Source organism: Mandrillus leucophaeus, unplaced genomic scaffold (genome assembly GCF_000951045.1).
Source record: "Mandrillus leucophaeus isolate KB7577 unplaced genomic scaffold, Mleu.le_1.0 Scaffold298, whole genome shotgun sequence".
Lineage (NCBI taxonomy): Eukaryota > Metazoa > Chordata > Mammalia > Primates > Cercopithecidae > Mandrillus > Mandrillus leucophaeus.
In genome coordinates, this window is record NW_012103120.1 from 1,848,132 (window position 1) to 1,909,365 (window position 61,234).

Genomic DNA, 61,234 nt, shown 5'->3' on the forward strand with positions numbered 1-61,234 from the left:
GTTACCTGCTAATGATCTTACTTCTTTTCACGAAGAACCGGTACTTGAAGCTGCCGTGGCCACAACTCACACAGCCCGGGACCATATATATGCTAATTCTTCCCTTTCAAACCTTTGCAGCATTTGCCTCTGGGCATCACCTAATGGCTCCGGTACCAAACTACAATTTACCTGTAATTCTACAGTCCCTCCCTGTCCACTTCAGCCCCTCACCCTTCTGTCATTTCAGTTCCTAAACTGGTCACTTTGCTATCCACTCAGCCTGCTTCTCTGTACCCTTCTTCACACATGGACGCCCGTAATCACCAGTATACTTCTGCTTCTTGTACTCCTTCAATTCCCCTTTCTCACACTCTCAACCAGTCTGTGTCGATATGCGCCACTTTTTTAAAAAAAATTTAAGGATGCTTGTACTCAATATGGTCCTACTTCTCCTTATGTTAAAATGGTATTACAAACTGTTCGTACAGAGGTCACTTTACTTCCTTAGGACTGGGACCTTTTGGCAAAAGCTGTTCTGACCCCATCTCAGCATTTACAATTTTGTACTTGGTGGTCAGAAGAGGCTCATTTGCAGGCTCAACTAAATCGGACTAATGGCATTCTGATTACTCAGGCTCAGATCACAGGTTCTGATAGTTTCTCTGAAACTTATGCCCAATTAGGCTTTGATACTCTTACCATAAAACAAGTAACAAACGTGTGTATGAGACTTTGGGATAAATTACATGCCCCAGGCCAAGCTCCTGTTTCTTTTACTACTGTTAAACAAGCTCAATTGCTTTTACTACCTAATATCATTTTAAACAAAGGAGACAAGACACGTGGCCCTGGGATAGGCTCCAGCAGTGAAAAGGCCGCTTATTGGATTAATGTAATTTCTAAACAACAGCCCACCTACACCATACACATTCAAGGAAGAAAGTTTGAAGGCCTAGTATACACTGATGGTAACGTTTCTGTTATTTCCCCTAGTTCATGGCCTTCCTCCTGGCTTAAACATCCCACTAACATGGGACTAGTACGTGTTGGAAAAGCCAAGGAAGTTTATGAGAGCACATTTATCTTGCCTTGCACTGGCCCTGATGGTCAAAAGGGTACAATTCAGCCCTATATCATGCCAATTTCCATTCATCTTTGGGGTGGCGATTTACTGGCACAATGGGGGGCTGAAATTAATATTCCACATAACTCTGATAGTGCTCCCAGTCAGCATATGATGGAAAACATGGGGTTTGATCCTAGGCTCGGTCTTGGTCCAAAGCATGAAGGGATTACTAAACCCCTCCCAGTTACTGTAAAAACAGGGATGTTTTAGTGGCGGCCACTGCCATGCCTCCTGATCCTATCCCTTTACAATGAAAATCTGACACACCCGTTTGGATTCAACAATGGCCACTTTCTAAAAAAAAAAAAAAAACAACTGGAGGCTTTAACTCAATTGGTTTCTGAACAGTTACAACTTGGAAATGTGGAACCTTCTCTTTCCCCTGGAATTCTCCTGTGTTTCTAGTAAAAAAGAAATCAGGCAAGTGGTGGATGGTAACCGATTTAAGGGCCATTAACGCTATAATTAAACCTATGGGAACCATCCAACCCCGCATGCCTGCCCCTGTTTTAATACCTAAAAATTGGCCTCTCATAGTTATTGATCTTAAAGATTGTTTTTTTCATATTGCTTTACATAAATCAGATTGTGAAAAATTTACTTTTACTGTACCGTCTATCAATAATCAGGAGCCTGCAGCTTGTTATCAATGGAAAGTACTTCCTCAGGGAATGCTGAATAGCCCTACAATCTGCCAGCTTTATGTTGGACAAGTGCTTTCACCAGTTTGAGCCCGATTTCCCCAGGCCTATATTGTTCATTATATTGATGATATTTTGATTGCTGCCCCCACTGATAAAGAATTAATTGACCATTATCAAATTTTGAGCTGCCATGTTACAGAGGCTGGATTACACATCGCTTACGATAAAATTCAACAGACCACTCTTGTTCAATATTTAGGAATGGTGAATGATAAACAATGCATTCACCCTCAAAAAGTTCAAATTAGTAGAGATTCTTTAAAAACTTTAAATTGGACAGGCTCAGTGTAGAATACTTCAAATTTCTGGATTTTATCCAAATTTAATTGTAGTTCCTTTAAATCGGCTTGAAGTTCAAGCTGCCTTTCAATATTCCGTACTGTGGCAAATTCACTTGGCTGATTTTATTGGCATTATCAACAATCATTATCCAAAGAACAAATCGTTTAATTTTATAAAAATAAAGAGCTTGGGTGGTCCCTCGATTAACCAAAGATCAGTCCATTCTTGAGGCCATTACAGTGTTCACTGATGACATCAGTAATGGTAATGCTGTCTATGCAGGTCCTACAAACAAGCTTATTTCTCTTCCCTGTTTTAACAGGTCTACATCTAAGGTTCCTTTTTCAGGAAACCAAGGACAGAATTTTACCACTGCCCTGAATAGAGTGACCATATTTTCCATGGGCACTTGAACCATTTCCTGTTTTAACCGGAGTTTAATATAGAAGAGATAGGTATAATTTTTATACTCCACGTGACCCATGGTTAACCCGGACCATACACAGACTACTCACCAATTGTCAGGGAGTCGAACACGTGTATCTGTGGACCATACCGATGTCATTTCTCCACACCTACCAAAGGGATTCAGGTTCCCACATGCACTTAGGAAAAAAGAAAGATGATGTGGGCACCAGATATCATGGAAAACCCCACCCCCGATATTTAACGTGGGTTCTTTTTGTCTCGGCTGGTCTCAGAAATAAAGGGAAAGAGTACAAGAGAGATAAATTTTAAAGCTGGGTGTGCAGGACAGACATCACATGTCGGCAGGTTCCATGATGCCCCCTGAGCTGTAAAACCAGCAAGTTTTTATTAGCGATTTTCAAAAGGGGAGGGAGTGTACGAACAGGGTGTGGGTCACAGAGATCACATGCTTCACAAGGTAATAAAATATCACAAAGTAAATGGAGGCAGGGCGAGATCACAGGGCCACAGGATGGGGTGAAATTAAAATTGCTAATGAAGTTTCAGGCACGCATTGTCATTGATAACATCTTATCAGGAGACAGGGTTTGAGAGCAGACAACCTGTCTGACCAAAATTTATTAGGTGGGAATTTCCTCGTCCTTAAGCCTGGCAGCACTACAGGAGAACGGAGTTTATTTCATCCCTTCAGCTTCAACCGTAAAAGACGGCCGCCCCCACGGGGGTCGTTCATAGGCCTACCCTCAGGGGCACATTCTCTTTCTCAGGGATGTTCCTTGCTGAGAAAAAGAATTCAGCGATATTTCTCCTTTTTGCTTTTGAAAGAAGAGAAATATGGCTCTGTTCCACCCAGCTCACCAGCAGTCAGAGTTTAAAGTTATCTCCCTTGTTCCCTGAACACTGCTGTTATCCTGTTCTTTTTTTCAAGGTGCCCAGATTTCATATTGTTCAAACACACATGCTCTACAAACAATTTGTGCAGTTAACACAATCATCACAGGGTCCTGAGGTGACATACATCTTCCTCAGTTTACAAAGATGATGGGATTAAGAGATTAAAGTAAAGACAGGCATAGGAAATCACAAGGGTATTGATTGGGGAAGTGATAAATGTCCATGAAATCTTCACAATTTATGTTCAAAGACTGCAGTAAGACAGATGTAAAAAAATTATAGAAGTATTAGTTTGGGGACCTAATAAATGTCCATGAAATCTTCACAATTTATGTTCTTCTGCCGTGGCTTCAGCTGGTCCCTCTGTTCGGGGTCCCTGACTTCCCACAACAATTGATGACTACCTTCTTCTACCACCATTCTGTATTCCCTTTGCTTTCAGCAAGCACCTCAGCAGGTCATGGTTTTTTTCCTGGTGGAGTGACCCAAACCTTCATTCCTGAAAGGTCTGGGCCATTTGTAGTCCTGCCTGGATTAGACTGTTGTAGTTTCCCATTAACCTTAATCACAGGACATGGTAATACTAAGAGATGCCCTAATGGATCTCCTGTATTCTATGTGTACTCTTCCTTACCTCCATTGGGGAGTAGTAGACAGATTTCATCTTGATAGTCCAGGTCAATCATCCCAACCAACACTGTAACTCCCTTCTTAGCCTGTTGACTAAAAGGTAGGAGGAGCCCAGGCCGGGCATGGTGGCTCACGCCTATAATCCCAGCACTTTGGGAGGCCGAGGCGGGTGGATCACAAGGTGACGGGATCGAGACCATCCTGGCTAACATGGTGAAACCCCACCTCTACTAAAAATACAAAAAATCAATATTCACTCACCAAATAGTTACTGAACACTTAACTTTTTAAAAAACAAAACAAAACAACAGAGAAAAATGGAGCCTTACCCTGTCACCCAGGCTGGAGTGCAATGGCCAGATCTCGGCTCACTGCAACCTCCTCCTCCCGGGTTCAAACCATTCTCCTGCCTCAGCTGCCTGAGTAGCTGGGATTACAGAAGCCTGCCACCACGCCCTGCTAATTTTTGTATTTTTAGCAGAGAAGGGATTTCACCCTGTTGGCCAGACTGGTCTCAAACTCCTGACCTCAGGTGGTTCACCCGCCTCTGCCTCCCAAAGTGCTGGGATTACAGGCATGAACCATTGCACCAGGCCACACTTTGTTAATAATTGCTGTGCCTTGGTGCTAAGGATCAAAACAGAAAATCCTTGCTTTCATGTTTTCAAACTATATAAAGGTAATTATGTTAATTTCCTATTGCTGCTGAAACAAAACACTTTAAATTTAGTGGCTTAAAACAACTCAAGTTTATTATGTCACAGTTCTGTAGGTCAGAAGTTCAGCAAGAGTTGGCTGGTTCCTCTGTTCCTGGTCTCTTAAGGGTGAAATCAAGGTGTCAGCTGACCTGAGCTTTTGTCTGGTACCTCTGGGGAAGAGTGTGCTTTCTGTTTTATTTAGGTTGTTGACAGAATTCAATTCCTTGTGGCTCTGTGGCTGAGGTCTCCATTTCCTTACTGGCTGTCAGCCAGGAGAAGCCTCTCTTGGTTCCCTATGGCCACCTGCATTCCTTGTCAAATTGTTCCTCTCATTATCTTGAATCTCTCTGACTTTTGCTTTGCCACATCTGTACTGCTTTTAAGGATTTATGTGATTAGATTGGGCCCACAGAGATAATCCAGGATTATTTTCCTTTCTTAAAATCTGTAACCTTAATTACATCTGCAAAAGGTCCCTTTTGCCATGTAATGTAGCATATTCACAGGTTCTATGATTTGGGCGTGGGCATTTTGTAGAAGGCCATTCTTCAGCCTACCATGGAGATTATTCTTCCAGAATTATTTTCTGGCATGTCCCTCCCTTAGGTGATCTGGAGAAATATCTTGCACCAATATTGCTTAATTTATTTTGGTTATAACATTAGGTTTTATTTGAACAATAAAGATATTGGCAGTTCTTTTAAAAAGCTATGAACCAGACCAGAAAGGAGTCACTATGGATGTAGAAGAGCTAAAATAAAGAAATCAATAATAAACCTTATAAATAGAATGAGCATAGCAAGTAACTGATACAGGGGCAATGTGATGTCTCTTTTACCCAGCTTCCAAAGAATACAGGGTTGAACAATTACTGTATTTAGCATTATTTCAAGTATAGATTATTTCCTGAATGCATTAGTCTGCTATTATATACAAGATAATCTCCAATTTTGCATACTACTGAGTTTGTTTGAAATTAAATATAATTCTATTTTCTCTCAAAACTGCCCAACATCAAAATAATCATAAATGGGTTTTATTTTCCATTTTTAACTTATCAAACTAGTAACCTAAATGAAACTAAAAATCAATTCAATAACACAGAATTTATAGAAAGTCTACTATTTGTTGGATGTTATGCTAGATCCAGACACTACAGTTTACCTTACACTCCTTGACTGTAGGAAACTGGTAGGCATATAAACAAATAAATCATAATACTGTGCAGCAAGGGCAATAAGAGAAGTGAGCACAGGTGGAAGGAATGCTTTATTCTATGAGTAGTGAGGTAAGATTTTCCTGGCTGAAGGACAAAAAAATCTTTAGGAGGTCAAGGTGGAAGGGGAGCTAAGCCAACAGCATGACAAAGGCACTAAGTATGAAAAGAAACAGAGTATGTGGGGAAGTACAGGTGTGGCTGGAGGACAGAGAGTGAGAGGCAAGTGGTGAAAGTAAAGGCTGGAAGGTCAGCAGGGTCAGAACCTATCATTCCATTCGGTTTATTCTGTGAAAATGTAGTGCCAGCAAAAGCTTTTTAATTTGGGAAAACACGATAGGACTTGCACTTTCGAAAGATTACCGTGGTTGCACAGAAGAGACTGACTGGGTCAGAGGTTAGTTACAGGCTGGAAAACCAGTTTAGATGATACTGAAGAGCAAGGATGAAAGCCTAAACTAAAGCAGTGGAAATGCGAATGTGGAGCAGAGGAATGATTCAAGAAATTCTGCGGTAAAACTCATCAGACTTCATGACTGATTAAAGGTATGGTGGTAGACAAGGGAGGGAGAGGTAGGGTAAGAATGGAGAAACAGGAATTGGGAGTTATTTGGAAATTTCTGACATGGGAGGAAAATCTGGCTATTTCATAACACCTGACTAAATTAGGAGATGGAAGAGCATAAGCGGAGAGGGAATGGCGATGCTCTCTCCTTGACCATACCTTAGTTACGCTCCTCTGAGCCCTCTTCCCAACTAGGCCTCATCCTTGGACCACTATTTTAGGCCTGCTGAGTCCAGTTTTAGCAAGAATCTTGCTAAGTCAGTTTAGAGAGTATCCCCTAGCCTTGATAATTGATCATCCCCACCTGCCTTCAGCAAGAATCTTGAAAGTCAGTTTAGCAAGAATATCCCCTACCCCTGATGTCACCTCTTAGTAATTTTCCATGCACTGACCCCTCAGTCTGCTTGCTGGCTATAATTCCTAGCTGTTTTTGTTGTGTTAAAACTTGAGGCTGATCTCTCTCCCCGACGGTGATAGTCATGGCACCTATTGCAATAGTTCTAAATGTCTTCCTTGCCATTTTAACAAGTGTCAGAATAATTTTTCTTTAGCATCAAGGAGGAATCTCTTTCAAACACTAAAGCTCCTTACACACACCTGTAAGGCTTAATTGGTGCATACATCTTTTAACTCTCCTGTAGCTAAATAACATGTCTGGCTTATCCACCGCTATGGTTTACCAGGCATTATGATGTACATAATCCAGACACTGTGTCCCAAGAACATAGCAAGCTGGCTTTCCCTCCTTGATTTAAAAAAATAACAACAAAACTATCAGTGTAACGTCCACTACATTTGACAGGTCAAAGAACTCCCTTCCTTAAGGACTTTACAATAACCTTACAGGAGGCTAAAGCATACATATCCGTGGGTAGTGGGTAAGCCTTGAGAGCACAGTGTAAGTCTTGATAACATTTTGAGGTAGAGAACTAGTAGACACTGATCTGTTTTCCGGACCTCAATGTAATTGCAAGGGCACTTCAAGAGGGTAAGGGGCTATTGCAACTACCCAAATTCGCTATTGTAGCATAAAAGCTTTAATTGACAGCACGTATAGGAATGAAAGACTGTGTTCGAATGAAACTGTAAAAAGCAGACACAAATATGAATGTCATATAATTGTCATGTGTCGCAAAACATTTTTTTTTTTAACCTTTGAAAAATGTGAAACCCATTTTTAGCTCCCAGCTATATACAGCAGAACCTGCGATGGGCCGGATTTGCCTTGAGGGTTGTAGTTTGCCCCTGTGGTACGCATGAAATGCCAGAATTTTAAAAAGATGTGTTAAGTGTGGGACCATTTGTGGGGCGGTTTATGCTAACTTCCAATACTGTAATATATGTCAAATCGCTTTTGAGTGCCATTTAGTCTGGGTGGCCATGCCCAGGAATGGATACAGAGAAAGGGGCGCGGCGGTGCCGCGCACCACCCTCTAGGAAACTGGTATCGCAGCCCGCAGCTCCTAGGAACTGAGACAGCTTGGGCAGGGGCTTCAGGGACGCGGAGAGGGAGGCTTATCTCTGCCTAAAGAGGATAGCGGCCCCCAAACAAGCAAGCCAGGATACTGCTCCGAGGTCCAGCCCACGAAGGCAAAACGAACTCCCACCGCTCACACACCCGGGAAACACAATAGGAGCACAGCACGCCCCACCGGCAAGCCACGCCTCGCGCAGCACGCACGCACGCACGCATACACGTCTGTCGCTGCTTCCCGCCTTGCGCTCCGTCATGCTCTATTGCGCATACCTCGGGGAGGGGGAAGAACGGAGATTGACAGGGACGCAGAGGCCTGAGCGAGGCGGAAAAACCTCACCCGGGCTAGCGGGTAGACCCAAACGGCTAGTGCGTCACTTCCGCTGGGGGCGGGGCGGGGCTGAGTAGGTGGTGACCCAGCTGCTGCGCCAGTGTTTGTGTTGGAAGCTCAGCTGATGCAGGCCGGTAGGAGTGGACGTCAATGCCGGGAACGAGCGAGTCGCCGCTGCAGCCCTTGTGACTGCGGCCTGCATCCCGGTAAGTGGCCGCGAGGGGACAAGGGGCGGGACGATAGGAGGCTGGGTGATCGTTCTGGACCCTTGTCCGTTTCTCCGGGTCTTCCTTTCTCTTTCTTTGAAGGGCACTTCCCTAGCGAGTGGGTGCGGAGACGCCAGGCTTTGGGGAGGACCTGGCGCTGGAAGGAGCCCGCGGCTCCTGGAGCTTATTGGTGCTCGGCGCCCTCCGCCCCCGTGGACTTTGCTGCCCCAGAAGCGCAAACTGTTTTTGGTTTCGCCGGTCCCGCCCTGCTCCTCCTGTCCCATCCCCAGGACTCCCTCCCCAATTTCCCAGTCTGTCTGCCTTCCCCTGGACTTTAGTGTTCTCCAGTAGTTAGCTGGTCACTCTCGGGAGGGTTTCCCTACTCTACATCATTCTCGACTGTCATTGTGCACCTGGTGATTCTACTGCCTGATATTTTTTGTCAGCGATTTCTTTCTAACCCCATCCGCATTTGATTCCATCCCTGACCACTGCTGCTTAAGTAGATTGAGGTGTGTACTTTTTAAAAGGTGAAAGTGTATGAATCACTGTTGCAGTGCTTCCTATCCCTGTGCCATTTCTATCATTATGCTGGAAGGAACCTGCTTTCCACGCCTAATACGATGATAACTTTAAAATGGTGATTCATAGGAAAAACTTCAGATAGTTGTGACATAAGGGACTGTCATATAATCCTGTTTAAAATACTGTTTGCATTTCCAGTAACAGTTGTATCCTGGTTCTGCAGTCCTAATTGCCGAGAGTTCAAAAATGACAAATGTTTCAGTGTATTAAGAAAATGCTGTTAAACAGTGAAACATTAAGAACTGAGAGCTTAAGGCTTGTGAGGCAGTTGTATCAAGCCCATTGTAGCTATTTTGTTAAATTGCTTATGCAAATTAGTTGTACTTTCAGTATAAGAACATATTTTTATTTCGTAATTATAATCAACTTTTTCTTAATGTTAATCTCGTTTTTTATTTCTGTATCAGGCCTAAATTAAAATCTTGTAAACGCCCTTTCAATGAGTGATGTTGAAGGAAAGGGTCAGTTTCACTAGTTTAGATATTCACTTGTTTCACATGCAAAGTTGTTACAAGAACAACCTGTACTTTGAGTTGTTTTTTTACCCCAGTTAGAGGGGTTGTGCTGAAGCTGCATATTGCTTCAGTCGTGGAATATATATTTGTAAAAAGGTCAGAGTTAGAACGCTTAGCCATAGACACCTTCCTGTCCTGCCATTTTTTGTTGTTGTTGTTGGGAGTCTCTCTCTGTCACCCAGGCTGGAGTGTCCTGGCGCGATCTCGACTCACTGCAAGGTTCAAAGGATTCTCTTGCTTCAGCCTCCCGAGTAGCTGGGATTTACAGGCGTGCGCAACCACACCCGGCTAATTTTTTTAAGTAGAGATGGGTTTCGCCATGTTGACCAGGCTGGTCTCAAACTCCTGGCCTCAAGTGATCACCCGCCTCGGCCTCCCAAAGTACTGGGATTACAGGTGTGAGCCACCACGCCTGGCCGATCATTTCTTAGTTCTTATTTTTTTCTGCAGTACTCGCATATTTTATTCTGTTCCTTATCCGTTACTTGAAAAAAATTGGTCCTGTCTTGGTTTCCAGTGTCCTGATTTTTTCAGGGTGGCTTTTCTCCTGTTTTGTTTCCTTTAGAGTCTTTCTTCCTCTTCTTAGCTCTGGGTGGCACTCAAGCCTCTACCCCTGTCGCTCTCTCTAAACTAGAGTTTCATATTTGAAACCCAGGTATACTTAAATAGGCATGTGAATATATTGAAATGTTATGGAAAATATAGTTTGTGTTGCAAATACATATTTTTCAAGGAAAAAGAGCTTTTCTCAGGTTCTCTAATCCCAAAATAGTCATGTATTATTACTGTAAACTATCATGTGATAAATCCATTTAATGTTGTGGTTTCTGCTGCCACTGTGCTGGTAATTCCACACGTAAATCCACAGTCTGTGTACATTTCCATTTGAATGTCCCACTGTTACTTCATCCTGTGAATCCAAAAGAAAATGTGTTTTTCTCTCGTATTAAATTAGCCCCTTCACAGTTTTCACATATTCGCAAATGGCACTCTTCGTATTTTTCAGATTTGAAACCTTAGAGCTCTCTTAACACTTCCCTCTCTTTACCCCATTCTTGGCTGTCAAGTCCTGTGTTTTGTTGTTTTCTCTTTTTTCCCCTGCTTTCAAAGTGTTCAGAGTGGCTCTCTTCCCCACACTAGTACTTGCTGGGTGAGGTGTCAGAGCCCCAGCATTAGAAAGTGGTCAGCTTGGGATAGTAGGGTAGTAAGAAAAATTTACCAACAACAGTATAGGGTTGAAAAGGAAAGTGTTATTAGATAGAAAGAGTGCTGCAGAAGAGTGCAGTAAGGCGCCTCAGCAAGAGAGGACAGCTCACTGCAGTGGATTTTCTTCTTAGGGGTATTTATGGACCTTACAGCAGAAGCTGAAGGGTAACTTGGACCATATTAGCCACGTAGGTCATGATGAGTGATTACATTTGTAGACATTTTGGTGCTTTGATATCAGCAAAGGTTGCACAATGAGTTTTGACAAGCATACATTCTGGACATGTATAGAAATTCTAGTTACTTATACATTTCTGGGAAAGAATCCTGGTACCAGATGCTGGCTTTAGCCAACAGAGAAGTCTAATTATTTCTAAATTCCTCAGATAAGGAGTTGTCCCTCTGGATGGTCTGCTCAATGGCCACCAGGGCATCTTTGCTCTCCTCAGTACTGTTACCTTCAGACTGTTGTCACCCTTTTGCGTGTGTTATGTTAATAATTAAGTGATATCCTCTGTAAATTCATTCTTTCCATCCTTAGCTGGGCCTCCACCTAATAATTCCCTTAATTCCTCTAGTTAAAACTCCATTCCCTTCTCTAGTGGTTGGTCCAAGCCTCTCCGTTTTATTCGTACCTCCCTTGTATTTATACTACGTCTATTCTTCCTTGCTCTTTTTTCAGTTGTTGGTAGCGTCTCACTTTACATTCTTCTTCCTATGTTTTTGCGATCTAACTTCTGGCTGAATGTACTCTCAAAACACTTATCTTGCATTTACTAATGTTGTGATTTGGGGGCAATTCAATTAAACTTACTGATTTTGTTGGTCATCTTTGTTTTGTAATTTTTGCTTGGTAGTTGTCGTTTCTGAGAAAGGTGTATTAAATCTCTCATTATGATTATGAAGTTGTCTAATCTTGTAATAGTTCCCATATTTTGGCCTTTTGTACTATATTTTAATGCCAAGTTGATAGGTGGTTTCATAAATTCATCATATTGGAAAGAAACAATGCAAAATTCTGCCATAGTCTAGTCTCCATTTCCTGCCTGAATTTTGGGGTCTGTGACCCCAAAATATCTGAGACAGGTCTCAATCAATCTAGAAAATTTTGTCGAATTTAAGGACGCACCCGTGACACAGCCTCAGGAGGTCCCACTGACATGTGCCCAAGGTGGTCAAATGCCACTTGCCTCTGTACATTTTAGTGAGACATAATGCATCAATCAGTCACATTGGTTTGATTTGGAAGGGGACGGGGCTTCCAGGTCATATAAAAATTTTCTGTTTGGCAGTTGGTTGAATGAGTTGCTATCAGTGGAAAGTAATGTCTGGGTTACCATAAGGAGGTGTGGAGACCAAGGTTTTATGATGTGGATGAAGCCTCCAGGTAGCAGGCTTCAGAGAGAATAGATTGTGAATGTTTTTTCTTTTTTCTTTTTTTTTTTTTTTTTTTGAGAGGGAGTCTCGCTGTGTCGCCCAGGCTGGAGTGCAGTGGCACTATCTCAGCTCACTGCAATCTTCGTCTCCCGGGTTCAAGTGATTCTTCTGCCTCAGCCTCCCTAGTAGCTGGGACTACAGGCATGTGCCACTACACCTGGTTAATTTTTGTATTATTAGTAGAGACGGGGTTTCACCATATTGGCCAGGCTGGTCTTGAACTCCTGACCTCGTTATCCACCCACCTCAGCCTCCCAAAGTGCTGAGACTACAGGCGTGAGCCACCGCACCTGGCCTGTAAATATTTCTTGCCAGACTTAAGATCTGTGTTGATGTGAATGCTGGAGGGGTATAATGAGGCACATCCAACCCCCTTTCCATCATGGCTGAACTAGATTTTCAGGTTAACTCTGGAATGCCCTTGGCCAAGAGGAGGGGTCCATTCAGATGTTGAGGAGAGCCGTAGAATTTTATTTTTGGTTTGGTTCATCTTTATCCTTCTTTTTTTCCTCTTACTTGCCTTTAATCATCTTGTAGTTCTTGCTGTTCCAAGGCTCATATTTGTCTCCAAATTGTTGGTGGTTTTTTCTCTCTGACTAGAATGCTGTTTTCCCAGATTTTCTTAATAATTTTCTTTCTTGCTTCTTTCAGGTTTCCACTAAAATGTCAACTCAGTTCTGATCACACCATAAAATAGCGCTCTGTGCCCTTCTTCCCCTCCCCCCTGCTTTATTTTAATTCATGGCACTTCTCAGCCTGACTTTATCCATTCCATTCCTTATTTGTTTTATTTCTCAGTAGATTGTCTTCTCCTCCAAGGTCTACATGATTACCTGAGGTTTAATAAGTAAATGGATCATTCCTTTATTGTTATGCAGTGTCTCCTTTTTATCCATAATTAATGCCTTTCCTTTATGTTTACCTTCAAAGGCTTTTCATTTTCTGATGGGTAGTTTCGGTCTGGTATAACATTTTTCCCAGTCCTGTATTTTCAGCCTTCTGTTACAGGTGTGTTTGTAGCTAGCACATAGCTGGAGTTTTCATTTCTGAGATTTTGCTCTCCTTGTTTATTCTGGGTACAGTTCTCTTTTTGACTCTTTATTTTTGTTCTTTCTGTTTCGCCTTTGAACATTTTAGACCTTAATTGTTTTATATTTCTGAATCTCAGTTACACATTTGTTTTCTGGCTATATTTGCTGATCCTCTCTGCAGGCGATGGTACATTTCTTTGCATGTTTTGTAAGTTCAGTGAGTTCATTTTCTGTGGTGGTTGCTTGGAGTGGGATCCCATTGCCCATAGGGTATCTGCACCTTGAGGATAGTATGACTGCAGTTCCAGACCCCGTGGGTCCTCTTAAACCTGGAGATTTTTTACTATTGACTTTGAGCATGGCTTTATTATTTTATAAAATTATTTTTTATTTTTTAAATTGCCAGATAAAGGTGTATGTATTTACGGTGTGCAACATGATTTTTTAAGTATTATTTTCATTGTGGACTAACTAAATCTAACATATGCATTACCTCACACAGTTATTTTTCTGGTTTAATTTTATATTTTCTTGGTATTCTTCAAGTTGAGCATGGATTTTTTTTTAAAAATGATGTATAATATTTGTATATATTTATAGGGTAGATGTGATATTTTGATACATGCGTACAATGTGAAATGATCAAATCAGGGTATTTAGGATATGCATCACCTTGAACATTTATTTTTTCTTGGGAATATTTCAAATCTTGTAGCTATTTTGAAATAACACAATATGTTATTGTTAACTATAGTCCCCCTACTTTACTATTCAAATAGTACAACTCATTACTTCTTTTTTTTGTTTTGGTTTTTTGAGGTGGAGTCTCGCTCTGTCGCCCAAGCTGGAGTGCAGTGACTGTGATCTCGGCTCACTGCAAGCTCCACCTCCCAGGTTGACGCCATTCTCCTGCCTCAGTCTCCCAAGTAGCTGGGACTACGAGCGTCCGCCACCTCGCCGGGCTAATTTTTTGTATATTTAGTAGAGACGGGGTATGACCATGTTAGCCCAGATGGTCTCGATCTCCTGACGTCATGATCTGCCCGCCTCGGCCTCCCAAAGTACTGGGATTACAGGCGTGAGCCACCGTGCACGGCCTATAATTCATTACTTCTAAGTGTATGTTTGTACCTATTAACCATCCTCTCTTATCCCCTCCTTTCCAGCCCCCAACTCTCCCTCACACACACTGTTCCTAGCCTCTGGTAACTATCATTCTACTCTCTGTCTCCATGAGATCCAGTTTTTTTGGCTCCTACATATAAGTGAAAACAGAGCATGGCTTTTTATCCGCAAGTATTTTACCTTAAGTGTTTTTGTGTCATTGGGGCTGCAGAGCTTTTATGTTAACTTGATTTATCTTATTGTTGCAAGTCCCAAGGAGTTTGGAAGAGCCTTGTGGGAATCAAGGGAAAATGTCCCCTTCCACCTCTGCCAGTTTGCTGAAAATCAGCTGACAGAAACAGATTACTAAGAGAAATGGCATACAAATTTATTAATGTGCACAGCTGAGAGTCGCAATGATTACTTAAATATCCCAGTGGGGCCCACATACTTACATAGCTGTTTTCAGAGGGGAAGGAAAGATGGGGAATAGAGGTAATTCTGTTGAGCGGCAATAACTGATCACTAGGGCGAAGGAATGAACGGGGGGTTGGAGGGACAGAGATGAACTTGTATTCTCTTTGAAAACTGAATGAGCCTAAGAGACAGACTTTATCTTGTTAAAGTGTCATTTGGGTGTGGTTATATTCTTCAGTCTTCCAGTCTTCTTTTCTGCAGCAGATAATAAAATTGTTTTCCCGTCTCCCTGAGGAGGAGACGGGAAAACAATTATTCTCCTTGGGGAATCTGTCTGGTCTTTTTGTAGATAGGGGAAAAGTCTCTTCTAGCATCTGTTGATCTCTGATGGGGCTTTAATTCAAAATACTTATACCAGGCAGCCATATTTTGTGGTAGAATTCCCTGGGCTCCTTCAGCCTGGAAGACAAGATAGGCTTTGCTTTTTTTTCTCTCTCTTCCATATAAAATTCTAAATGGCACATGCAATTTAGAAGGAAGAATTTTACTTCAGGCTGTTATCTTCTGGACAATTGGAATAGGTTCTCAGTTCCATCTTTCTCAGCATCATCTACCTCTCTCTCAATCTCTCTAGGTCCTGCAGTAAAACTGGACTATATGCAATCTCTGCACATACTATATGTGCTTTCTTCCATGCTTTCTTCTGTTTGCTTCTGTGTGTAGTTTTGTTTGTTTTAGAGGTGGGGACTCTGTGGCTCAGACTCCTGGGCTCAAGTAATCCTCCCACCTCAGCCTCCTGAGTAGCTAGGACTACAGGCGTGTGCTACCATGCCCAGCTAATTTGTTTTATTATTATTATTTTTTTGAGACAAGGTTTCACCATTTACCTGGGCTGGTCTCAAACTCCTGGCTGTGTTTGTTTTGTTTACGGTTATTTAGAATTCTCTCCTTTCCTTCTCATCTTTACACATGATGAATTCCTTTTTAACTTTGGCCAGTTTTTAACCTCTTTTTTTCTTAAACTTCCCTCGATTTTATCTCAATTTGTCTTTCATTCACATGGTACCTTCTGTTACAGTGCTTTAAATATTTTACTTTTTCTAATTACAAAATAAAACCTCATTATAAATAATTCAGACAGTAGAAAAGTAAGAAGTAAAAACCGTTCTCATTCCCTTTTGGCCCCATGCCTTAGGTCATAAGAATAAAGAGATGCTTATCCTTTCAGAATCCATTTGTGTATGTATATGTGTGCTCATAAGATTTCAACTACATATGTAGATTTTCATTTTTTAATATGTGTGTGTGTGTATATATATATTCATGTGTGTATAGCATATATAGAACTGCAGATTGCTTTTTTAAAAAAAGACTTTTTTTAGAACAGTTTTTAGGTTCACAGGAAAATTGAGAGGAAGGTACAGACATTTCCATAAACCCCCTACCCCAGTACACGCATAGCCACCTCCATTATTGGCATCACTCACCAGAGTGGTACAGGTATTATAATTGATGAGCCTGCATTCACACACAGTCCCCCAAGTTCATAGGGTACATTTGGGTTCATTCCTGGTGGTGTACATTCTGTGGGTTTAAACAAATGTTTAATTATATTTATCCATTATTATGATACTATACAGAGGATTTTTAGGGCAGTAAAAATACTATCCTCTGTCCCCTACCTATTTATTCCTTCTATACTCTGCTTTTGGCAACCACTGATCTTTTTACTGTCTTCATAGTTTTGCCTTTCTAGAGTGTTATATAGCTGGAATCATACTATGGTCTGAATGTTTGTGCCTCTCAAAATTCATGTGGAAATCATAACCGCTAAGGTGATGGTATTAAGAGGTAGGCCTTTGGGAGGTGATTAGGTCAGGAGAGTGTAGTCCTTAGGAATGGGATTAGTGCCCTTCTAAAAGACAACCCATAGAGCTAGTTAGTACTTTCTACCATGTGAGGACACAGTAAGAAGACAGCCATCTGTGAACCAGTAAGTGGGCCTTCAGCAGATACCAAATCTGCTAATACTGATCTTGGACTTCCCAGTCTCCAGAACTGTGGAAAATTTTGTGAGAAATAAATTTCTATTGTTTATAAGCTACCTAAGCCAGGCATGTGTACCTATAGTCCCTGCTACTTGGGAGGCTAAGGCAGGTGGATTGCATGAGTCCAGGAGTTCAAGGAGGTAGTGAGCTATGATCATGCATGCCACTGCACTGCAGCGTGGGTGACAGAGTGAGACCCTGTCTCTATAAAACACGCACAGATACCCCATTTTATATATGGGGTATCTCCCATATGTAAGCTCCCCAGTTTATGGGATTTCGTTGCAGGAGCCTGAACAGACTAAGACACAGTATGTAGCCTTTTTCAGATTGGCAGTTTTCACTTAGTAATATGCATTTCAGGTTTCTCGCAGTCTTTTTATGGCTTGATAGCTCATGTCTTTGTAGCACTGAACAATTTTCCATTGTCTACACATACCATATATTGACATGCCACAGGTTATCCATTCACTTACTAAAATACATCTTGTTGTTTTGAAATTTTGGCAATTATGAATAAGGCTTCTATAAACATCCATGTGCAGATTTTATTATGGACATAGTCTCAGCTCCTTTGGGTAAATATCAAGGAGTACCATTGCTGGGTCATATGTTAAGAGTATGTTTAATTTTGCAAGAAACTACCAAACTATCTTTCAGAGTGACTGTACCATTTTGTGTTTCTTCAGCAATGAGTAAGAGTTCCTTTTGCTTTACATCCTCACCGGCATTTAGTGTTCTCAGTGTTCTGTATTCTGGCCAGTCTAATAGGTATGTTGTAGTATCATGGTTATTTTAGTTTGCATTTTCCTGATGACATATGATGTGGTACAACTTCTCATATGTTTATTTGTTTCTATATATCTCCTTTGATGAGGTGTCTGTTACAGCCTTTGGCACATTTGTAATTGAGTTTGTTTTCTTATTGTTGAGCTTTAAGAGTTCTTTAAATATTATGGATGACAGGTCTTTATCAGATATGTCTGTTGAAAATATTTTTTCCCAGTCTCTGCCTCGTTGTCTTATTCTCTTGACATTGACCTTCACAGAGCAGAAGGTTTTTTTTTTTTTGTTTTTTTTTGAGACAAAGCCTGGCTCTTATTGCCCAGGCTGGAGTGCAAGTGGCACGATCTTGGCTTGCTGCAACCTCTGCCTCCTGAATTCACGTGATTCTCCTGCCTCAGCCTCCCGAGTAGCTGAGATTACAGACGTACACCAGCATGCACAGCTTATTTTTTGTATTTTTAGTAGAGACGGGGTTTCACCATGCTGACCAGGCTGGTCTTGAACTCCTGACCTCGTGATCTGCCTGCCTCAGCCTCCCAAAGTGCTGGGATTACAGGTGTGAGCCACCACGCCTGGCCAGAAGTTTTTAATATTAATGAAGTCTACCTTATCAATTTTTTCTTTCATGAATCATGCATTTGATATTATCTCAAAGTCATTGCCATTCCTAAGATCATCTAAGTTTTCTCCTACGTTACATTCTAGTTTTATACATTTGCATTTTACATTTAGATCTGTGATCTGTTTTGAGTTAATTTTTTTGATAGGTATAAAGTCTGTGTCTAGATTAATTTGCATGCGGATGTCCAGTTGTCTTTTGTTAAGAAGACTATTTTTGCTCCATTCTATTACCTTTGCTTTTTTGTGAAAGATCAATCAACTGTATTTAATTGGGTCTGTTTCTGGATTCTTTATTCTGTTCCATTGATCTGTTTGTCTTTTCTTTTACCAATACCACATTTTTAAATTGGATTATTCTTTTCTTATTTGTATGTATTCTTTTTATATAGTGGTTAAGAACCCCTTCTATGTTAGATGCTATAGTTTCTTCTAGCCTGACTTACTTGATTTAATGAGCACTTATTACTTAGGTAGTGAAATCTTTTTCACATATCTGTTAGCAGCTCTAGACTGGAAGTTTTGTTTCATATCCTGTAACTGTGTGACTTCAGCATCTAGCACCATGTCTGTTATAGATTAAGTATTCTATAAATCGTTTGCAATGAATGATGTATAAGACCTGACCTTTTTCTTCAAGGAATAGTGTCTTCAAGTCTAGTGTCACATAAAGTAGTCCAGAATTTAACAGTGAGGAAGGGGGAAAAAAAAGCGGAGTATCTGAATTGCATATTAAATTATGTGTTGTAGGAAAACTTACCTATTGGGAAACTTCTCTAAATTAGTTCTTTTCCCTAAACATTCTATTCCTCATTTTCTTTTTTTATTTACCTCTATACTGAAAGTGAATTATTTTATATTAGCTTAAAAATGAATTTTCTATCAGCTATAATGGCAATATTTTATCTGCTTTTTTTGATATAGCTTGCTGAATTTAGTCCAAATAGTCTTGTATTTTCTATTATACCCAATTTCAATTTTTAACATGAATTCTAATTTTTTTTTCTTGCCATTTCAGGTAAGACCATGAATTATGGCATTTCTTAAATGAAGCACTCAAGAAGTGAGAGAATGTCATAGAAAATAAATGATTTTTAAGTTATGTCTATTAATCTGACTGTAGATATATATATTTACCTCCTTAGTAATGCAAGAAGTGTTTGTGGGAAGCCGAGAAGCAAGCAACTGCATTTCTTGTTCTCACCTAAGCATTGCTGGAGGATAAGCCACATCAGTCTACAAAGAGGTTTTCATACAAACATAATAAGATGTAAATGGACCAAAAGCGAAGCACATTCTTGCAGTAAGCACTGTTACTCTCCAAGCAACCATGGTTTACATATTGGAATTTTGAAACTTAGCACTTCTGCTCCCAAGGGACTTACAAAAGTGAACATTTGTGTGTCCCGTATTAAAAGTACTTTGAACTCTGTTTCAAAGGCTATTTTTGGCAATCGAAATGAAATGATTTCACGTTTAGCTCAATTTAAGCCAAGTTCCCAAATATTAAGAAAAGTATCAGATAGTGGCTGGTTAAAACAGAAAAACATTAAACAAGCCATCAAATCTCTGAAAAAATATAGTGACAAATCAGCAGAAAAGAGTCCTTTTCCAGAAGAGAAAAGTCACATTATAGACAAAGAAGAAAATAGAGGTAAACGCAGTCTTTTTCATTACACAAATATTATAACCACAAAATTTGGAGAGTCATTCTACTTTTTATCAAATCATATTAATTCATACTTCAAACGTAAGGAAAAAATGTCTCAAGAAAAGGAAAATGAACATTTCCAGGACAAATCAAAACTTGAAGATAAAGAGGTGGAAGAGGGGAAATTAAGTTCTCCAGATCCTGGCATCCTGGCTTACAAGCCAGGCTCAGAATCTTTAGATACTGTGGACAAGCCTACAAGTCCTTCTGCAATACCTGATGTTCTTCCAATTTCAACTAAACAAAGTATTGCTAACTTACTTTCTCGTCCCACTGAAGGTGTACAAGCTTTAGTAGGTGGTTATATTGGCGGACTTGTCCCCAAATTAAAGTATGATTCTAAGAGTCAGTCAGAAGAACAGGAAGAGCCTGCTAAAACTGATCAGGCTGTGAGCAGAGACAGAAATGCAGAGGAGAAAAAGCGTTTATCTCTTCAGCGAGAAAAGGCAAGTTGTTCAGTGTGCTTTTTGGTTCTATTACTTTTTGTCAAATTTATAAGTTTTATTTCCTAGTGAGAGCTAAGAAACTTGAATTGTTCTTTAGAGCAGTTTTGTATTCTAATCATATATATTTAATATGTCTTTGTAGATTATCGCAAGGGTGAGTATTGATAACAGGACCCGGGCATTAGTTCAGGCATTAAGAAGAACAACTGACCCAAAACTCTGCATTACTAGGGTTGAAGAACTGACTTTTCATCTTCTAGAATTTCCTGAAGGAAAAGGAGTGGCTGTCAAGGTAATTTCTAATTTATTTAATCTGGTTTTGTCTTGGAATAAAAATACTAAAAAATCTTCTAAAATGGAGAAGGCAATGCCGTTCATTTTTCTATTTGAATTTTGTGGTTTTTATTATACATGTGATGTATATTCAGTAATTACCCTATTTATTTTGTGACATACATTATGCTAATCATTTTATTTTGTTAGCACCAATATGTATACATGAAATTAAACATTTATAAAATAGAAAATAATCAGTGTATTAGTTGAATTGCCTAACAGCTGCCAGAGTTTTCTTCAGAGCAATGTAAATATTTATACTATGTAACTATTCTTTTAAGCTAGGAGACATAATTCATATGTAAGGCTGTTTTTATTTCATGGTCCTTTCATATTTGAAAGTCTAAAAATTTTAATGACCTTACTCATAATTGAATTAGTAATTATATTAAGTAAAACAATGAGCTTTTCTTTGCCTCAGTTTTTCAATTATAAAATAATGAGGATAATTTAGACCCATTTATATGGACTGTTTTCAAAGCAGTACTATAAAATATGACCAATGTGATTGAGTCTCTTTACATCTATATTATTGAGATTATTTGTAATATTTCATGAAAAATTTGAAAATGTAATGATAGATATTGCTTAAATTTCATTAGAAATCTCTTAGTGCTTATTTTTAGCTTGCCATTCAGAAAATTGTTTTAATTTAGATCATATTTATTTGACTTTTTAACAATTATCTTGCTGAAGAATTGTCTTTGAATAATGTACCCATCCTTAATTGTGTATTGTATAACACATACATTATTATAGTTAGCTTCAGTATTTTATGGTCCTACAATTTAGGATTATATTTTATATTTATATAATCTCTTGCATAAAAGATAAGATTCTCAAATATACATATGCTTTTAAGTATATTTCACATTTCAGTGATATACTGAAAGCAAAGGTTTTTAAATAGAATTACATACTGGCTTAGTCCATTTGGGCTGTCATAATAAAATACCTTAGCCTGGCTAATTTATAAAAAACAGAAATTTATTTCTCATAGTTCAAAATGAGAACTGGGCAGTCCAAAATCAAGGCACCAACAATTTGATGAGAGTCCCGTTCCTCCTAGACAGCAGCTTCTCATGGCCTACTTACATGGCAGAAGGGCAAGGGGGCTCACTTCAACCTCTTTTACAAGGCCAGTTGTACTACTGATGGATTTCTGAGTAGTTTTCAGTTGTAGTTTATTATTAAATAGTCTTGCTAATTGAACCTCTGAGCACTCTTTTATCTTGCATAACATCCCAAATCTAAGGACCTTTCAATACTATGAACAAATGTGATGGGAATGTATATCCAGATCAGTTATGAATAAAAGTCTAGATAGTCTGAAAAAACTCGTCACCCTTCCCTTAAATAATCATCTGAAAAACAGGGAACTGGACAAGTTGCGTAAAACATGTCAGCATGTACGCTCTAGTGTGAACTTTTCCAGCTAAACTTTTTGTTATTATCAAGAGTTGAGCTTTTTAAAAATGATAGAATTTTTATAAAACATCTGTATGAATTTTACTTTTTTATGTGTCTGCCATACTTATGGTGGCTAAATACAGTGAATTATGTCTGGTATGTAATGCCCTAAAAAAAAATGAGTTACTTATTTTGTATGCTACATTTATGGCAGTCACATTTAGGGAATTGTCTGTAATAATTTTTTGCACTGTTTGTGATGAAGGTGGTCTCCTTTCATTATGTTTTTTAATTAAAAAGAAGAACTTTGACCATTTAGAAAGAAGGCAGCACAAAGCATCGTAGGGAATTAGAAGAAAGAAAAGATAAGAAAATAAAAATAATATATTTTTACTACCCTCAGATTGCCACTGTAATGTATTAGAGTTTATTTGTGTTCATTGGATTAAGCTGCCTTAAGCTCTAATAGCAAACATCACCAAAATCTCAGTGACTTAACAAAACAGTTTTATTTCTGGCTCATGCAAAGTCAACTGTGAATTTGGGTGACTCTTTGGCACAGTGAACCTCAGTATGGTGGTTACTAAGATCCTGTCCTGTTGTCTGTATTTTAATTAAGTCTTCCTCTATGATTTCTATGGCAAGGAAAGAATATTTCAGCAGAAGTTGCCACAGGTTTCTTCTACTCGCAGTCTGTTTATCCTTTCTGATTGCATGGGCCTGAAAAGTACAACCTTCTGTATGCTTGGAAGGGGAAGCAAACTGGGTGTTGGTGAACATTAGTAATGTCTGCCACAGTATTCCTTCAGAAATTATTCTATGCACATATATACCAAAATAAACTCATTCTGTATATGTTGTTTATGATCTGGTTTTTTAGCATATAATGTATACCTTTCTATATCAGTAAATGTTCCTTTATCCTGTACCCAGTTTGAAAATGTTCTTTACGTAACTGATTAGATCCAAATAAGGGCCCAGTCTAGATCACACATTGCATCTGACTATTTCTCCAAGTCACTTAAAATATAATGCAGTCCTTCAGCCACACCTTCTTCACCTGCACCTTTAAAACTGACTTAATTGAAGACATCAGGCTGGTTAACAGGCAGAATGACTCACTTTCTGGATATACTTGCCTTCTTTCTCAATGTTACTTGAAGTGTTCCTCTTTCCTTTTCATTTCCTGAACATTGGAATTTAAATATAATGGCTTGATTGAGTTAAACATTTTGTTGTTAGAGCACATTGTAGGTAATGTCATGTGCCTCATAATGCATCACATCAAGACACACATGACAATTAGTTGAACAACCATTAGTAATGCTAAGGATGACCACCGGGTTAAGGTGATGACAATCTGCTTCTCATTGGACAGTTGTGCTAGTAGTAGTATCTCATCAACCATTAACCTAATCATTTCCAGAACTAATAATTTCATTAGAGTTGCAGAATGACCAATGTCTAATTCTGTTACTCCTACATTATAATTGACATTCTTCTGTAAAGTACAGCCTTCCTTCATCAACTGAAGCTATTTGGGTATTCTCAAAGGCAAATTTTACAGGAAAGGAAAGAGAAATGCTTAATTTCCTTGTATTTAGTTACCAGTTTTCAAAATAAGGTGTTGCTTTAATAGCTGCCTCAGTGATTAAATGAATTTTTTTACACCTTTAAAATAATATTATGGACTCCTTGTTTTTCTAAGTTAAATGTGTTTCTTTTTCTTTTTTTGGGAGACAGAGTCTCTGTCACCCAGGCTGGAATGCAGTGCCACAGTCTTCACTCACTGCAACTTCTGTCTCCCAGGTTCAGCCCAGCTCAGCCTCCTGAGTAGCTGGGACCACAGGCATGTGCCACCACACCCAACTAATTTTTGTATTTTTTGTAGACAGAGGGTCTCACCATGTTGCCCAGGTTGGCCTCGAATTCTTGGGCTCAGGCAATCTGCCTGCTTTGCCCGCAGTACTGAGATTATAGGTGTAAGCCAGCTTCTTTCTTTCTTTCTTTCTTTTTTTTTTTTTTTTTTGAGATGGAGTCTCGCTCTGTCGCCAGGCTGGAGTGCAGCGGTGTGATCTCGGCTCACTGCAACCTCCGCCTGCTGGGTTCAAGGGATTCTTCTGCCTCAACATCCCAAGTAGCTGGGACTACAAGTGCCCGCCACCATGCTCAGCTAATTTTTGTATTTTTAGTAGAGATGGGATTTCACCATGTTGGCCAGGCTGGTCTCAATCTCCTGACCTCAGATGATCCACCTGCCTCGGTGTCCCAAAGTGCTGGGTTTACAGGTGTGAGCCACCGCTCCCGGCCTCGCCCACCCTGTTTCTATGTTCTATTTTCTCCCCCTCTCGGTTTTAAAATGCTGAATTTGTCACAAGGATTAATACATCCTTTGGGTTTATTAAAAAGCTTTTTATAAAAATTTTATATATAGAAAACAACACAAATCATAAGTTTACAGCTCCATGATTTTTCACACATGAAATACATCTATATAACCACTACCCTGAATGAGAAACAATCTTATGAACACTCCAAACACTGTCCCCAAAAAGGTTGATCAGTTTTTCAGAATTCTAGCAGCATAATTTAGTTGTGCCTCTTTTTGCATGTTATATGAATGATAAGCATGTGTTCTTACATGTCTGGTTTTTTTTTCACTCCATATTATGTTTGTGAGAACCTTCTATATTGTTGGGTATACTTTTCATTTTTCCCTCTACTGCTAGACATTTGGATGGTTTGCAGTTTGGGAATATTTAGGAGTAGTACCTCTGGGTTATATGTTTTGGAAAACACAGGTCTTCGTTTCTTTGGGGTATATACCTAAGAGTACTATTGCTGCTCACAGAGTGAGCATATTTGTATCATTAGTAGATACTGCCAAATGGTTTTGCATAGTGCTGGTGCCAATTTATTCTTTCACCAGAATTATATGAGGCCTCTGTGTTCTACTTTCTCTCCAACACTTTATTTTGTAATCTTTTTTCGAGACTGAGTGTTGCTCTGTCGTCCAGGCTGGAGTGCAGTGGTGCGTTCTCGGCTTGCTGCAACCTCCACCTCCTGGGTTCAAGCAATTCTCCTGCCTCAGCCTCCCTAGTAGCTGGGATTACAGGCACCCACCAGCACACCCGGCTAATTTTTGGTTTTTTAGTAGAGACGGGGTTTCACATGTTGGTCAGGCAGGTCTTGAACACCTGACGTCAAGTAATCTGCCCGCTTTGGCCTCCCAAAGTGTTGGGATTATAGCCGTGAGCCACCGCACCCAACCTTTTTAAATCTTTTCAATTTGAGCAGGTTTTTTGGGTGTTAAGTGATATTAAATTGTGGTTTTAATTTTTTATTTCATTGATAGCTATGACATTCAACATCTTTTCCATGGTTTATTGGCCGTGTTTATACTTCCTTGTGAAGTACCTATTCCAGATCTTGCCTGTTCTTCCGTTGGGTTGACCAACTTTTTTTTCATTATTTGTAGAATTTAAAAAGTATATTATGGTTGTAACTCACTTGTCATGTGTGGTGTGTATATGTATGTCTTACAAATACGTTCTCCTATTCTGTGGCTGACCTTTTCACTCTTGTGTTTTTTGATAAACAGATATTCTTTATTTTTTCATATATATATATATATAGAGAGAGAGAGAGAGAGAGACGGAATCTCGCCCTGTCGCCCAAGCTAGAGTGCAATGGCGCAATCTGGGCTCACTGCAAGCTCCGCCTCCCAGGTTCACGCCATTCTCTTGCCTCAGCCTCCCAAGTAGCTGGGACTACAGGCGCCCACCACCAAGCCCGGCTAATTTTTTTGCATATTTTTAGTAGCGACAGGTTTCACCAGGTTAGCCAGGATGGTCTTGATCTCCTGGCCTCGTGATCCGCCTGTCTCCGCCTCCCAAAGTGCTGGGTTTAGAGGCGAGAGCCACCGTGCCCAGTCAATACTTTTCTTTATGGTTAGTATTTTGTGTCCTGTTTAAGAAATCTTTGCCTATCCTAAAGTCATAAAAGTATTTTTGGCCAGGCGCCGTGGCTCAGACCTGTAATCCCAGCACTGTGGGAGGCTGAGGTAGGCGTCTGAGGTGGGTGGATCATGAGGTCAAGAGATCAAGACCATCCTGGCCAACATGGTGAAACCTCATCTCTACTAAAAATACAAAAATTAGCTGGGCTTGCTGGTGTGCACCTGTAGTCCCAGCTGCTTGGGAGACTGAGGCAGGAGAATGGCTTGAACCTGGGAGGCGAAGGTTGCAGTGAGCCGAGATTGCGCCACTGCACTCCAGCCAGGGCGACAGAGCAAGATTCTGTCTCAAAAAAAATATATATATATACACACACACACATAAATTTTCTTGTGTTTTCTTCTGAAACCTTGTTTTGCCTTTTACTCTTATATCTGCTATTCATCTAGAATAGATTTGGTTGTGTGGTGTGTGGCAGAAGTCCTGACTTTTAAAAAATACACTTATCCAGTTGACTCAGCACCATTTATTGAAAAGATCTTTATCATAAGTGAGATGTATATATGGATCTGTTTCTAGACACAGTATTTTTTATTTATTTATTTTTTGAAATGGAGTTTCGCTCTTGTTGCCCAGGCTGGAGTGCAGTGGCGCGATCTTGGCTCACCACAACCTCTGCCTCCCAGGTTCAAACGATTCTGTTGCCTCAGCCTCCCTAGTACCTGGGATTACAGGCATGTGCCACCATGCCCAGTTAATTTTGTATTTTTAGTAGAGATGGTTTTCTCCATGTTGGTCAGGCTGGTCTTGAACTCCCGACCTCAGGTGATGCACCCACCTCGGCTTCCTAAAGTGCTGGGATTACAGGTGTGAGTCACCATGCCCGACCAGATACAGTATTTTGTTCCACTGGTATATTTGTCTATCGTTGCTCTAATAGTACACTGGCTAAATTTTTGCAGCTTTATAAACTTAATATTAGGTAGTATAAATCCTCCAACCTTGTTCTTCTTAATATTGTTGGCTTGGCTATTCTTGACATGTTATATTTCTATATGAATTTTAGGATCAGCTTATCTACAAAAAAAATTTTAAAAGAGAAAAACATGGTGGGATTGCAGTGAATATATGGAACAATTTAGGGTGAATTGGGTCTTTGTTGAGTTTCCAAGCCATGACATCTTTTTGTGGTTATTCTAATATGAACATCAATTCTTGGTTTTTGTCATTCGGTACTGGATTCACATGCTTTATAGTTTTTCTGGACGCTGGAGATTGTAAATTTGAAAAATTGCATAGGCTGTAGATTATATCAAATTATATATTTTTCCAGGGTTTATTTGTTCTTCTGTTTAGCATTTGAGTGGAGCACAGATAGCCTTAATTGAGTTAAGGTCAAATCTGGATCAAGGCTGTATTACAGTTTGGGTAAGACCTCTCTTTTGCCCTGATTTTAGGGCATATTCTTCCGGGGCTTTCAGTTGAGAGCCTGGTGTGTTCACTTAACCACCACCTCATCGGGTCCTAAAATCTCAAGAATACAAAGCCTTCCACTCTGATTTTCAGAGGTCTTCAGCTTACCTTTCACCTTTCACACCTCCTGATTTTAGAATTCAGCAGATGTCGTGAGGTAAAGCTAGCCATGTGTTTGAAGCCCTTCAGGTCTTCTATTTTTTTTTCACTCCAAACCCCTTAGATGCTAAGTGATCAGCTGGTTTCTCTGTCGTTTATTTGGGGCCCTCTGTCTGATTCAGACTCAATTTTTTCATCCTTTACTTTTTCCTGGAATCAGCAAATGCCTCCAGGGAAGAAAAGCTATAGTTTACCAGCTCACTTCCTAGCAATTACTCCTTCTCCAGATTCTTGGCTCCATCTGTTCTTGTTGCTTCAGCAGCTCTCTGTCTGATGCCTTTAAACAGATGGTGCTTTTCTTGTATTTCATCAAGATTTTCTTGTTCTTAATGTGAGCATTGATCTCTAACACAGTGTTTCATCTTAACCGGAACTGGAAATTTGCATTATTCTCCACCATTGCTCAAGTTCCTCTAGTGGGGCCTCACAGCTCAACATTAGGGGAAAAAATATTGAGAAAGAATTTAGAGTATTTCAGATTGATTGATCATAAAAAGGAAACAAAATGAGTGATACCTAGGAAAGTTATATGATTTACAGAAGGTTACACAGCAGAATTATAGCTGCCACTCAGCCATTCCATTAAACCTGGGGTACTGACTATATAAGATGCTTCTGTGTACAGAAGCTAGAGAATCTTTGGTAAGCAACATAGAACTCTAGGATTTAAGCTCTTATCTGTGATCAACAATATGATGTTGAGTGCTTAGAATCTTGAAGTCTCAGGTTTATTTAAACTGATTATTTAATTGTAGTAGCCTGTTTTTACCTTCTTACCTCCATTTTATTTGTTAACATTTGTTCCTATTCCTTTATGAGGCACCCTTGAATCCCCTATGCAATGTATATAAGATGGTTCATTTTTTCTTTTTAATAACAGTTTAACTTCTAGTAGTTACTATGAATCAGTTTTAGACTCCTAATCTCAGGATTTGTACAAAGTATTATACAAAATTTATAATGTTAACCTTTTGTTGTAATACTTTGTGAATTTCTATAATTAAATTATATTTTCTTTAGTTAAGTATTACACCTTTTAATGAAAATATTTGAATAGAGGTTAATTTTTGTCCCAATATTAAAACAAATATAATCTAGATAATTGACATTAATATATCAAAAACTAATCTGTCTTATAAGATTACTGAGAAAGTAATGAACACTGTCACCTTGATTGTCATGTGATGAACTGCAGGTATTGGTTAATAATAATCATACATTTTCAGTCTTGATTTGACAAAAGCAATAAAGTATATTTTCTCTCAATATAGGAAAGAATTATTCCATATTTATTACGACTGAGACAAACTAAGGATGAAACTCTTCAGGCTGCAGTTAGAGAAATTTTGGCCCTAATTGGCTACGTGGATCCAGTGAAAGGGAGAGGAATCCGAATTCTCTCAATTGATGGTGGAGGAACAAGGTAAGGCTAGGAACATGATTCTTTTTTCTTTTTTTTTTGAGATGGAGTTTCCCTCTGTTGACCAGGCTGGAGTGCAGTGGCACAATCTCAGCTCATTGCAACCTCCGCCTCCCAGGTTCAAGTGATTCTCCTGCCTCACCCTCTCAATTAGCTGTGATTACAGGCTCCCGCCACCACACCCAGCTAATTTTTGTAGTTTTAGTAGAGATGGGGTTTCCCCATTTTGGCCAGGCTGGTCTCAAACTCCTGACGTCAGGTGATCTGCCTGCCTTGGCCTCCCAAAAGTGCTAGGATTATAGGCACGAGCCACCACACACAGCTGGAACATGGTTCTTAAAAACTACAGATTCAATTCAGCTTTAGAAATTAAAAAAAATGATTTGATATATCATTATAAAATCAAATTTTTTAAATAAAACATGAAATTGTTTTAATTAATCTAAGTGCTACTCTGACATATACTTCAATTCTTACTTTGCTTTGATTTAGTATTTATATTTTCGTATTTTATTTTATTTTATTTTAGTATTTCTATTTTTATATTTGGCCTTTTTAGACCTTTTTGGTAGTGCAGAAGCTTATCAACCATTATTCTCATAAAATCTTGACAGTGTTTTATAATTTTAGCTTTCTTTTATTATTTTATTTTATTTTTTTGGAGATAGAGTCTTGCTCTGTTGCCCAGGCTGGAGTGCAGTGGCGCAATCTCATATCACTGCCACCTCTGCCTCCCAAGTTCAAGCAGTTCTCCTGTCTCAGCCTCCCAAGTAGCTGGGATTATAGGTGTCTGCCACCATGCCTGGCTAATTTTTTGTATTGTTAGTAGAGACGTGGTTTCACCATGTTGTCTAGGCTGGTCTTGAACTCCTAACCTCAGATAAACCACCTGCCTCAGCCCCCCAAAGTGCTGGGATTACAGGCGTGAGCCACCGCGCCCAGCCAGCTTTCTTTGATTACACTTATCTTACCCATATATATCCACTAGTCACTTGATAAAGTGATGGTTGCAAAATGAGGCTATATTAACTTCCTGACTTCTGATGTCTTCACTTGGAGATGCCAGTTCTGGTGCTATATAAGAAATAAATTCATTCTTTGTTCAGAAGGAGATAATTTCACTATTAAGCTCTATTTTTACTACTGGCAATCCATCCATGCTTCCTACTCAAGTCTTTGTTTATCTAGTTCCTTCCAACTTATTGATTAGATTTTTTGGCTTGGTTTTTCAAACCTTTTCCCCAAAATCTTCTAGCTCATTCTCTAGTTCCCTGCCATCCCTACTGCTACCTCATAATTCATAGTACATGCCCTGCCTATTGTTCTTAGCTTTAACTTACCTCCCTGATTTTGCTTTTTGGTATACCCAACTTGCCAACCACTCTTCTGTATGTTCAAGTACTACCCTGTATCTTTTTGTTAAATTCCTTGGTTCTCTATTCACCCGAGTCCTTTATACTTTAACATCAATATGAAGGAAGGAGTAAATAATGAGAGAAGGAAGCTAACCTCAGATGGTGGCAGTGGAAGGCAGGAGGAAGGAAAAACATACCAGTAACTTTTTTTGAGGTGGAGTTTTGCTCTTGTTGCCCAGGCTGGAGTGCAGTGACATGATCTCGGCTCACTGCAACCTCCACCTCCCAGGTTCAAGTGATCAGTTCCCCCGCTGCAGCCTCCCAAGTAGCTGGGATTATAGGCATGCACTACCACACCCGGCTACTTTTGTATTTTTAGTAGAGACGGGGTTTCACCATGTTGGCAATTCTGGTCTCAAGCTCCTGACCTCAGGTAATCCACCCACCTCAGCCTCACAAAGTGGTGGGATTACAGGTATGAGCTACCACGCCCAGCCAGTACCAGTAACTTTTAAGAAACATGGAGACAGGATATGGTAGACATAGGTCAAGATCACTCTAAGTGTAAACCTGTGTGTGACTGGGACAGAATTGCAGGGAATCTCAACAGATTGGTGTTGAGGAAAGACACTTTTTTCTTGAACATATTTAATGTAAGATTATATCCATACAGAAGTGCTCAGTTGTCAAAAGCCCACTGAAGAGAGAACAATCTTAAAAGATCTTAGAGGATGTTTCTTAAGAAAGTGAATAATGTTAAGAAGGTGTATGTCATTCATGTGATATAGATACAGTGATAACTGGAGAGATTATTCTAGTTCATATAATTGGTTCCAAATGGTGAGAAATAAGGAAAATGGCAGTTAAATGAGTAGAAGCATTTCACTAAGGAGCAGAAGGAATCCTCTCTGCCATTAAGTTGAGGGGAATTGCGACAGGTAGTGTCATTCATTGAGTCAGCTAACAGACATTGGGTGCCTACTATGTTGTAAGCCCTGATTTAGATCCTGGGGACGGTGAGCAAACAAAACAATACAGTGTTTGCATTGTAGAGGAGGAAAAAGACAACAAATAGAAAAACAAAAATATGTTATTCTGGGTGCTATGGAGAAAAATAAAGCAAAGTAAAGGGATAGAGAGGAAGAGTACTATTTTAAAGAATGCTCAGGACCAAGACTTCTTTTTAAAGAAGTTATATTTATGTAGAGATAGGAAGGAAGAAAATTAAAGAACATTCAGATGTCTGTTTAAGGTCAGACAAGCATGATGAAAAAGAAGTTTGTATAATAAATAGTTTATCTTGTAGAATAAGAGTTGTATTAGTCATATAAGGAGGAAATCAGTGTGAGGTAATTTGGGAAAATCTAGGGGTGGGTTAGGATGAAGTTAGGTTTAGATTTGTAATTCTCCACTGGAGGTGATTTTGCCCCCTAAAGGACATTTGGCAGTATCTGGAGACATTTTTGGTTGTCATAACTAGGGCACTGCCACTTTCATCTAGTTTGAAGAGGACAGTTGTGACTAAACATGATACAGTGCACAGGACAGCCCCGCAAAACAAAGGTTATCCAACCCAGAATGTCAGCAGTGCTGCTGTTGAGAAAACTTGGTTTAGGGGAATATGGGAAAGCAGCCTGAATGGGAGGTTTGTGTGAAAAGCAGTAATGTATGAGGGCTTGAGAGAAAAAATAAAAAACCCTATCTTTTACTTCTTTGGTATAAGAGAACCTACAGTGGTAGGCATAGACAGCTGTGGCAACTTGGCAAATACATATGTATTTACATTCATTCAGAATTTATGAACACAACATTTTAAATAGTTAATTTTCCCAATTATACGAGTAGTTAGAAAAACCTGAGAGAGAAAAAAATCCCTAAAACCATAGCTCACAACTCTTAAGATTATTTTAGTATTTTGATTAATTTTCTTCTAATATTTTTCTTTGTGAACATATATGTGCCTATTTTATTTCCTTTTTGTGATAATAGAGGTCATTGTTAAATATATTGTATCCATTACATTTAATTCATCATCTTGCCTTGAATTAATAATGTATCTCTTTCATAAGACATCTTCTTAACTCTCCTCAAATCCACATAATTTATTGTATTTAAAAGATCAGCATCTTTGGTTTTCTACTTTAATCTTACAGAATTTTCTAGTTACTTCCTGTTAACATTATCAAGACACAATTTGACACTCTAAATTTTTTGGTGCCTAACTACCTTTGTGTTCCAGGACTTACCTACCCCCTACCTTGTGTTGGCAATAGAGCTTTTCATCATTTTTTTGTATTCTCCCACTGTTAAAAATTGTCATGATACACACATGACAGTTTGCATGGTACGTACACCCTCAATTGGTCTATATCTCCTAAGCTTTTTCATCGTTTCGCGTTCCTTCGTGAAGCTATTAACTGCTGTTGGCAAGGATTCAGAAATGAGCAAAGTCAGCAATATTAATTAATATACCATTAATGTAGAGGATTATCCTAAAGTTATTGAAAGTTTTTAAAAATGAATAAAGAAAAGGGAGCTTAAAAATCTGACTGGTGGCCAGGCACGGTGGCTCGCGCCTGTAATCCTAGCACTTTGGGAGGCCGAGGTGGGCGGATCATGAGGTCAGGAGATCGAGACCATCCTGGCTAACACGGTGAAACCCTGTCTCTACTAAAAATAAAAAAAATTTTTAAAAAATTAGCCAGGCGTGGTGGCGGGCGCCTGTAGTCCCAGCTACTCGGGAGGCTGAGGCAGGAGAATGGTGTGAACCCAGGAGGTGGCACTTGCAGGGAGTCCAGTGAGCCACTGCACTCCAGCCTGGGCAGGCTCAAAAAAAAAAAAAAAAAATCTGACTGGTGAAATATGTAAGTTAAAAATGTATAGAGTCATAGGTGACCAACTATATTAGTAAGAGAATAAACCAAGGTATGGCATTCCAAAACCAGTGAGTGAGTTTTTAAGTGTTCTCCAGAGTTGTTTGGCTTTTTTCAATTTTATATTGGCATATCTTTGTATTCTTCTTTAGTTGTTTGTTGGTTTTTGGCATTCTTAAGAAGCGTATTTGGGCAGATTTCTTCTTCTTTTTACTTTTTTTTTCTGTAGAAATGGGGTCTCGCTCTATTGTTCAGCTGGTCTTGAACTCCTGGCCTCAAGTGATCCTCTTACCTCAGCCTCCCAAAGCTCTGGGATTACAGGAAAGAGCCACTGCCTGACGAGATTTATTCTTATCTAAAGAGATACTGTTTTGCAGAAGGATGGGTTCAGTGAAAAAACAAGAGAGAGACACTTGTATAAATTTTAAAATGTGCTGCCATAGTGTAGGTTTTGTATCATTTAGATACTAGATTTTCAAAAGTAATCCTAAAAATTTGGACAGGCAATTTTTACTGATTCTGATTTATATTTTTAATTTTCATGTTAGCATATGAACTACAAAAGCAATTCTTAGATTGTTTTATTCAACGACTTAAATTATTTTTTCTTTAAACAAGAATTGTCATTTTGCCTTTAATCTTTTCTATAGGGGCGTGGTTGCTCTCCAGACCCTACGAAAATTAGTTGAACTTACTCAGAAGCCAGTTCATCAGCTCTTTGATTACATTTGTGGTGTAAGCACAGGTAATTATTATATGGAAGTGGTGCATTCTGGCAGTACATTAAGGAAGAGAACATTAAGTACTTATGTTTAAGATCATAGTCCTTTGCCTCCTCTAGCCCTCTCTCCATACCCCAAAATTTTCTCCTCCCGTTTCTCTTTTGTTCATGGTTATGCCATTTAGGCACACTAGGTGGCAGTGTGTCCTACCAATTATAGCTAGATATGGAATCAGCTGTTTAAAAGGACGTCCAAGAGTACCTAATATCTTTAATTACATTGGTTCCTAGGACTAACTTGAAGGAGAATCGCTTAGTGACTTGGTGAGTTGTCAAATATACCATATTTTAAGACTAAAACTAAGTAATTTATTGATGTTAGAAAGAACGTGAGTTATCTACCATATCTTATATATAATTTAATGTAAAACACATTTGTAAATATTTTTAAATTACTATTTTCATTATTTAATCCTTTTTGAGCATTCATTTAATCCTTTTTGAGACCTAGTAAATTCCTTTACATTTGTTAACCCAGTACAAGAGACATGAATTTTAGTTTTTCTTATTACTCCCATTTTACACGTGAAAAAAATGGGGCTCTGAGAAGGAAAGTCATTTGTCCCAGGTGACATAGCTAGAAAGTATCAACTCTAAATTTAAGCCAAAACTATGATTCAGGAGATCTTATCAGCATAAGGGCTATAACTTAACACTGATAAAAACTAAGAATTCTTTTTTCCAGGTGCCATATTAGCTTTCATGTTGGGGTTGTTTCATATGCCCTTGGATGAATGTGAGGAACTTTATCGAAAATTAGGATCAGATGTATTTTCACAAAATGTCATTGTTGGAACAGTCAAAATGAGTTGGAGCCATGCATTTTATGACAGTCAAGCATGGGAAAACATTCTTAGGTAAGTTACAATTACTCTTTTTAAATGTTCTAATTATATAGGTAGTGTGTGCATATTATAATTTCAAAAATAAGAATATTAAGTTATATTCTTGCATAATTTGAAAAACATCAAGAATATTAAATTATTCTACTAATTACAGATAACCACTGTTAGTATTTTGGTGAATCATAGTTTAATAATTGTTTTGGGGGGTTCATGTGTGTGAGATTTGCATGTAAAAGTTACAATTGCCTTTTTTTAAAAATATGAGATATTTTCATCCTGTTGTTTTTACTTAACATATTAAATGTGTCTCAAGTCATTCTAAAATATTCAGTTATTTTTATTTTTATTTATTTTTTGACACACGCTGTCACTCCCGTTGCCCAGGGTAGAGTACAGTGGTACTGTCTTGGCTCACTGCAGCCTCAACTTCCCAGGCTCAAGTGATCCTCCCACCTCAGCCTCCCAAGTAGCTGGGACCACATGTGTGCACCACCATGCCCAGCTAATTTTTTCTATTTTTAGTAGAAACAGGATTTCACCGTGTTGCTCAGGCTCCTAACCTCAAGTGATCCGCCTGCCTCCCAAAGTGTATATAAGCATACAATATAAGCATAAAATCATCCACAATCCTATTATTCAGAGCTGTAGACTTTAATATATTTCCTTCTAGTTTTTTATTAGACCATAAACATTTTGTATAGCTGAGATTAGATTGTAGTTGTAAATTTGTATCCTTTTCCTTTTTCCAAACATTCTTAAAATCTCCTGACTTATTTTTAAAGACTACACTATACTCCAGAGTGGGATGTTACATTTTCTTAATCATTTCCATTTAGGATTTTTATGGACATTTAGGACATTTATGTTCCTAATTTTTTGGGATTATGAATGATGCTGTCATAGAAAACTTTAAATTTCTTCTCACATTTCAGAATATATCAGTAGGTCACTATATAAGAAGCATATTTATTGGGTCTAATGTTGATGTCTTCTTAAAATAATTATTACATAGGAAATAGAAAATATATCAAGAAAACAATAAAAATAATTTATAATCCCACTAAGAACAAAAGCACTATTAACATGGTGATGTATTTTTTCCTGTAATTTCTTACAGATAGACAAGTGTATATGTGTGTAGTTGTGAGTGTAGGTGTATCCATCCTCTTTACAAAATTCAGATAATGCACATGTAGTCTTGAGTCCTGCATTTTCACTTAGCATTTTATCACAGATGATTTCCTATGTCAGTTAATATGTTTTGAAACATATATTAATGGTTCTTCACCATTTTATGGATGTACTATTTTTTATTTAACAAATCCTCTTTTAGAAAAAGATAAGGTAATTTTCTAGAAGTAAAATTTTGGGTCAGAGGATATGCGTGTTTTAACAATCTTGATACATACATAGCTGAATTTGTTCTTCAATACAGTGGTTTTAGGTTACTCATCCAGCAACATCAACATGTATTTCTGTTTCATGAAATACTCGTGAACACCAGACACTTAATGTTTAAAATGACATTAGTTTGAGAGATTTTGAAACTCATGTTTCAATTTGTATCACTTTCATTATTGATGAGTTTGAACTTAGTTTTGGTTTTTGATGGCTTTTTATTATTTTTTTTGTGAATTTTGAGGGCATAATTTTTGCCTATTTTCTCATGGGATATTCCTCAATGTGTTGTAAATATATTAACCATATATTGAAAAAGTGCTTTCTAAGTAATAATTTTTTAATGTAGAGCATTGAAACATCTTCATTTAGCCAAATCTTTTCCTTTAAAGATTTTTAACTTTTATGTTTGTAAGTCTTTCCTACAATCCTACTACTGGGTATATACCCAAAGGAAAATAATTCATTCCGTCAAAAAGACACATGCACTCATGTGTTCATCATAGCACTGTTCACAATGGCAGATACAAGGAATAAACCCAGGTGCCCATCAACAGTGGATTGGATAAAGAAAATGTGGTACATATACATTGTGGAATACTATGCAGCTATAAAAAAAATGAAATCATGTCCTTTGCAGCAACATGGTTGGCACCGAAGGCCATTATAATAAGCAACCTAACACGGAAAGATAAAGCCAAATACCACATGTTCTTTCTTACAAGTGAGAGCTAAACGTTGAATGTACATGAACATAAAGATGGGAACAGTTGACGCTGGAAACCATTAGACGGGAGGGAGAGTGGGGATGTGAGCTGAAGAACCACTTGTTGGGTATCATGCTTACTGCCTAGGTGATAGGATTGTTGGGACCCCAAGCCTCAGTGACACACAGTTTACCCATTAACAAACCTGCATACATACTCTTTATACTAAAAGTTTAAATTAAAAAAAAGATAAGTCTTTTCTACCTTGAAGGTAGGTAAATATTTGTATTATTTCCTAGTTCTAAAGTTTTCAGTTTATATGTAATTCTGAAGTTACCTAAAACTTATTGTGATATATGTTGTAAGGTAATCAAGCTTTATTTTTTTAATCAAATGTTAATCCTAATGTCCCAGCTCCCTTTACCAAGTTTTTTTTTTTTTTAACTGATTCGAAACATCATCTTTATCATATTTGAAATTCTTATCTATATTAGAATCTATGTTCAAGTTTTTGGTTTCTCTATGGATTTATTTTTGTACAAATTCTGCAAATTTAGTTGTTGAACCTTTGCATAATATTTTTATAATGATATAGCATAGCAAATCTTTTCTCCTTATTCTTCTTTTACACAATTTTCATTTAATATTCAAAGTTAATCTTAGGCTACTTTTATCACATAAAAAAATATTCCACTGATATTTGGATGGAAATTACATGGAACGTATCACTTATTTTGTGGAACATTGACATCTTTCCAATCGTGGAATCTTCCCATCCATTATCATTGTATGTTACTTATTTTCACATCTTTTGTGTCTATTAGAAAATATAGTTCACCATCCTGGCTAACAGGGTGAAACCCCATCTCTACTAAAAATACAAAAAAAAAAATTAGCCGGGCATGGGGGCAGGCATCTGTAGTCCCAGCTACTCGGGAGGCTGAGGCAGGAGAATGGCATGAACCCAGGAGGTGGAGCTTGCAGTGAGCCGAGATCACAGCAATGCACTCCAGCCTGGGCAACAGAGTGAGACTCCGTCTCAAAAAAAAAAAAAAAAGAAAAAAAAATATATATATAAAAAATTAATATCTATTCCCAGATTCATTTGATCAATACTTTTTATTAAGATTATTTAATGAAAATTTAAAAATTTATTCTAAAACCAGTTTCTCTACTATGAAATTTTTTTCCTTTTGTTACTTATGAGAGTATCTTTGCATATTTGTGTATTGCTGTCTCATTTTTACTCTTCTAGAAACTTCTTTATTTTTAATCCTAACACTGATAAATTTTATCAGTGTGGTTAGTTGTTTTTCTTTCTCTGCTTTTTCAAATTCAGCCTTTGCTGCAGAATAAGCCACTCCAAAACTTAGTGGCTTAAAGCAATGATTATTTAGTCTCATGACTTTGTGGTTTGACTGGGTGTTTCTTCTGTTCTTGACTGAGCTCACTTGGTGACTCAGCTAATGGGCCTGGGAAGTCTCTCTCTCCACCTGGTCATTCTTACCCAAGCTTTGTCTCATCATTGTGGTTTCAGAGTTCCCAGAGGGCAAGCCCCAGTGGATAAGCACTTATCAAGCCTCAGTTTAATGGCATGTTTGCTGAGGTCACATGGACTGAAAGCCACGCCAACCGAGAGTCTGTAGGAAGAGACTATATACAACGACATGGATACCAGGACTATGATTCACTGGGTGCCATTATTGTTAATATTCTTCTCTACCTACCTTCTGACCTTTTTTGTCATAGCATTTTTTTTCCCTCATTGTTTATTGAGAGGATTTTTTTTTTCCTGTGATAATTTTGTGTTATTTTAAGGGAACTATTTTATGGCATCAGTAGAATCTAGGCATGTTGATTTTTTTTTTTCATATTTTGGCATCTCAGAAATAAACAATTACCATTACTTTCTTTACAAATTTATATTCATAAGTTAATTCACTGAAACCTTTTTAGCTTTTGATAAAATCAAGATTTAAACAAAAATAAAAATAAATAAGTATGAACTTTGCCAAAAAGTGTGAAAGCAGCATGCTCCTAGGATTTCTCATGTAATTTTACAGTAAGAATTCTATGAAAAGACAAAGAACCTTAAAAAGATAAAATGCATGGATCTTCATGTGGTAGAAATCTATAGATAAGGTTGGGGAAGACAAAAGATCTTGTCGATTTTGGAAAGTACTTTACATTGATATTTATTAAAGCTTATAAAGGGTAGATCACTAAGCAGTTTGTAAATATTCTTTTTATGAAATTCACTAATATTCTAATTGAGAAACATGAGTATTGTTTGAAAAACACATTAGAAAATGGTTTTACTCATGAGGAAGGTTGGTGAAACCATACATAGCCTTTGTATTCAATATAGGGAAAATACATAATTTTTAAGTCTGGAAAAGTCTGCATTGAAATAAAATTCTCTTACTATGGAATTGCAAAAATTGCTGCCCAAGGACAATTTCTGTAATGTCATAGTAATTCAAATGCCAACTCTGATGATTTTCAAAGCAGTTTTCTTGATGACATTGGCTCTTACCAACTAAAACAAGCTTCAAGTCTCATTGTCCTCACCTGGTTACTCTAACTAGCCCATGCATACTTCTGCAGTCTTATCTCAACACAGCTCCTTTATCCTATTGGCAGGACCCTGAAAACAACAGATTTCTTTTGCCTTTGTGCCTTTAATCTGTATACGTCCTCGCTTTAAATATGTTGCCTTGAAGTCTTTCAGTGTCTTCCTCAAGCTAATTTCCTGCATCTTTTCCAGTTACTGTCCCTCTATTGATTGCTCCACTTCAGAACTATAGATACTTGCAGTTTGAATCAGAGGTTGATAAATAACTGCATATTGTTTCATGTGCATTAATGGGATTATAAGCCTCCTAGAGGAGAGTCTTACATTTTTTCCCTCATAGCACTTTGACGAAGCCATGGACAAACAATAATTGCATACTGTATGTTTCCTGGTTGTTAGGAGATAAAGTCATTTTGATATAACCTATTTTTTCTCCTTTAATAAAGGGATAGAATGGGATCTGCACTGATGATTGAAACAGCAAGAAACCCCACATGTCCCAAGGTAAGCTTAGAGTCTCTTAAATATAACACCTAGTTCCATCTGAAGGTGTGGTGAAAGCACTTGTCCTGAGGGCCCTTTTATTTGATTTTATTTTTTTATTTTTTGAGACGGAATTTCACTCTTATTGCCTGGCTGGAGTGCAATAGCGCAATCTTGGCTCACCGCAACCTCCGTCTCCCATGTTCAAGTGATTCTTCTGCCTCAGCCTCCCGAGTAGCTGGGATTACCGGCATGTGCCACCACACCTGGCTAATTTTTTTGTATTTTTAGTAGAGATGGGGTTTCTCCATGTTGGTCAGGCTGGTCTCAAACTCCCAACCTCAGGTAATCTGCCCACCTCGGCCTCCCGAAGTGCTGGGATTACAGGCATGAGCCACTGTGCCCGGCCCTGAGGGCCCTTTTATTAAGGTATTATAGATTAATTAATTCTTTATATATTGAGTCATTCTATGAAGAGATAGGATATGATCCTTATACCTTTTCTAAATCCAGTAAGACTATAACAGAAATGGAAGAACATGAAAGTCAGACTGAAAATAAGGAAGAATTATTTCATCATAATTTAAAAAATCAAATTTAGTGATTTAAGGAACATTATGACATTTCTTACCCTAGATTTTTAAAGAGAAATTTTATATGCCTCTTAGATACATATAATACAATCATGCATCACTTAATGGGAATACATTCTCAGAAGTGTGTCATTAGGTGATTTTGTCATTGTGCAAGTATTATAGAGTATACCTAGACATGCTTAGATGGTATAGCCCATTACACATGTAGACTACATGGTGTAGCCTATAGCTCCTAGGCTATAAACCTGTACAGCAGGTGACTATACTGAATACTGTAGGCAATTGTGGCACAATGGTAAGAATACTTACGTATCTACAGATATACAAATATCTAAATAAAAAATATCTATAGAAAAGATACAGTAAAAAATACAGCATAGAAGCCCCTTTATAGTCTTATGGGACCACTGTTGTATATGCGGTACATCATTGACCAAAACATTGATATGCAGTGCATGACTATATTAGATTATATTGTTATACAAATTGAATCCCCAGTAAAATTTTAATGTCACTTAGATGTGTCTCAGTGTGACTCTTCATTTATTTTTTTGTTTGAAACCCGATGATCTGAGTATTGCTTGAGTTCTGTTTAATTTACTTGTTTAAAGAATAGAATTTATGTGCCTAGAAATTTCATGCAGCTTGTATTTATTCTCAGATAACAAACTGTAACCGTGAAAAATCAAACAAGTGCAGCTCCTTCTATTGCTGTTTATGGCATACTCATACTTTGATTCATTCTGCAAGTATTAATTATGCACCCACTGCTAGGCACTTTGGATTCATTTGTGGGCAAATGCAGACATGGGGTTTATAGCTCTGTAGGGCAGCAAAGGTATTAATGAAATAATCACAAAGATGACATGTCATAGTTTCCCTGAAATACATAAGTGCTATGAAGCATAAAAGCAGTTTTCTGAAAGCATATTTTTAAAGGGACGTGAGGGACAGCTACTTTAAGGAAGTGAGATTTGAGATGTCAGTGTGAAGGCCATTGAGTAGGAGCATTCCTGGCAAAGGGAATGACCTGTGCAGGAAGAGTCATAGAGAATTCCACTAAATGATAGAGTTCTTGAAGACTAGTGCCTCAGAATCCGAGGGCCTCACGTGAGATGAGGCTGGAGCAGTAGGCCAATTAGATCAGACGCAGGGCCTCAGAGGCTGTGATGAAGAGATGACTTAGCTCTTTTGGAGAGGACACTAGGGTGCACTCTATGCCTCTTGCTTGTTCCCCTGTATCTCCAAGGCTCCTTGTTTGTTTGCTTGGTTTAAATCATGGAAGTTGTCAGTTTTGAATAAAATTTGTGGAGAACTTTAGCCATCTTAAGAAGTAAATAATCATGATAAATGGAGAGCCACTCATATGTTTTCTTAATCCAGCCATATTTATATTCCAATTATAGAAAGACTCTGGATTTTAGTGTATGGCCAATGCCTATCCATAGTGGCCTAGAGACACACTTGGATTACTCACAGGAATTTGGCATGTGACCTTTGTTTATTAAATACCAAAACAATTGGCAGGACTTGGCATAGCACACTAACTTTTGCCTCATCAATACCTGTCAGCCTCTTAAGTTTGTATTACAGATCATTAACAAAACAGCACATTTCATGTCAATTTAACCAACAATGATAAAATTTGAGACCTGAGATGGTTGACATTATAGTTTTTTAATAAACATTACCCAACTACCAGGTTTTAATAATTGTGACCTGAAAGCATTGATTGTGTAGTGTTACATTTCAGTTTTATTGAAGTCAGAATACTTTCATAGAGCACAGAAACAAAGACTAATTTGTAAGTGATATTATGAAAATAGTGTACTTATCCTGAAGCAGTTTTTTTTTGTTTGTTTTGAGACAGAGTCCCACTCTGTCACCCAGGCTGGAGTGCAGTGACGATCTCAGCTCACTACAACCTCCACCTCCTGGGCAAGCGATTCTGCTGCCTCAGTCTCCCGAGTAGCTGGAAGGCGCCGCCGTCATGTCCAGCTAATTTTGTCTTTTTAGTTGAGATGGGGTTTCACCATTTTGGGCAGGCTGCTCTTGAACTCCTTACCTAAAGTGATCCACCTTCCTCGGCCTCCCAAAGTGCTGGGATTACTGGTGTGAGCCACTGCACCCAGCCTTTAAGCAGTTTTTATTCATTACTACTGTTTTGTCAATTATTAAGTAAAAGTCTAGAAATCTTTGCCTTTTTGAATATTTTTTAAATCAAATTGAATGGTGGTCAAATAAATCTCTTATTATTAATTTCTCTTATAATAAATTTCTCAGAATTGCTTCAGCCTTTATATCTATTATCCCACAAAGAAATGCCTGTTTAAAAGATCTGATTCTCTTTTTTCAACATTATAGTTGTGTTACACATATTTATTTGATAGAGTTGTAGATTGTTCATTCATACTACTAAATAGTATTTAATTTTTACAGATCCCAAATATATTACTGTTAACGATGGAATTGTTCACCTTTTTATTTACTAGGTAGCTGCTGTAAGTACCATAGTAAATAGAGGGATAACACCCAAAGCTTTTGTGTTCAGAAACTATGGTCATTTTCCTGGAAACAACTCTCATTATTTGGGAGGCTGTCAGTATAAAATGTGGCAGGCCATTAGAGCCTCATCTGCTGCTCCAGGCTACTTTGCAGAATATGCATTGGGAAATGATCTTCATCAAGTAAGTTGACTTGTATGTCTTATCTTTTAAAATTTTACATGATTAAAAGAATCAGCACGTATTAAATGTCATTGATCTTCAGAAGGATCAACCTAGGAGACTTTCTTCTTTGTGTCTTCATATGTCAGAAGAGGAACAATTTAGGATATTTTTATTTGTTGTTTTTCTTAACAAGCCTCTGACATGCAAACACATTTTGGGAAAATTTTTGTGTGTTATATAGTGTGATTCGTAGCCCATTATGATAATTTTGATGGAAAAGTGAGAGTATGTATGATTAGCTTTCCAAACATGATAAAAATTAAAACCGATATACACTCCCTGAAAATGCAGAACCCAGTCTGTTTGACAGTTTGGGTGGGCATAGTTTGAAGAAAGGGATACAGTAAAATAATAATAAATACTCATTAAGTTAGCTGTGTGCCAGACACTTATTTAGTGCTGTGCATGCATTATCTCATTTAATCCTTGCTACTTATGAGGTAGAATTATTTCCATTTTACAAACAAGGAATTCGCACCTTAGGAAAAGTTAACTAACTGGACTAGCATCACAGCTGTTAAGTTACAGGGTTAGGATATTGTCTGTAATTATACTCTTTATTTGTAAAGTTGAATATTATTTCTGGAAATTCTTTTTATGTTATGTAAACTCATTTACACTTTTCGTCTGTCAAGTTTTTCCAACTCTTTATGGAAATCTTAATTCATAACTTACACTAAATGCTAATAAAGCTTTAGAGCTGATACTTTGAAAGCTTGTATTTTTATATATGCTTAATTTTTTATATTATGTCTCATTTAAAGGAGTAGAATGAGAGGAATCTTGATGTTTTTCTGTAGTCCCTAAAGTATGTCTACTCTCTTTATTTGGTCAGATATCTGTTGAGAAAAAAATCTTATACTGTTGACAGGGATATTCAGGTAGCATTCAAAAACTCATACATAGATCTATATAAACAACATGTCAACAATATAAACTTCAAAACTTTCAAATGGATCATGTAAATGTAAATGTCAATATTATAACTAAAACATTTTTATCAATTTTATCTCATTTTGATACAATAGCATATATATTTTTAAATGTTATGGTCAGCTATTCCCATTTTCTTTTTAATCTTTAAGTAATATAATATTTGTAGCTAAGAGATTAAAATAGGATTCCTTTGTCTTTGGAGTCAGTTCAAACCATTTCTTACTTTGCAGAATCAGTCATTGTTGAACTATGTAAGGCACTTCCCCTTCTTGCCTTTCTTCTCTTTCTTCCACCCCCTCAGGCAGAAAGTACTGGCTGCTGAGATTCTGATAGTGATTTCAGGACTTAATGGTCAAAATAAAATTTTTATTTTAATATGTGGCTTACTATTTTTAACAGCGATTTCCCCCTATTCATATGTACTGTGTCATAAATTGAGAAATAATTTAGACAGTGTATGTAAAATACAATAGGATTTCTAAGTTATAACCTTAATATAGTGCTACAAACTTTCAGTTATGCCAATTAGTGAAAGTCTCAAATACTAAATAATTACATTTGGGGATCATGTGTTTTCCACATTTCAAAAGAAGTTATCTCATTTGCTCTTTATTCTTTACCTAAGAGAAAGTAGTTCTAAAGTTTAACTCAGTACTGTTGAATATATATACCAAAGTAATTCAGCGGTTCCTTTTCCATTTCAGATAGATTAGTGATATTTCTGTTCATGCTTAGACATTTTTATATTGATGACCGTAATCCTTCAACTTATTTTGAGCCACAGATTAAAATAACTTCTTAAGGTTATTTGAATAAATAAATGTTATTTATAATTTACATAAATTTTTATGTAAAGCATATAGGCACGTGGGCAAAAAATGTACTTTCATATAAATAAATAAGCTTCAGAAACATTGGCACATTTAATTAATAAAAGTATTCAAATGGAATCTGGAGCCCAAGAAACCTACTTAAGGAAATATTTTTCTTACTGTATATTCTCTTCCAAGACTTGAAGAAGAAATGGGGTACTTTTCCCTTCAAATGACAACTCAGAAGATTGACAGGAATATTTTAAGGTGTGAATGATCTTGGTTGCTTAAACAAAGAAAATATTCAAGCGAAGTCCTAATTCTTTCTAACCATTCAGAAGTTTTGCTAAGTTTAAAGTATGGTACTTACTACAACCTTCTCATCCTAAATTCTTTTAATAATTATATTCAATTATTACCAGTCTTATTTTGAAAATCCCTTTTAGCTGTCACATCTGACATATGTTTTAATGTAGTTACTTTGTATCCATTGTAGTAGAAGTTAATTAATATTCTATTTGAGCAATTATTGAAAGTAGTGATATAATTAAGAGTTATGAGTAGGTGAATGGGGAGATTTCATTTGCCTTTGACTATAAGAAGAAGAGTATTACAAAATTTATAAGGTTCATTAGAAGTCCTAGAAAATTATAAAGTGAGAAGAATTCTTTGTGAGTAGCTCCCAATCTCTCCCCATCTGCCCAAGTAGTAGCATAATATGTACATGGAAGTACTACTTTTTACACAAAATTATTCCATCTCTCTTTCCATCTCCACCTTCAAAATTAAATTGTTCATTCCTGTCTTTGGAGAAAGAATCTAATAAATTAGTTTACACTAGAGGTTTTGATGACCAATTCTGATATACATATTATTCCTACCAGGCTTTATTTACATCATAAAAGTTTTTGTTCAGAGCTTAGGATACATGAACATAAATAAATTATGAAATTTTTGTTTAAACATTGCAGGTAAAGAGTGTTTTTAGCAGAAAGAACCTCGCTGACACCTGCTAAATTATGCCTATACCAAACCACAATTAATAATTTTCATTATAAATGGACAGAAATGTAGTGAGTGCTTACTCAGTGTCAGGCACTGTGCTAGCTGGGAAGAATATAAAGATTTTTAACCATAGTTGGCATATTGTTTGTGCTTCCTGGATCCTGCCCTCAAATAGTTCAGACAAAAGAATGTAAACCCAGTTATAGAATAAGGTGAAAATTTAACCATCAACATATGTACAGGATTAAGAAGTACTATAGAGGTGATTTATTCTGTCAGGGTCAGCTTAACAAAGAAGTTGTCATCTGACTTGATGTATAAAAATTGGGTCATTGATTAGGGATAGAAAATGGGATAAGGAAGGGAAAATGGGGAGTGATTCCTCAATGGTTACAGAGTATGGGTGATAAAAATGTTTTGGAAATAGATTGTAGTGTCAAGATACAGTGGCTTACACCTGTAATCCCAGCACTTTGGGAGGTCGAGGCTAGAGGATCGCTTGAGCTCAGGAGTTTAAGACCAGCCTGCTGCAACATAGTGAGACCCTGTCTCTACCAAAAAAAGAAAAAAATATTAACAGGATGTGGTAGTCCACACCTGTAGTCCCAGCTGCTCTGGAGGCTGAGGTGTGAGGATCACCTTAAGCCCAGGAGTTAAAGGTTACAGTGAATACCACTGCTATCCAGCCAGGACAACAGAGCAAGACCCTGCCTCAAAAAAAAGTAGATAGTGGTGATGTTCACAAAACATTATATAATTAATGCCACTTAATTGTACCCTTAAAAATCATTTAAATGACCAATTTTGTGTTATATTAATTTACCACAATAAAAAGCAAATTTTAAAAGAAACTAAGAAAAAAAGTCAGAATAAGATAATAAAAAGGCATATCGACGTTGTCCAACGCTTACTTTCTGGTACGTGTTCTGACTTTGGATTTGAAGTGATTAAATATACATTAAAAGCAATAAAATGTATTTGTAAATTTTAGGCTATTAAGCACATGTATAGTATACTGCAGTTCAAACACAATCTGTGTGTTCCTCTAAGAGATAATAAGTAAATTATTCAATCAAGTCATTTATCAAGTCGATTTTACTTTGGCAGTTAGCAGCATGCCTGGCACATGCCATCTATAAAAAAATAACTGTAAATATGAATACTTGAATGAATGGAAAGGCTACAGGAACTACCACAGACCCAACATTAGCCCAATGACGTATTGATAGAATAGGCATCTGAAAAGAGGAGGCTAACTATAAAACAGAGCTTAAGAGTTAGTGTGCCTCACCACTAGATTAGAGTGAGCCCAGAAACCTTAACTGCTGCACTGTTTTGATAAAACGTGAGTAAAGTTTAAGGAACAGAAATTTACTTTGAAAAATGGTTAGCGAAACTACAGGAAACCTGCCTGTAGGTTTTGATTTGGGATTGATTTTGCAGTTACCGTTTCTTGCTAAAATTTGTTTGCCTCTTCATCTTTTCCCTTTTTTGTCTTTTCTGATCATCCTTATATAGGCTTTTATATAATGAAAATGTGTTTCATCTAAAATACCTACTTGATTAGAAGTTACACAGGGTATAACAAGTATAGAATTTAAGATTTAAATGGTTTAGTAAAAAAATAATGTTTTCTGCCAAATTAGAATTTAAATGTTACCTCTATCACAGGATAGGTATCATTCTAATAATCTGTTAATTGAAAACAAAGGAAAAAGTTGAAAGGATTAAATTCAAATTTGTACATGAGAAAGCCTTTAGGAAATAGCTTAATTATTACCACCTACATTGAAGGAATCTAGATTTTTACAAAGTTCAGCAATACAAATATAAATACCTATCCAATTTATTACTTTCAACACATGTATAAAGATAGCTAAATTTAAAACTAGTTCTTTTCAACTGGTGAATGGATAAACTATGGTATATTCAAATAATGAAATATTACTCAGCAATAAAAAGGAGTGAATTACTGACATTCACAGAGACATAGATGAATCTCACAAGCATTCTGCTAAGTGAAAGAAACCAGTCCCAAAAAACTTATGCTATATGATTCCATTCATTTTGATAACAAAGTTCAATGTGTGACCTTGAAGAGTAGTTGGATGAATAGGTTTTTGGAGTAAATGTGGCAACAAACCACCCATGCTAAAATGGAGAATAGAGCAAGCAATAAAAAGATGTGGCAAACTGCTTTTCTGAACGTCAACTCAGCCCTGTGTATCCCAGTTATCTCAAGGGTATCACAAAGCTACACATTGGTGATAAATGGTGATAAATGACATTTGCCATAATAAAGGTCCATTAGCCTCAGGCTGGTTATTCTGTAACTAAAGAGCCAGTTAACTTTCTCTGGAAAGTGTTGTTAGTATTTAGGAACATTTCTATATATTGATAGCTGCCTCCTAATGTGAGCTTATTGATCCAACCAGAGTATTATTTGAGATACAGGTTTTTGAGAAAGTTGTTTTGTAATGCCATAAATGAAGACTTACCATAATCTATGGTTTGCAAAATACTGCCACTCCCCCTAAAATAACTGAGCATAAATTTGTGAAAAGATGAGGATTGTTCTTCACATTCCATGAGAAATTTTAGTAACAATAGTATACTTCATTAGTAGGGCAAAATCCTACATGATGTTTTTAATGGGACCTTCAAGCCAGAGCACTAATGGTGGGGTAGATGATTTTCCACAAAGAAAACTACTTGGGAGAATTGATTATATTCCTATATACAAGCAGAGAATAATTGGAAATCAAAATTATAACAAAAGCAGTATAGTTCACAGTAGATCCAAAAAATTAAGTACTTAGATATAAATCTAACAAAACATAGAGAATCTGTATGTTGAAAACAGAAGATGAAAGAAATAAAAGAAGACCTAAAGAAATGGAAAGGCATACCATGATTGAAAGATGCTACATGGTAAAGATGTGAGTTATTCCTGAAGTGATCTATAAATATAATGCAATGCCAATCAAAACTCTAGTAGGACTTTTCAAAAATTATACAGTCAGATTCTAAAATTTATATGGAAGGGCAGAGGAATGAGAATAGTTTAAACAATTTATTTATTTATTTATTTATTTAGAGACAGAGTCTCACTCTGGCACCCAGGCACAATCTCAGCTCACTGCAACCTCCACCTCCCAGGTTCAATTGATTCTGTTGCCTCAGCCTCCGGAGTAGCTGGGACTACAGATGCGCACCACCACCCCCAGCTGATTGTTTGTATTTTTAGTAGAGACAAGGTTTCACTATGTTGTCCAGGCTGGTCTTGAACTCCTGGGCTCAGGCAATCCGCCTGCCTCGGCTCCCCAGAGTACTAGGATTACAGGCATGAGCCACTGCACCTGGCCTAAACAATTTTAAAAGAATAAAAAGTTTCAAGGAATCACACTACTCAATTTAAAAACTTACTTTAGAGGTACAGTAGTCATGGCTACTGTATCAGTGTGGTATTTGCATAAAGATAGATATATAGATAAATGGAATTAAATAGAGAGTTCGGAAATAGATCATACATATATGGCCATTGGATCTTTGACAAAGATACAAAAGCAATTCAGTGGAGAAAGGATAGTCTTTTCAGCAAAAATTGTGTTGAAACAATTGGTCATCTTTCTCTCTCCCTCTCTTTTCCCCTAACCCCCCACCACACACACAAACACACCCCAGAAACCGTGACCTAAACCTCGCACATTATACAAAGATAATTCATAATGGATCACAGTTCTAAATGTAAAACAAAAACTGTGAAACTTTTAGAAGAAAAACTTGGTGACCTGGGTTAGGTGAAGACTTCTTACAATTATACTGAAATCATCATACATGAAATTAAAAAATTGAAATTGAAAGTTTGAGGCTGGTCTTGAACTCCTGGACTCGAGTGATTCTCCTGCCTCGGCCTCCCAAAGTGCTGAGATCACAGGCATGAACCACCATGCTCAGCGTATTTTTCTAGATTTTAAATACAATATAATGTTGATGATGTAATATATTTTCATATTGTTCTACAGTATATTTTATTATAGTTTGACCATAATTTTATCTACTTTTATGCTAGTACATTTTTATAGTGCTCTATCAGCATATTTTATTAACACCTTTGTTTCCTTTTGAATTCTTCAAAATAATCTTGATTATTGATAAATACTTAGAAATATAAAGTTTTGTCTATGTTGTTTACATTGTATCTGCGTTATAATGAATGTGATCCATTGAAATTGTATTGTTAATAGAATTTCAACTAACTTAGAATTATTTGGTTATATTTGACTTGTGAGAGAAGAACTAATTTTAATTTTTTGGTAGAACCACAGCTGTTAGGCTTTAAGTAGGACCTGTATTAACCACTAAATAAGATAATGTGTCTTTGAAAAGTAATTCAGTTCATTTCAATATTTTTTAGCAGAATATGCAAAGCAACTAAGAAGTTCAAAGAACTTTCATAATAGGAAAGGAAAACTTAATAAGAAGTTTCTTTATGAGGCCAATGAGTCTTCACATGAATTTTTTTGCAGCTGTAGTCTATAAATAAAGAAATGTACTTTTAAGGAACCTCTTAGTTTTAAATAATTTATTTAGCTTATTACAGCTTTTCCTGTGAGTCAGTTTTAAGAGTTTCTTTTTTTAACTTGTATTTTGCAGGATGGAGGTTTGCTTCTGAATAACCCTTCGGCTTTAGCTATGCATGAGTGTAAATGTCTTTGGCCAGATGTCCCGTTAGAGTGCATAGTATCCCTGGGCACCGGACGTTATGAGAGTGATGTGAGAAACACGGTAACACACACAAGCCTGAAAACCAAACTTTCTAATGTTATCAACAGTGCTACAGATACAGAAGGTTAGTCTTGTTTACTGTTTAAAATACTTCAACTTCTAGCATTCTAGCAGTTTTTTGGTGGCATATGTTGGTCCTAACTGCAAAGGCATATGATATGTCTGTATTGTGGGTTTAGGAAGGATATGGGAGCAAACATTTCGTTGTTTTCCTTTCTTGCTTGTTTCTTGTTAGGTGACTAGAACAGACACTGTTTTCCATTTGAAAGCTAGTGCTCCCTTTGCCCACTTACTGTTGGAGAAGTGCCTGAAGCTGGATAGCACAATATTTTGTTGGAGACTCTGAAGCCAGTTAAGAAAGGGAAAAGCAACAAAAGGAGTCAGATTGGTTCAAACATATACATGATAGCAAAGATTTAGAGTAAAGGGCATTCGATTATTTAATACTGTGAAGGCAAACTGGAATGAGAATATGCTCTGCTTTTACTCTTGCTGCCCCTATAGTTTAGTCTTCATACAGAGGCCAAAGTCATCCTTTTAAAATGCAAATTAGGCTGGGCACAATGGCTCACACCAGTAATCCCAGCACTTTGGGAGGCCGAGGCGGTTGGATTACTTGAAGTCAGGAGTTCGAGACCAGCCTGATCAATGTGGTAAAACCCCGTCTCTACTAAAAATACAAAAAATTAGCCAGGCATGGTGGTGTGCACCTGTAATCTCAGCTCCTTGGGAGACTGAGGCAAGAGAATCACTTGAGCCTTGGAGGCAGAGGTTGCAGTGAGCCAAGATCGCGCCACTGTACTCCAGCCTGGGCTACAAAGCAAGACTCCGTCTCAAAATAAAATAAAATAAAATAAAAAAATGTCTGTCTCCTTCTTAAAACCCTCTTTCAAGTACCTTCTCTGAAGTGTGTCCAACCACCCTTTAATTCTTGCTGGTCACCAAACTTGCTAAGCACTCTCCTACCTCAGGACCTCTGTAGTTGCTGTACTCTCTGTCTATAAGGCTATTTCCCCAGATAGGCACTTGACCCTTATTTCATTCAGGTCTCTGTTGAAATGTCAGAGGGACCTCAGAGAAACCTTTCCTGACTGCTTTTCCATCTTCCTTATCATCTCGCTCTAATTTCTTAGCCTGCTTCTTTTTCTCTTTCTCTTACAGCATTTATCTCATTATAATTATATATGATATATTTGATTGTTTACTTATCCTTCTGTCCCACTAGAATGCAAGGCAAGAATGTATCCAGTTTACTTTGACTTATCCAGTTTGCTATTGACTCCAGTGCCTGGCATATAGTAGGCATTCTGTGAGCGCATGTTGAATTTCTGGTTTTGGCCTTGAGGTGTTTGTGTGTGTGTGTATGTTTTTCTTAGAAACAGGATCTCACTTTGTTGCCCAGGCTGGAATGCAGTGACAGTCATAGCTCACTGCAGCCTCAAACTCCTGGGCTCAAACAGTCCTCCCGCCTTAGCCTCCTGAGTAGCTGGGACTACAGGTGCATACCACTGCACCCAGCTAATTTTTTAGACCTTTTTTTGTAGAGATGGGGTCTCCCTCTGTTGCCCAGACTGGTCTTGAGCTCCTGGCTTTAAGTGATCCTCCTGCCTTGGCCTTCCAAAGTGCTAGGATTACTAGCATGGGCCACCGGGCCTTGCCTTGAGGTTTAGCTTTCCTCATTTTACTATTTTGTTTTTAGTTATTGGGTGAAACGTTTTATTAAATTAAAAAAAAATATTAACACTTAACAGCTCCTTGTATTTGAACCTCATTCTTTTCATATCAGCATATTATTGGCCAAGTCATTAACATAAGTGAGAATCTTAAACTCCCCACTGAGGACTTTTATTCATTGAATGAAAACCCAAAAAAAGCTCATATGCTAGATTTTTCACTGTCTGAAATTTTGTTGCCAGATCAGTGAAATACTCTTTTTTTCCCAGCTTTATTGAGGTCAGACTGACATAAAAATTGTATATATTTAAGTTGTACAACAAATTGTTTTATTATAAGTATACCTTGTATAATGATTCCCATAATCCAGCTAATAACCTTATCTGTCACCTGACATAGTTACTATTTTGTGTGTGCCTGGTAAGAACACTTAAGATTTACTCCCCTAGCAAATTTCAAGTAAACAATACATAATACATTGTTATTAGCTATAGTTACCATGCTGTACGTCAGATCTCTAATAGGTAGTCATAACTGAAAATTTGTACCCTTTGACCAACATCTCCCCATTTCTCCCACTCCCCAGTGTCTGGCAACCACCATTCTCTCTTTTTTTTATTTCAACTATTTTAGATTCCACATAAAAGTGTTACCATGCACTACTCGTTTTCCTGTGTCTAGCTTAGTCCCCTTAGCAGAATATCTTCCAGGTTCATCCCTGTTGTCGCAAGTGGCAGGATTTCCTTCTTTTTTATGGCAGAATAGGATTCTTGTGTGTGTATATACTGTCATTTCTTTATCCATTCATCCATGGACACAGATTGTTTTCATATCTTGGTTATTATGAATAATGCAGTGAACATGGGTGTGCAGCTATTCCTTCAAGATAACGATTTCATTTCCTTCAGATATATACCTGGAGTGGGATTACTGGATCATATGGTAGTTCTCTTTTTAATTTTTTGAGGAACCTCCATACTGTTTTCCATAGTGGCTGTAGCAATTTACATTCCCATAAACAGTTTACAAGGGTTTCCTTTTCCCCACGTCCTTGCCAACACCTATTATCTCTTGTCTTTTTGATAACAGCCAACCTAACAGGTGTAAGGTGCGATCTCATTGTGGTTTTTGATTCACATTTCCCTGATGGCTCAATAAAATATCCTTACCATAAGCCATTTGCTGAGACAAGTGACTTTAGTCGGGCAGTCTCATAAGAGTTAAGTCTGTACTTTTTGCAGACCATGTAATGGGCTTATTTAGAATTTTCAAGAAACATGAAATGTTGCCTCAGTGTACCTGCACTCTAGTTAGAGACAAATGAGTAAAAATTTAATAAACTCAGTTAACTTTGAAAAAGATATAACAAGAATTATATTGAAACATGTACTTACTGATACTAAATTGCTCTTGGCCTACAAAAACAACAATTTCATAGGGTTTAATATGTGGTGAATTGCTAAATAAATGGTAAATGATTGTAAGTGATTAAGACTATGAATTAAGAAGAGGAATGAAAAAACTTGATTGGTGTAGACAGCTTATAAGATGTAAAGTAGACTTGATGTGGGTCTTAACGGATATATAGGATTTGGACATTTTAAAAGAGAGTGAAGACTTCCTCTTCTGGACATCATATAATATTAGGGACCAGATATTTCCTCTCACCTTAAACAACTAGAAAAGTAGACAGGACAATGGTTTTCAGACATTAGATAACAGGTAACATAAGACAGTGATCTCTGAAAGGAGAATGAATGAGGTCATCACTGTTAATGTCCAGTTTGCTGCCTGAAAAGAGTTTCTATACTAGAGCATAGGGAGGGGGCACCAGAAAAGTAGGGCAGTCTCTTAGAGTTGGAGAAACAAAGTTTGTAGTTCAAGGAGGTCAAGGAAAGTAAAATTTGTGGGCTATGTGCAAGATCTGAACAGTGAAAACTACCAAACATTACTGAGATAAATTAAAGACCTAAATAAATAAATAGATATACTGTGTTTGTGAATTGGAAATCTCAGTATTGTTAAGGTATCACATCACAAATTGATCTATAGATTCAATACAATTCCTGTCAAAATCCAAGCAGGCTTTTGAGGGATAGAGATTAACAAGCTGATTGTAAAATGTATATGGATATGCAAAGGACCCAGGATAGTGGTCTCCAACCTCTTTGGTCCCAAGGACTGGTTTCGTGGAAGATAGCTTTTCCACGGATCGGGGTGGGGAGGGGAGGGATGGTTTTGGGATAATTCAAGCACATTACATTTATTATATGCTTTATTTCTAGTATTACATTGTAATATATAATGAGATAAGTATACAGCTCACCATAATGTAGAATTGGGAGCCCCGAGCTTGTTTTCCTGCAACCAGATGGTCTCATCTAGGGGTGATGGGAGACAGTGGCAGATCATCAGGCATTAGATTCACATAAGGAGCACACAACCTAGATCCCTTGCATACTCAGTTCACAATAGGGTTTGCACTCCTATGAGAATCTCATGCCACCACTGATCTGACAGGAGGTGGAGCTGAGGCTGTAATGCAAGCGATGGGGAGTGACTGTAAATACAGATGAAGCTTTGCTTACTGGCCCTGCCACTCACCCCCTGCTGTGCAGCCCAGGGGTTGGGGACCCCTGACCTAGAATATCTGACACAATTTTGGAAAAAAGAAAAAGTTGGAGGACTTACATCTGCTGATTTAAAGACTGTAAAACTACATTAAGCAAGGAACTGTGGTGTTTGAATATAGACATATAAATCAATGGTATGTAATAGTCCAGAAATTGATTTATACATGTAAACTCAAAAGACTTTTTACAGAGGTGTTAAGGTAACTCAGTGGGAAAGGACAGACTTTTCAACAAATGGTCCAGGATGATTAGATACTTATATCCACAGCGTTGACCTTTATCCCTTTGCACCACACACAGAAGTAACTTGGAATGCATCACAGTCATTCATGGCTACTATGCAGAAATACAATTGATTTTTTTCTATTGACCTTATATAACTTCAAACTTGCTGAACTCACCTATTCTAGTAGCTTTTTATAGCTTTCTTAAAATTGTCAACATAGGCAACCAGGTTATCTGTAGAGTTTTACTTCTTCCTTTTTAATCTACATGCCCTTCATTTCCTTTTAATGCCTTACGGCACTGAAAAGGACCCTCCAGTACAATGCTGACTGGAAGTTGTGAGCCTAGACATCTTACCCTGTTCCTGATCTTAGATGGAAACCTGAATCTAAGAGCTGAAACTATAAAACTTATAGAAGAATATGCTGGAGAAAACCTTAATGACCTTGGGTAGGTAAGATTTTTTAGATAGGACATAGAAAATATGAACCAGAGAGGAAAGAAAGAGATAAATTAGACTTTGAATTGTAAATTCTGCTCTTTAAAAGATACTTTTTATGAAATGAAAAGGCAAGTCATACACTAAGAGAAAATATTGGTAAAACATGTATCTGACCCATCATGAGGTATAAATTTATAATCAGATTCAAAATATATAGAGAATTCTCATATACGTGTATATATGTATATATACGTGTGTATATATAAAAAATATAGGCCGGGTATGGTGGTTCACACCTGTAATCCCAGCACTTTGGGTGGATCAGTTGAGCCCAGAAGTTTGAGAGCAGCCTGGTCAATATAGTGAGATCCCATCTCTACAGAAAAATAAAAAACTATCTGGGCATGGTGGCACACACCTGTAGTCCCAGCTACTTGGGAGGCCAAGGCAGGAGGATCACTTGAGCCCAGGAGGTGGAGGTTGCAGTGAGCCATGATTGCACCACTGTCATATATATAGGACACAGTGATCTCAGTGAAAAAATGGGCAAAAGATTTGAACAGACACTTCATTGAAGAAGATATACAAATGACTAACAAGTACATGAAAACCTTCTCAACATAATTAGTCATTATGGAAATGAAAATTAAACCACAAGATAACACTACCTCTGCAATGCAAAACTTAAGACTTGACATACTAACTTTGGGCAAAGATGTAGAGCAGTGAGAACTCTAATATATTAGCGGTTGGAATAGAAAAATGGAAGACAGTGTGGCAGGTTTTTTTTTTTTTTTTTTTTTTTTAATAAGCATACCCTTTACCATATGAACCAGCAATTTTATTCCTGAGTTTTTGCCCAAGGGAAATGCAATCATGTGCACATGAAGACTTATGTGTAAATGTTTATAATAGGGTTATTTCTAGTAGCTAAAAACTGAAGAGAGCCAGACCAGAACTGCAGAGAACAAATTGTGTTGTATCTATACAATGGAACACCATTTAGCAATGAAAAGAAAGGAACTACTGATTTATGCTACAACATGGATGAATCTCAGAAGTATTTTGCCATGTAAAAGAAGGTAGATACTTGTGATTCTGTTTGTATGAAATTCTAGAAAAGGGAAAGCTGGCACCAATTATAAAGAGGCTTAAAGGAAATTTTACAGTGATGGAAATGGCTGTGTCATGATTATTGTGCTTACACAAGTGTATACATTTGTCAAAACTTGTCAAACTGTACAGTTAAAATTGGTGAATTGCACTGGATGTAAATGATATGTCAATGAAGATGATCCCAAAAAATTAAAAACAACAAAAAAAGGAAGATTGGAAAGGGCATTTCAGCAGTGGTGAACGGTATGACCAAAAAGCATAGAGAGAATAGAACAAGTAAACTAATTTCACAGAATAATGTGTTTTGGAAGATGAATTTTATCTTGTAGTTTTACCCATTACTATGGATTACTTCTACTGTTAGTTTGAATAATGAAATTAGTGAATCTTTGTAATGTGCCTAAAAAGAAGATAATTTTAAATAAAGATAAGTTAACAGTTCATTGCTCACTTCATCCCCTCTTTTCTTCTCCCCCTATCCTTTTCTTTTTTGCTTTAACAGAAGTCCATATAATGCTTGATGGCCTGTTACCTCCTGACACCTATTTTAGATTCAATCCTGTAATGTGTGAAAACATACCTCTAGATGAAAGTCGAAATGAAAAGCTGGATCAGCTGCAGTTGGAAGGGTTGAAATACATAGAGAGAAATGAACAAAAAATGAAAAAAGTTGCAAAAATATTAAGTCAAGAAAAAACAACTCTGCAGAAAATTAATGATTGGATAAAATTAAAAACTGATATGTATGAAGGCCTTCCATTCTTTTCAAAATTGTGATGAGTATATGCATATGGTCTCATAAATGAAGCCCTGTTCAGAAGATCCACCACATTCAGTAAGGAATTGTGGGATTCGACATGAGTTAACTTTGAAATACTTATGAATTCTGGAGAATCCTGAAAAAGATGGTGCTTCGACCAGCTTGCACAGTACAGAGAATATTCTTGATTACAGAATTCATATGGGAACTAGACTTTTAAGATGTTAATAATTAACTAAGCTTTTGTAACCTTACTGTGCTAGTTGGTTTTAGTAGATGTTGGTGTTATATTGTTTGATGTTTGAAAATTTATTAATATATGTGCCGAACAAGAAACTGAAAGCTATATTGTACTTTGTGTTTTTACTTTAGTCCTCATAATCATGTTAAATTTATGTGATCATTGATTTTATTTCATATGGAAAAGCTAATTTCTTCTTAAATTTACGTTACCTAATCTCACTAGCTATGTTCTCCAATCCACACTGCCTTTATTGTAATATCGTCTAAATAGATGCAGAAAATGGAATTTTCTCTATTAAAGTATTTTACATTTGAAATATGAAAGAACCAGATACAGTTTTCTATTCAAATATGTTTATTTTAACATTGGTTAAAAAAGGTGAAGTTCCAGTCAACCACTTTTTAATCCCTAAAATTTCAAGATAATGCTGTATTAACTTTTCCAGATCTAACACTAGCTTATTCTTCCCTGTTATAAAATGGTTTGAACTTACTGAGAAAATATTCCTATCATTAACAAAAATAAACTATTTAAATAATCTGTTAAAAGGCTAATGTCATTTTAAAATTAATTTTTGTTCATAATGTAGCTCCCCTTTAGCCTTTGAATACACCTGGCAGCAGTATGCTTAAAAATTACAAGTTAGGGCATGGCATGGTAGCTCACACCTGTAATCCCAGCACTTTGGGAGGCCGAGGCAGGCAGATCACCTGACGTCAGGAGTCCAAGACCAGCCTGGCCAACACGGTGAAACCCCGTCTCTAATAAAAATACAAATATTAGCCAGACATGGTGGCGCACGACTATAGTCCCAGCTACTCGGGAGACTAAGGCAGGAGAATGGCTTGAACCTGAGAGACGGAGGTTGCAGTGAGCCGAGATAGTGCCAGTGCACTCCAGCCTGGGCAACAGAGCAAGACTCTGTCTCAAAAAAAAAAAAAGAAGTTACCTTTCTTTTAACTCCTTTGAACTGTCTGGATTTCACAGAAGTTGACAAGATGCACTTACATGGAACATTGTTTATGCCAAACAAATTCATCTTTGTTGTATCTGTCACATAAATCCTTACATGGAATATTTAGATTTCTCAAGAAAAATGAAACAAAGGTAAGTGCCGCTTGTTTTAGACATATAAACTAAAGCTAGACCCGGTTGCCCAGATAGTCATACTGCGTCTTTGCAATGTCAGTTCACAGAGGCTGTGAGATGTGTTTCAAGGAGTGGAGTTGAGAGTCTGGATGCTAATCCTGTTTTTGCTGCAAGAACCCTTCTGTTTGTGACCTCGAGGAAGACAAATGTCTGTAGACTTTGCGTATCCCATTTGTAAAATGAGGAAAGCTAGCTGTAAAATTTTCTAACATCTGAGTTATATCAACTTTAGATATAGTACAAAATAGGAAACTACCAATGATTTCTAAAGATAATATAAAATAGTCCTTTCAGACCACAAATATTACATAATAACATGCAGCTAAGAACTTGTAAATGCAAGAAAAATACAAATAATTGGAAATCAGAATATTTCTGGGAATTCTTCGTAATAAAGCAAATTTCAAGCACGATAAAGTAATATTTATGCATATTTACATGTTTGCACCTCATCATGAGGTCAGTCTAGTCTTAAACTGATATAGTTCATCTGTCTTAAAGCTGAAGTTAACTATTTCCCTTATTTGTGCTTGACTTATTTCTTTCTTAAATAATGCATTACACAAGTGAACTCTGGCCATGGCTTCTTTTTTTTTTTTTTTTTTCTTTTTTTTAAGTTTCCCATGTATACAACTCAGTCCTTTTTGTACTGACACCTAATATAAGCCATGTAGCATGGCACCTACATATGCGCCGTGCCATCCCTATTTCTTTAGCTCTTTTCACTCTCGAACAAAAGGCAAACCCAGATGTGTGGTGCACCAGTTTCAGCCGTTCTTGTCCTCATTTGTATTTGAAACTGGTTATCTGAAGAACTGTAATTCACCTGAGATAACCCTCATTTTATAACAAGGCCAGTGCTTGCTTTATCCAAAGGAACCCAAAAAGTAAATTCTGCAAATAATACAGAACAGCAATAGGAAGAGATGTGAAAAAGAATTTTCAGTCTTACACAGGTAAAATATTTGCCCTTTTCAAAAAGGCAAAGAGGAAGAATGGTCTATTTTATAAATATAAAAAATTCCTCAACTCATGTCTTCAAAATATAGAATAAAAATTGTTTTAATGCTCAGGTTTTCCTGAGTGTCTCAGAAGTCTTATTTCTATAGTAAATGGTGTACTGGTAATATTTCAGTTCCATTCTTGTTGCAGATACTATTCTTTATTAAAAATAGTACTTCACAGCCAGGGACAGTGGCTCAACCTGTAATCCCAGCACTTTTGGAGGCACAGGCAGGCGGATCACTTGAGGTCAGAAGTTCGAGACCAGCCTGACCAAGATGGTGAAATCTCTACTAAAAATACAAAAATTAGGCCGGGCACGGTGGCTCACGCCTGTAATCCCAGCACTTTTGGAGGCACAGGCAGGCGGATCACTTGAGGTCAGGAGTTTGAGACCAGCCTGGCCAACATGGTGAAACCCCGTCTCTACTAAAAATACAAAAATTAGCTGGGCGTGGTGTCAGGCTGCTGTAATCCCAGCTACTCAGGAGGCTGAGGCAGGAGAATCGCTTGAACCTGGGAGGCAGAGATTGCAGTGAGCCGAGATCACGCTATTGCACTGCAGCCTGGGCAAAAAGAGTGAAACTGTCTCCAAAAAAAAAAAAAAAAAAAAAAAAAATAGGCATGCTGCTGTAATCCCAGCTACTCGGGAGACTGATGCAGGATAATTGCTTGAACCCGGGAGGCGGAGGTTGCAGTGATCCGAGATCGCACCACGCACCACTGCACTCCAGCCTGGGCGACAGAGTGGGACACAGTCTCAAAAAAAAAAAAAAAAAACTTCAGATACAGTTGTCCCTAGAGGCATTTGGGCTAGATGGGATTTCCCCTAGAGGGTGGAGAGAGCCGGGCCTGGGTTATAATTACACTATGCACTACTTCCTCCTAAGCCACAAGTTGTTTTTTTTTTT

At 37.6% G+C, this 61,234-nt stretch overlaps 1 protein-coding gene across 7 annotated transcripts; it reads left to right on the plus strand.

Annotated features, from left to right (window-relative positions):
• The first annotated feature begins 6,402 nt into the window (after positions 1-6,402).
• PNPLA8 (patatin-like phospholipase domain containing 8) lies at positions 6,403-58,716 on the plus strand. 7 transcript variants are annotated; one of them, XM_011986356.1, is made up of 12 exons: positions 7,290-8,537; positions 13,082-13,127; positions 16,575-16,683; positions 19,303-20,441; positions 20,584-20,733; positions 29,047-29,198; positions 34,074-34,168; positions 34,890-35,061; positions 40,176-40,233; positions 43,301-43,495; positions 50,947-51,142; positions 57,671-58,710. In XM_011986356.1, exons 4-12 carry the CDS (start codon positions 19,386-19,388, stop codon positions 57,943-57,945), a joined length of 2,349 nt encoding a protein of 782 aa, XP_011841746.1. In that variant the 5' UTR covers positions 7,290-8,537; positions 13,082-13,127; positions 16,575-16,683; positions 19,303-19,385; the 3' UTR covers positions 57,946-58,710. The 7 variants fall into 7 exon arrangements, with proteins under 7 accessions (XP_011841749.1, XP_011841746.1, XP_011841744.1 ...); XM_011986359.1 differs by lacking the exons at positions 7,290-8,537; positions 16,575-16,683 and adding an exon at positions 6,403-6,507 and having other exon boundaries at positions 19,430-20,441; positions 57,671-58,706; XM_011986354.1 differs by lacking the exon at positions 16,575-16,683 and having other exon boundaries at positions 57,671-58,706.
• Positions 58,717-61,234: the final 2,518 nt, after the last annotated feature.

What these genes read in the sequence shown, in the direction of transcription:
- PNPLA8 (XM_011986353.1), top strand. Translation starts at nt 8,456, where the DNA reads ATGCAGGCCGGTAGGAGTGGACGTCAATGCCGGGAACGAGCGAGTCGC. An exon ending in TGACTGCGGCCTGCATCCCG is followed by an intron (nt 8,538 to 13,081) that starts GTAAGTGGCCGC and finishes ATTTCTCAGTAG; the next exon opens with ATTGTCTTCTCCTCCAAGGT. An exon ending in CAGTGCTACAGATACAGAAG is followed by an intron (nt 51,143 to 57,670) that starts GTTAGTCTTGTT and finishes TTGCTTTAACAG; the next exon opens with AAGTCCATATAATGCTTGAT.